Consider the following 72,089-nt stretch of genomic DNA (forward strand, 5'->3'; position numbering starts at 1 on the left):
TCTAAACAAATCACACAAGATTTAAAAAAACATTTTTGCTTGCAATGGCAATTTTATTTTCTTTTGTGAAAATAAACTGGGAGTTTGAATTGTTCCCAAAACCCCCATAAAAATGAAAGGAAATACAGAAGAAGTGTGTGAGGTGATGGGGGAGGGAGGAGGGTCTTTAGAGCTTTGGCAGATTGTGTTAGCACGGACCGACCCAGGTGACAGGAGCCAGACCTCAGAGCCAGGTCCTGTCTGACACTCCGGGGCTGTGAGGGGACATCTCGACTGGTAAGCGGGTGGAGCACAGGCTACTTCGCTGAGGAAGTTGCAGGCACCTTGAGTCCCTTTAAATGCGGGGAAGAACCATTGCAGAGGACCTCTTCCCTCCAACAAAAGCTGGAGGCTGGCGCATTAGGGCCACTGAGGGAAAGGGGACGCTGGTGGAGACAAACGAGGCCGAGGTGTCTTCTCACACGGTGACAGCCTTACACTGGGCGGAGGACGAAGGTGAAGGCAAGAACCCACGGAGCTGAGCAAAGGAGAAAAACGTGGGCCAAGTAAAAGGGAATGTCCAGGAATGCGATGTAGGTGAAGAGGCTGCGGGCTAGAAATGCAGCAACGGCCAACATGCAGGCTGGGTGGGGGAAGCCGGGACGCGGGGGGGGGGGGTGGGGGGGGTGGGGGGTGGGGGTGGGGGGGGTGGGGGGGGGTGATGGGAAGAGGGAGGAGGGCAGAGAGTCCAGGAGGTAGAGACAGAGGTGCCTTCTGCCCAGGTCCATCCACCGCTGCACATATAGGAAGAATAACACACTACTTTTCAGTTCTTGTTTTTTAAAGGTTTTTGTTTTGTTTTGTTTTGTTTTTTTAAAAAGCCTTAAGATCAGCTACTGGTTACATCTACAAAACGTAAAGTACTGCTGTTACCAGTCACTTTACAGAACAGTCCGAAGTGGTCAAATATTGACCAATAAAATTCCTTATTTTTTCTCTTCTTCTTCTGCTGCATCATTACTACTCGATGAGTCACGTGACAGCCTGCATCGGTCAGGGGGCAGCTTAGTGGGCAGGCTTGGTGACCAAGGAAAGAGGCTGGGCCTGGAGCACGAGGAGGGCCTGGTGGGCATGGAGCGTGGCTGGGAAGGAAGGGGGGGACGTCAGCAGAGCTGTGGGCACGGACCCCAGGGGGAGGGGCCGGGACAGGAAGGGGGGCTGGCTGCGCATCTGGCCAGAGGAGGTGGCGGCAGCCTTCGCTGACAGGAAGGCAGCTGAGTGGAGAGCCAGCTGGGCCCGGGTCTCTGGCTTGGTGGTGAGGGAGAGGGGCTGGGCTTGCTCTGAGTGGGTGGCAGCCGCGGCAGCCGGGGAGGCCAAGGCCGCTGAGGCGGTGGCCCGGGAGTCCAGCATGCTGCCGAGGGAGGAGGCAGGGCTGTCACAGGGCTTCTGGGGGCAGGTACCTGACACATGGCTTCTTCCTTTTGGAGGCCAGAGCACCTTCTGCCTCCTGGACTTGCTGCTGGGAGGGGGTCTGGGACAGCTGCTTTTCTCACTTCCTCTTCTTTTTCTTACCGTAGTTGTCCCGGGCTAGTTCAACTTCATATCTCATAGATAGCAAAGTGAATTCTAAACAACAAATAAAATATGATTTTTAAAAACATTTTTTGGCGGCGCCGTGCAGCTTGTGGGATCTTAGTTTCCCAGTGGCAGTGAAAGCGCAGAGTCCTAACCAGGGATCACCAGGGAACTCCCTCAAATGTGATTATTAAATGTGTATTTTTAATGAAATTTAATTTTGTGATAGTATAAATAAAACCGTTTATGTTTCTGTTACTACTTTTCAGATTCCAAAAGGGTCTTTACATATGTTGCCTCACTGAATTCTCATGAAAATTCTGTGATATACAATTCATAATATTTTTATAGAGTAAGATTGTTGTAAGGGTCAAGGGTGATAATCTACATATAAGCACTAAGCTCTCTGCCAGAAAATGTAAGTAAGCATCAAGTGTTAATGATTATCATTATTATCATTTTTTTCTTATTTGCAACAGCATATCAAATAACTGATCTATGGTATCAATTATTTTATTATTTTTCATAATAATTTTCTTAATAACATTGCAAATTATTTTTCACCATTGCTAGTGACACCAGGCAAAGGAACATAAAAAAACAAAAGTAATACCTTCTCCATTACCCTTCATTTCATACTTCTTCTTTAATCAATATTAATTGCCTAGTTCATTTTATTCAACATTTGCCACATTTAGAAATATATATAATACTCCAAAATCGCATGTATTCATGCAAGTCTTTGTATAGAATCAAACATTGTGATGATAACAGCATTTATGTTTCTCTGTCTCTTCAAAGCCAGTCCATAAAGTTTGGCCTTGGTAGCTTCTGAAAACATGGGATCATGTGTGTTTTTCTCACTGACTTCAACACCTGTCCATTAGCTGGGCTGTTACCTGAGCTTTCAGGTAATCAGTTTGGAGTAATTTTCCAAGGGAGGTTATAGAGTTTGACTAAGGCTACATCTTGATCCGGTGACCCACTGGAGACCTTGAAACAAAATAGCATTTTTACCAAGTAGAATTAATCTTACATAATCCATCTTTTTCATTAAATAACTAACCATGAACCTCCATCTGGGTGAAAGTAAGTAATGCCTTTTTTTTTGTGGGGGGGGGTGTTGAAAATTATTTTATTTTTCCAGTTTTACTGAGATGTAATTAACAAAGAGCACTGTATAATTTCAAGGCGTACAACATAATGACGTGACACACATATACTGCAAAATGATTACCACAAGAGGTTTGGTTAACACTCATCACCTCATATGGTCATAAAAAAATGATTTTTCCTTGTGAGAACTGTTATTATTTGCTCTCTTAGCAGTTGTCAAATATACTACACAGCAATGTTAACTATAGTCATCATGTTTTATATTAGATCCCCAATACTTATTTTATAACTGTAAGTGTATGACTTTTTACCACCTTCATCCAATTCTCCCAATCCCATCCTCTGCCTCAGGTAACCACAAATCTGATCTCTTTTTCCATGAATTTGGTTTTATTTATTTATTTTTAGCTTCCACATATAAGTGAGATTATTTCTGTCTGACTTATTTCACTTAGCACAATGCCCTCAAGATCCATCCATGTTGTCACAGATGGCAAGGTTTCCTTCTTTTTTATGGCTGCATAATATTTCATTGTAGATACGTACCACATTTTCTTTATCCATTCATCTATCTGTGAACACTTAGGTTGCTTTCATGTCTTAGCAATTGTAAATAATGATGACTTTTTTTAATTTTAATTTTTTTAGAATCTAAATTTTAACACACATGGACTGAGTTTGGCTATGTTATAAATTGACAATATATCTGTGGATGTTTACTTCTGTTAAATACCTACTTTATGCAAGAGCAATTCAACTCTCAGTTAAGTATATTGATCTTTGTCATTAATTGAGCCAATAGTACAAGGTTTTCATTATTGTAGCATTACAATATCATTGAGGATCTGGTGTTTCAATGCCTGCTATACCCTCTTTATTTAAGGATTTCATGAAATATTTTAAATTTAGATATTAATCTAAATATTGGCTTTCCATATTTATGAAAGTGTCACTTTGTGCTTTTGTTGAAAAGTTAGCTAAGCTACTCCATGATATTGCTGCCTTGGCATCCATTTTGTTCAACCAAATGGCCTGAGGGGGCCTTACACAGACACTAGTCCTTCATGCAAGCACATGCCCTACATAGCAGCTGGCAAAGTTATAAGTAAATATAAGTTCCTGATACAACTTCCCCAAGCGTCCTTGTGATCAACAGCCTCCCCTCTTACGTGCCCTTTAGATAAGACACCCATGGGGCTTACCAAAACTCCACTCTTTTGACTTGAATTGATCAATCCCACCGTAACCTGGAAACCCCAAAGCACTCCACCCATGGACCCTAATAAAGGCATGTGCCCTAGGTCCTGTCTCTCCCTCTGGCTGCACTCTGCCTTGACCTCCCTATGTGACCCCTCAAGGGGTGCCCGGTAATTCTTCCAGGACCTGTGAGTAATCAACTTCTCTATTTCAAATTCTGCTGTGATCCAACACTCTGTGCTCCACTTAACAAGTGTTAATTTGACAAATTCATGACAGCCTTTTATTCTAGGATGACTAAATTAAAGGAAATGCAAGATCTTTCCAAGACAGAGTTTTCTCCTTTCTGATATGTGAAATTGGCCATTTTGATTTGTAAATGTGTCTATATAAGTGTGTGTGCATGGCTGTGTACTTTTATAGGGGATGTATACAAAAATTTGAGATGTGTTGTGATAATATAATGGCTTATAATTCTATGCTGCTTTTAATTTTCCAAAAGACTTCCTCATTGACACCTCATGGCAATCCTGTGATGTAGGATTAATAATATTTTCTAAATCATAGGATTGCTGTGAGGATCATATGAGATTATCCATCAATTAATACTAACACAAATTATCATTATTGTTCTAATTATTTTCATTATTATTTACTTTTATTTAACTTTATATGTTGAAGTAATTTTACATTCATAATGGATTGTGAAAATAGTACAAAGAATTCCTGTGTATCCTTCATTCAGCTTCCCTTTATAGTAGCATACTACCATATGGTAGCGTAACCATAGTACATTATCAAAATCAGGAAATTGACTTTAGTAGAATACTATCAATTAGATTATAGACTTTATTCAGATTTCATTAGTTATTGCATGCACTCATTTCTCTCTCTCTCTCTCTCTCTCTCTCTCTCTCTCTGTGTGTATGTGTGCGTCTGTAAGTTCTATGAAATGCTATCACATATATGGATTTGTATAACCACTACCACAGTAAGGATACATAATTGTTCCATTACCACAAAGGAACTCTATCATATACCCCTTTACAGTCACACACTCCTCATCCACCTCCATGTCTAGACCCTGGGAATCTGTTTTCCACCTCTACGTTATTTTCATTTAGATAATGTTATGTAAATGAAATCATAAATATGTAATATTTTGAGGTTCTATTTTTTTTACCCAGTGTAATAACCTTAAGCTCCATCTAACTTGTGTGAGTATTAATAGTTCATTCATTTGTAATGTTGAGTAACACTCCATGGTATATATGTACCACAGTTTGTTTAACCATTCACTCATTGAAGGACATTTGTGTTATTTCCACTTTTTGATTATTATAAATGGAACTGCTATGAACATTCATGTACAACAGTTTTTGTAGACAAATTTTTATTTCTGTGGGATAAATGTTGAGGAGGAAGATTGAAGAGTCATGTGGTAAGTGTATATTAAGTTTTAAAATTATCTACCAAACTTTTCCAGAGCAGGTGTACAATTTTACATTCTCCTCAGCAATATATGAGAGATCCAGTTTCTCTGCATCCTTGCTAACATTTGGTATCATCACTGTTTTTTAATTTAGCTGTTCCAATGGTATGTAATGATATCTTATTGCACTCTTAATTTGCACTTCCCTCATGGCTAACGGTGTTGAACGTCTTTTCGTGTTTTTGTTTTTGGTTTTTTTTTTTTGGCTGCGCCACGCGGCATACAGTATCTCAGTTTCCTGACCAGGACCAGGGATGGAACCCATGCCCCCTGCAGTAGAAGCACAGAGTCTTAACCACTAGACCACCAGGGAATTACCAATACACAAAGTTCCAGTTGTGCAGGATGAATACATTCTGAAGATATAATGTACAGCATGGTGACTATACTTAATACTATATTGTAAACTTGAAATTTGCTAAGAGAGTAGATTTTAATTGTTCTCACAGAAAAAAAAGGTAATTATGTGAGGTGATATGTTAATTAGGTTGTTTGTGGTAGTCATTTCATAATATATACATATATCAAAGCATCACTTTGAACATCTTAAAGATATAAATTTTTACTTGTAATTAAATCTCAGTGATGCTGGAAAAAAGTAATTCTCCTAAGATGTTTATTAAACATGTCTTTTTCTCTTACACTTATTTATTTTCAAGATATCTGGTTATTATTGCTAGAGACACAGTAGAAAACTAGGTTCAGAGAAATTATTATTATTATTTTTTTTTTTGGTGGTACGTGGGCCTCTCACTGCTGTGGCCCCTCCCGCTGCGGAGCACAGGCTCCGGACGCGCAGGCTCAGCGGCCATGGCTCACGAGCCCAGCCGCTCCGCGGCACGCGGGATCCTCCCGGACCGGGGCACGAACCCGCGTCCCCTGCATCGGCAGGCGGACCCTCAACCACTGCACCACCAGAGAAGCCCTCAGAGAAATTATTGATGTCCCTCATTACCCTTCTGATTGCAGTTTGCACCCCAATGTTCTTATGGCAAGCATTCTCATACATACCCTTCCACAACCTACTCCATGCTCAAAAAAACCCAGTCACGTTTATTTGTACATAGACATTATACCTATTTACACAGCCAAAAGAATTTTTTATTTGTTGGTTTGCTGTACAATGAAAGTGTCAAAATATTTGGTTCATTTTATGCTGTATACAGTCATTATAAAATATTTACTAGGGAATTAGTACGTTTCGAGAATATAGCTTTGTTGTGAAAATGAAGTGAGCATAATCCATCTGAAACTCTATGTATGGACATCCCTTTGGAATAATTGCAGACTAGGAAATCTGTGCCACTCTTCTCAAAGAGCACCACTAATATTACCAAATGAAACCAAAATTGAACAAAACAAACCAACAAAAAAATCATCTAACAAAGCAGGGAGATATTTAGAAACAAGATCTGGAAGAAGGAAACTTGGGGGAACTCCTGGAGAAGGATGTGACTGCTGCTTGACCCGTGAGCTGGTTCAGAGCAATGAGAGGTTCCTCTCCCCTCCCCGCCCTTGGAAGATACGTTCTGCCCAGTGTTCCCACAGTGGGAGCTGTTCCAAGGACACAGCCTCGAGAGAGCGAGGTGTTGCTGAGACCATCTGGACTGAATATATGACTGAACCCCGTTAAGTCCTCTATATGAACTTTTAAGATTCAAGCAAGTGGGGATGCAGCCCTGGGAGACAAGCCTTGTATGTAAATTCCCTTACTCAGTAAATTGCCGCCTACCAATCTGGGGCGGCCTACCTCTTCCTTCCCTCTCTCCTTGCCCTCCATGTAAGGGGACCAGTTCTCGAACCAACAGAAACCCAAAGAGGTAAGCCTGGCATTTGGAGCTGAATTTTTACCAGAAACGTGATCATTCTCTGTGTCTCCGTAGTTCCTCCTCTCCTTCTCAGACGTGCATACTTGTGCCTTTGGGATGCCATTAATTTTTTTCTGCTCTCTGACTTTCTTACTGAAGTATTCATCCGGTAGACCTCATCTTTTAGTCGTTTGCTTGGATTTTCTAAGTGATATATATTATATAACACCTAAATGTAGTTACTAAGCCCCTGCTTGATATGTAACCATTAAGTAAAACTTAATAATTTTTTTCTTATTTAATTTCAAGAGCAATTACTGGATTTTTACAGAAGGCACAAGTGTGGCTTGTGGGGGTTAAATGACTGCTTTAAAGTCTTACATTCAGTGTCTGCTCTAAGGTTAACACACACGCATACACAAATACATCATATATGCTTACATACATGTGTGTTTATGTTGATATTATAAATAACAAGTGTAATCTTTTCTCACAAAAATATGCAAACTTATAAAAAAAAAATCCTCAATCCCCACAGGTACATATCTTTCATACTATACTTCTTCCATAATCAGTGCTAACCTGCCTGGTGAATTTCATTCAGTAATCTTTTATGCATTCATGTTCTCTCAGTGATCTCTCTCTCTCTCTCTTTCTCTGAATTTCGAGCCAGATGTGCCTCTTTTTATTCACTGCAGTTTTGCCATACGATTTCCTGCCTGATATACCAGAGATTTTCATTCTTTTTGTTTTCGGTGGTTTATCTTGATTAACCTTATCCATATTCATGCAGGTAATATCTTATCAAACAACTTTTTTCAAATAACCAATAAAGCCTCATTGGAATTTTAACTTATATATTAATATAAATTAATTAAATATCAAACTAATTATGTAGAAATTACCCCAGTCTCACCTAGATTCATCCTTTCCAGGAAAATGATTGTTTTTCCACTTAAATTTACATAGGTTTTAACCATTCATGATAAACTATTTCTGAGCATTTTGCTTTTTCTTTCTATTGTAAATGGCTTCTTAATTCTGTTGCCTTTTACGAAAGATTATTACTAGTATATAGAGATTCTGTTAAATGTTTGTATACCTGTTTTCTGTCTATACACTTTTCTGAACTACTTTGTAACTTATCAGTTTTCCTAATGATCCTTTAGATTTTTCTAGGTAGATAATTATAATATCATCAATGTGTTTGAAGCTTTGTAGTAGTGGAAACAATTCACATTTCAATGAATCGTATTCAGTTTATGCTATATTTGGTCATACAGAACAAATGTGACAGCAGATATACTTCTGGCACTGATTCCCTCTTCTCCACCCAGACAATTCCTTTCTTATATAACTGTGTTTTATGTCTCAACCATGCTATAGGTTCTCAGATAACGTACTTAGTGTGCACTATAATGCCTACTCATAAAACCTAAACTCACTAGTGATCCTTCATTATGGCAGAATAAAAGGAATTTTGTAGCAAAAGGTAAAGGCCACAAGTTAGTAAGATGGTTTCTAACATTATCTTCTTATGCAGCAAATATGTAGGCCTTACATAAGCATACAACCTATTATCATGTATTGTTATGCTGTAAAGTACTTTCATGATACTTATAACCCCTTAACTTATATACTGATTATCAGCTTACATGATTAAAACACATATATGTGGGGGGTGATGGTGTGATGAATTGGGAGATTGGGATTGACATGTATACACTAATATGTATAAAATGGATAACTAATAAGAACTTGTTGTATACAAAAATAAATAAAATTAAATTAAAAAAACACATATATGTGAGCATTTATCTTTTCAACAACCCTTTAATATAGTAATAGTAGTTTCTATTATTATTATCGTGCGGTAAATAAAATTAGACAATCCATATAACTGCATGAAACATAGTAGCTGAGTCCTCATAAGTAATAAACAAATGGAGGCTGCTATTGCTCTTTTTATTAGTAATAAATTTTTTCTTTTGCTTACATAAAAGGACACCTGAAGAGGAAAAGTTAAATACCTTTTGTAAGATCACAAAAAGTGAAAAAGTGATAGTCCAATATTTTTCGTCTTTTAAGACATATTTTCTTATTTAACATTGTTATTTCAATAGGAATATATGGTCATTGTTGCTAGAGAAACTGCAAAAATAAATACAGATAAGTAATGACGTTCCTCCATTATTCTGCTTCTGGTCAAAACTTTCCTATTACTACAACCCACTATATTCACCCAAGGGTACTACTCAATGTTAATAGCCTGGTACATATCCTGGGATATCCTTCTCCATGCTCAAACAAATCAGTACACAGCTGTGCAAATATATACACACATGAATGTAATTTATTCTCACTTCAGTACATAGAAATTTTGTTGTTCATTCTATGTATAATAACAAGATCATTGTGTGTGTTTGTGTATTATTTTGCAAATTAATTTAATCTCAAAATCTTATGTTTATTTCTCTAGAAGAAATTTTTGTCTCTGCAGCATACATTGCATTTATATATATATTAATTTTTCCTCAAATGTAAAATTTTCTTCAAAGAATCTGAGCCACATATTTTGTCTTCTTATATATCTGTTAGGTGTTTTTATCTTGTGCTAAATAAAAGTTTGATCTTTCAGTGGTGTTAAAAATGGCTTTATTATTCATTTCTTTGGAATTTATCTCAGTTTTACCTCTTTTTTGCATGAGCTCTAACAATGCATGCTGATTATATTCTACTGACTTCAAAAAAGAATAATTATTACAATGGATTATAATATATGGATTAAAAGAAAACATGAGTCTATCATGATATCTTAAAAAAAGGGAGAGAAGGACAAGAGGGAAATCTCCTTTGTACCGATGCCAACTAATAATTACATAAGAAATGATGATAGAATTTTTTAATTGCCACTGTGCAATTCCCAATGTAATATTTGATTCAATCAAGTATATTCAAAAGATTCCAATTGCATGAAAGGTTATTGAGCAATGAGGTATTCACATAGCCTTGAATATTACCCCAAAGATTATTTATTAATTACAAAGAAACAAAGATACTATTAAAATGGAGAGAATTGGCAGTCACTCTTCTAATCCAGTATTCAAAATTATTACCACCAATATGGGACATTTGACATTATATGTCTCCTGATGTGATATAAGAAATATAGGAAATCATATAAAGTCCTTGTCAAAATGTTTAACCTGAATCTACTAATGTAGAAACAGACAATTGAGAACGTGAGACATCCTAAAGGGCAATAGACCTGGGTTCTTCAAAATTATCACTATCATAGGAGAAATAAAGTCAGGAACACTAGTCTAGATTAAGAAGCTAAAGAGACATAATAATCAAAGACAAAATATGAGCCTAGATTTGACCTTGGATTGAAAATTAAATACCTATAAATGAAATTTCCGAAGATAATTGAGGAAATACAAATCTAAACCGGATATTAGATGATGTTGAATTTACAGTAACTTTCTTACTGTATGTAAGAAAGTATTCTCATTATTAGGAATTACAGGCTGAAGTATTTAGGGGTCAAATGTCAAGATCTATGTAATTTATTTTCAAATGGGTCAGCAAAAAGAGAAAGTATGGTATGATGTAACGATTGGCGAGTCTAGATTAAGTTATACAGGTATTCATTGGAGTATTTAAAAAATTTTTCAAAATAAAAAGCTGGGGGAAAATATAATGCTGGGATTTTTAGTCTCTCCCTGTTTACTTGCCTTAAAACTGTAATGCATTTGGGGGGAAAATGAACATTTTTACAACAGTAAATCTTCTCATAAAGAGAGTTAAATATGCATACACTCCTGGATTCAATCCTTAGGCATTCCATTTCACTCTCTTGGCTTTACTTCTACCTATTGGTCATTCTTTCTGAGTCTCTTTTGTTAGTTCTTCCGCGTCTCTCTGTCTTCTACGTTTTGAATGTATTGAGGCCTTGGTCCTCATCTCTCCTCTCTCCTCCTTGGTTAGCTCATGCGGAAGCATAGCTCTGCGATACCAACTCCCAAATGTACCTCCCTCAGTCCACTTTCTCCAGCTCTAAGCTATAATAGTGTATCAACTGTTTACGTCTCCACTTGGATATCTAATGAGCTTCTTTAATTCAGCACATTGCAAATTGAACTCCTAGTACTTCCCTTATGAACCTGCTTCACCCAGAGCTTACTCCGTCTCAGCTGTTAGCAACTCCATCCTTCTAGTTGCTCAGGCCAAAATCTTGGAAATTGCCTCCTAACAGGATTCTCTGCATCTTACCCTTGCCTCTGTATAGTCTGTGATCAACACAGTAGCCAGAATAATCCCTTTAAAACTATATTATAGGGCGCAGTGGTTGGGAGTCCGCCTGCGGATGCAGGGGACGCGGGTTCGTGCCCCGGTCTGAGAAGATCCCACATGCCGCGGAGCGGCTGGGCCCGTGAGCCATGGCCGCTGAGCCTGCGCGTCCGGAGCCTGTGCTCCTCAGCGGGAGAGGCCACAACAGTGAGAGGACCGCGTACCGAAAAAACAAAAACAAAAACAAAAACAAAAACTATATTGTACTAATCTTCTTCCCCAAAATTCTTTAATGGCTTTTCTTTTCAATCAAAGTAAAGTAAAAAATTCCATAAGGTTTTACAAAGACCTATTTGATCTGATCCCCTGTTGCCTATATGACCTAACCTTTTATTTCTCTCACTCTTCTTCAGTCACATTGAACTTGATTTTCCTAGAATACCTGTGCCATGTTTCCTCTGCCATGAAACATTATCCCCCAGATATCTGTATTACTTTATGCCTCAAGACCTCCTTCTATTTTTTTGCTAAACACTCAACCTCACAACGAGGCTGACTCTGACCACCCTGTGTTGTATTAAACTTGTACCCATATCCCTACTCTTTTATCTTTCTCCATATTTCAATTTTCCATAGCAGTCATCAAATTCTAATATACAATTTTCTTATTATATATGTTTACAGCTTATTACCTCTCTTCTTCAGTGTAATGTAAAGTCCATGGGGGCAGAGATATTTGAGTGTTTTATTCTCTGCTATAACCCAAGAAATTCTAATGGTGTCAGACATATAGTAAGTACTCAGTAGATGTTTGTTAAATGAGTTAATTATTTTCAGTGTAAATTTTTGCATTTTACTTAATACTTTTCCTGAACTTTTCTTAATAAATATTCTTTGGTACTTTATTATTATCTCTATTTTCAACGGGTTTTTGTACTCATTATTCCAGTTGATTAGTACTACTATAAAACAGAACTGTTACCTTCATCTTTCTTTGTTTCTCTCCAACCTTTCATGTGTCCAAAGCATTGTATAATTAAAACCAAGACAGATTCCCCATCATCATAATTGAAAGTTCTATGTATGTTCATTGGGATCAGTAGCTATGGCCCCTTTTTTCTTTTTTTAACTTTCTCTCTTTGCATCAATTTTATTTATTTATCTATTGTTTTGGGGTTATTTAATTTTTTTTTAACTTTTTTAATTGAAGTAGAGTTGATTTACAACGTTGTGCCAATCTCTGCTGTACCCCTTTTAATTTCTGATATCGGTGTTTGGCATCTTCTTTCTTTCTTCTTGGTGAGCATGGAAGATGTTTATCAATTTTACTGAACTTTTCAGAGAACCAGCTTTGATTTATTTGATTTTCTCTGTTATTTTGCTATCTCCAGTTTCATTTACTTCTATTCTAATTTTTATTATTTCCTTTCTTATACTTGCTTTAAGTTTAAATTGCTCTTCTCTCTTTAGCTTTCTATGATGCAAGCATAAGTTATAGATTGTAGATCTTTGTTTTTCTCTAATATATGCATTGAAGACTATGAACATCCTTGTAAGCACTGCTTTCCCTGTATCTCACAAATTTTGATAGGTTGTATTTTCATATTAATTTAGTTCAAAATATTTTAAAATTTCTCGAGACTTTTTCTGTGGCCCATATGTCATTTAGTAGTGTGTTGGTTAACTTCCAAATATTTGGGACTTTTCCAAGTATTTTTCTGTTATTGATTTCTAGTTTAATTCTACTGCTCTCTGAGAACATAATTTGCTTAATTCCTATTAAATTTGGTAAAGTAAGGTTTTTAAAAATTTTTATTGGAATATAGTTGATTTTAAATGTTGTGTTAGTTTCAGGGGTACAGCAAAGTGAATCTGTCATACATATACATATATACACTCTTTTTAGATTCTTTTCCCATATAGGCCATTACAGAGTATTGAGAAGAGTTCCCTGTGCTATACAGCAGGCTAAATTTGGTAAGGTATGTTTTATGGCCCAGGATGTGGTCTGTCTCGGCAGATGTTCTGTGTGAGCTTGGGAAGAACACGTATTCTGTAGTTGCTGGATAGAGTATTCTATAAAAGTCAATTAGATCAGTTTGATTGCTAGTGCTGTTCAGGTTAACTATATTCTTACTGAAAGACAGTTGTTGAAGTATAATAGTTGATTTCTCTATTTCTCCTTGCAGTTCTAACAGTTTTTGTCTCCTAAATTTTAATGCTCTGTCGTTAAGTTACACACACGTCTTTTTATTTCCCTGGAGAGTTGACATTTTTATGATTATGATCCTATTTATCTCTGATAATTTTTATTGTTCCAAAGTCAGCATCATTTAAAATTAATATAGCTACTTCGTCTTCCTTTTGCTTAATGTTTGCATGGTATATTTTTTCCATATATTTACTTTTAACCTCTGCCTTTAGGGTGAGTTTCTTGTAAACAACATAGAGTCGGGTCTTGGTTACTTCCCCCACCCTTGTTATAGAAATGAAAGAATTTTTCTTGGCTTTTTAACATGAGAACTTGGTGGGATCCCTGGAGGTAAAACTCACAAGTGTGGACGCCTCCCTAAGACTGCAGTCCCTAAGGATTCCTCGCTCTCAAACTAGTCTACACACTGCTTCCAGTAATTTCTCAAAGTTATGGTTTAAGTGTTCTTATCACTTTATGACTCTACTGGCATCTAATCCAAGTAAATTGATCTCAACTCTTCTTCTTTCTCTCCAGATTTTGGGATAGTGGTTTGCCCTACAACTTTTATTCTCTAATGGTTCCAAGGAAAGTCACTGGTTTTCAGTTTGTTCAGTTTTTTTCTTGTATGTATGGCAATGATGATTTCTAAGCTCTCTACATGTTGAAGCTGAAATAGGAAGTTGTCCTTGTTTTTGAGTATGATACGCTTATATTTGTTCGAGGTTTGTGTGTGTGTTTTTATTCTCTGAGGTTCTTGCGTCTCTGGTTTGCTGTCACTAATTTTGGAAAATTCTTCACCAGTGTTTCTCCAAATATTTATTCCTGTCCTTTTCTGGCTTTCTTTTTACAGTCCAGTTGTACACACTTAAGACTTATTTAATAAAGTACCACATCTATTGATACATTCCAAATATCTTAGCTCCTAGATAACTAATGATTAAGACCAAATATCACTTTTGGAATAAGGCATAATTTTGCAGAGTAATTCCACAGATTTAGGCTTTGAAAAAGAAATGAGATCAGAACTGGTGAAAAAGTGGAGGGAAAGCATTTAATAGGGGATATTGACTTGAGCAAAGTTATCAGCGTGTAACTGTAAGAAATTTTTAGGGATCAGAGAGTAGAGCAATCTGCATATAGTGTTCATTTTAGAAACGAATAAGGTGTATGCCTTCTTTTTGCTGAGTTAATACCTACTCACCCTTCAGAACTTGCTTTAAATATCAGATCTAGCATTTTCTGACCTCTCCAGAATAGATTTAGTCCTCCTACTTTATGCTTTCATAGCACTATTCATTTGTTTGTTTTTATATCATCAATAGTAGTAGTACACATTTATTGAATGAGTACTATATGCTAGGAATTGTGTTAAGCACTTAAGAACGATATCATTTGAGTGTACGTTTAAAATTTGTCTTTTACCCTCCACTGTATGTAGCATAAAAAGACATGGCAGATATGTCTTTTCTTTCACCATTGTATCCCTAGTGCCTAGCGTAGAGCTTGCCACGTATTAGGTGCTTAATATATCTTTGTTGACTGATTAAGTAGTTAAAGATGTTATTGCTGACTTTATTATTTACTCCTAACTAATGAAGGTATTCTTTCTAGTCCATTGGATTCATTTGTTGAGATTGCTAAATTACCACTTCAGTCAATACTTAAGGCTAGTAATTCTGAAAACGCCTAGAATGGCCCTGCGGTACCTTGAAGGATTTTGGAGTTGGATGAGAGAGAAATAACCACTGACGAATTCACTGTATTCTGTTTGGACCACATAATCATGTGTGAAGTAGCTGCCACTTTGTAATGATTGGAATTTGGAAGTCATTTTATTTGGGATTTTAAAGTTAATTTAACCACAAGTTCCTTATTCAAAACCGATCTAAATGCATAGTATTGTCAAAATTATTTTCTTGCATTCTGTTCATATATGTATGTAGTTCCTACTTGGTTGAAATAATCTTGGTATAATAATAAAAATTTCTGAATCCATTTAATAACCATGTATAAGAAATAACTATATTTCTCTTATCTGTCAGTAAAGTGCTACAGTCTTTTTTTTTTTCTTCCAGTGACCTAGATATACCCAGAGCCTGTGAGATTTGCTCTGAATTTATCTTAAAAATCAGTATCAGTTTTCCTTTGCCTATTTCTATAGGGAATATTTTCTCTTTGCCTTCCATCCAACCGCAGTAGAATCTTTAGTCAGAGACAAATAATATGACAAGCTTTCCAGATTCATCTCCCAGAAAAGAAAGGAATTTTTTACATTGGTTCATTAAGTAGAGATATCCTATCCTGAGCAAAGTCCCAAGCTAGCAGTTGCTAGCTGATGTTCAAAATAGATAAAAATAGATAGATTTAAATCATCTAGTATAATATTTGCATAGAAGATCTTTTTCTCAGTAATTAATCATTGAATCATAATGTGTGTTCACTAACGTACCAAATAATACTTCGTTCCAAAAGATGAGCATAATAATTCCTTACACGTGTTTAGTACTTTGTAAATTCTAAAGGTTTTCAAATCTGACAGCACAATTGATCCTCATAACAACCCTTTGGGGTAGGTAAGGTGAGTGTACCTGGCATTGTATTGGCTCATACAGTGTTCATTCCGTAAGCATTTCTCTTTTACATTCTTCTACTCCAGAGGCTGGAAAGATGAATTCTTGTTTTCCAGTCTCCCCTGCAACCAAGACTGAATTTGTGGCATAGTTCTTGCCAAAAAGATGAAAGAAAGAAAAATCTAAGTAGTGTTCTGAGAAATCATTTTGATTACTGATGAAAAGAAGGACAGATAACATGTGTTTAGCCTCATTCCTTTACCCTCTTTGCCTATAACACACAGATGTGATGCCTGGAAGTACAGGAGCCATCGTACAGCCACATGGTAATGTTGGGGAGGAAGAAATTTTCCTCTACCCTTCTAGGTTCTTCTGGCTAGTCTAAATTAACATGAGACAGATTAGCAGGAGGAAATCAAACAAAGTTTAATAACATGTATGCATGGAAGAGACCCAGGAACACTGAGTAACTCACCAAAATGGCTGAAACCCTCACCTTATATACCATCTTCAGCTAAAAACAAAAGAGGATGTTGATGTAGTTAGTGGTTTGGGATTTCACGGGGGGAGAAAGGCAATTGACATGGAGATGGAAAAGCAAATGTTTGGTAAATAAATGTTTGCTGGGCCAGGCAGAGACATTGGGCCACAGAAAGGAATTTTAACCAACAGACTTAGCTAAATCCGTCCCTGTCCACACACCTAGTTCGTAATTGTAGTTATCTTTAGGGATAGCTCCCTTCCTGGAACAGGTCCTCTATCTACATTCTTTTAGCCACTTAGGGGGAAAGTCAAAGGTTCTTCCTGAGTCTTTTGGGCCTTGATTGTTTTCAGCTCCAAATAATCCGCATGCCAAAGAGACATTTTGGGGTGGCAAGTTTTACTCCCCTACAGTAATGATGGTGAAACACAAAAAGTCTTAGTCCTTTAATTCAAAGGACTAAGTCTTTTAATTCAAAGACAATTTAATTCAAACAATGCCTGCTCATTTTTGGATTTCTGTTATTGTGAGAGAAGATAACTCTTATTTGAACCACTGTTCTTCAGGTATTCTGTTATTTGCTAATACATATCTAGCTAATGGAATTGGCTCATCGCTATTTAATAGGTAAGGACAATAAAACTTAAAATGAGAAATGACATGTCCATTAACATAACAACAGCAGGGGAATGCGTCTTTAGCTTTCTGTACATTTTAATATGCTAATACACTTAAAATATTTTAAATGGAATCTTAAGCTAAGAAAATGAAAATTGTTATGCTTTTAAAAATAGAGCAAATCTGGTAAAAAGATCTCAGTTACTTCTAGACTAGAGCACATTACCATTCTCTGGAGGCTGCTCTGAGCTCTAACATTTTCCATACTTATTAAGAAAACTGATGCATATATACAAGCACTTTTCTATGGTATTTACTCAAGAGTGGAATTGCTGGGCTACGGAGTACGTGTGTCTTCAATTTTATTAAATAATTCCTAACTGTTTTCCAAAGTGGTTATATTAATTGCACACGTCCACTGATAGAGTATTAAAATTATATGTTTTTCACCACTGGATATTATCAGACTGTAAAAATTTGCCAGTCTGGAATGTGGGTAATGATCTTGTACTGTCGGGTTTTTTGTTGTTGTTTTTTAGTTTTTATTTCATAATCATAAACAACTTTGAAATCCAGCTAAACTTGGAGGGGGATAAGGAAAATATGGAACCGAAAGAACTGCAGTAAGAACACAAAAATTGTAGGATATTTCGAGCAGATGGGGATGAAGGGGTGTTCCCCTGAGCTACAGAAGGAATGTCTGGTGGTTAAGATAAAACACAATTCAGATTTATAAGATTTGTCCACAGTCAGCAATGGTGATCTTCTTGCTGGTCTTGCCATTCCTGAACCCAAAGCACATGGCTTCCACAATATTCTTGCCCTCTTTCACCTTGCCAAAGACCACATGCTTGCCATCCAACCACTCAGTCTTGGCAGTGCAGGTGGAAAACTGGGAACCGTTTGTGTTGGGGCCAGCATTTGCCGTGGACAAGATGCCAGGACCCATATGCTTCAGGATGAAATTCTCGTCATGAAATTTCTCCCCATAGATGGACTTGCCACCAGTGCCATTATGGCATGTGAAGTCACCACCCTGGCACATAAATCCCAGAATTATTCTGTGAAAGCAGGCACCTTTGTAACCAAATCCTTTCTTCCCAGTGCTCAGAGCGTGAAAGCTTTCTGCTGTCTTTAGAACTTTGTCTGCAAACAGCTCGAAGGAGATGCAGCCCAAGGACTCTCCCTGGATGGCGATGTCGAAGAACACGATGGAGTTGACCAAGGTGTGCAGCGCGGGAGGCTCAGGGCGGCGTCGTCTGCAAGGCCTCTGGTACTGTGGTTTTAATTTATATTTTCCTGAGTTGAGTACCATTTCAAATGATCTTTGGACATGTGGAATTACTCTGTTTTGAAGGAACTGTTCAAACCTTTTGTTCATTTTTCTGTAGAGGTCTTTGTTGTCTTTTCCTTATTGATTTGTAAGATTATATATAAATATATATACCTGATTCTCATTATTCACAATAGTTATGTTCTACAAAGTCACCATAAACACTGAATTAGCAAATGATGAACTATGCTCTTAGGAAAAATACAGGATTAGGTTCCTACGGGTCTCTGGTGACATTTTCACCGACTGAAGTGTCATTTGTGTTGTATAGGTTCTTTGCCAATGTCCTTTTAAAACAAGCCAGTCTTATCAGCATTGTAAATCTTCTCTTCCCATTACTCTTTTCCTGTACAACACTTAGTGGATACTTTTAAAATTCTTCCACAGCCTCCTGACCTGCAGAACCTGCCTCACCTACAAGTTTCACGTTTTTCACACCATATTGCCTTTTGAAACAAGCAAGCCAGTCAGCCAGGATTAGTCAAGAGGGTTTAATATTTTCCTAACCCTGAGTAATCTGACTGTAAATTTCTTTGGCTTTCAGCCTCACAACATTGAGGCCCACTATGCTTTTATTAATTGGTTATCATCTTATAAATCCACGGACTTAACCACTCTTCCATCTTTTCCATAGCATCATCACACACTATAGCTGTTACTTTAGCACTTTCCAGAGCTGCCTGATGTAAAGATGGACAAATTTCCTCTTCCTTTTTCTGGATATACCAAATCGTTGGCTCATCAACTGCGAACTTGTGAAATAAAATGGAGTCACTTATGTTAAGGGGTCTTAAAATAGAGCTGGGAGGCCATTACCAAGGTGGACTTTATGCATGTCCCAACTGGGTGGAACCCCAATCTGGGTTCTGGCTGGGTTCGAGTCCCAGCGTGTGGGTTCAAGTCCCAATTTGTGTTGCACGGTTTCAGAGCCATGAACTTTTGAACTGGGTCAAACTACAAACCAAGGACTGGGAGTCGGCAAGAACACCTGCAACTTGTCACAGTAACGAACTTTACCTCCCTTCTGCCTCTAATTCCAATTAAAATTCCTTGTAATGCAAAACCCTCTTCTTTGCCTTTAAAAGCTCCTGACTTTTACGCCCTGGTGAGACACTTTGGGTTGCAACCCGAATCTGTATGCCCCAGTTGTACTTCTTTGATCTCAAATGTCAACTACGAATTGGCACTCACCATTGGCACTTGCCATCTATCGCTACAAGGATTAAATCAGGTGCTGCTGCAGCTGCTGACTTTCAACACCCCTGAAAGCAGTTCAGGGTGGAGAGCAGAAATGAGGCACTCTGTGCTCTGGGAAAAACTGGCAGAACAGGTCTTCAGATAGTTAGATATTTCCAGGAGCTGATTTTATGAGCCCAATTTTTGCATCTCCTCATATCTAGAAAAGCACTAAAAGCCTTCATGGTGACGACTGCTCCTTGTGACTAGCAGTAACCTGCACGAGACAAGCAGAAACCTTCTGTAGAAAAATATGTGCTCTATTGCATGTACTCCCCCTTCACCAAAATCACATATATACTGGCCTTCCGCCCTGCCTCTTTGGAGCAGTTTCTCAGAGCTATCTGGGATGCTGTCTCCCGGGCTCCAGTCCTCATTTTGCCCCAAATAAAACTTAACTTGCAACTCTCACGTTGTGTATTTTTTAAGTCGACACAAATAAATGCTTTCTACTTGATTATTGCCTCCTAGGTTTATTTAGGTTGACAAACTCATGGCCAACAGCACTGTAACTCATGCCTGAACAAAGTTTATTAATACTCATAAAGCAAATCATAGCCTGCTTAGGAACACTTGGACAGTACTCCAATGCTGTGCTTGGAGGCCATTTTAGACAGCAAAATCACTGAAAACAAGCGAAAAAAAAATGCAAGAAATATGGCGCTAAATAGACCTTGAAAATAACACTTGTTTACAGTATGAGAGCTGAAATAAGGCAGAGAGCATTGCCTTATTCGACCTCAGCTGGCAATGTCTGTGTTGAAAGACTTAAATTCACCACTCAGTGCATGATCATAAATGACCACAAAAACACGGTAAGTATTGATTTTGGGATTACAATGAAATTTTGTGAGCAAATGAATCCACAAGTACCAAATCTGTAAATGATGAGGAGGGATTGTGTATATTGATGTATGTGTGTGTGGCGAAATCAGGGTTAAATTTCATTTTTTTCCCTGTGTATACCCAATTGTCTCAGCACCATTTAAGAAGAAAAAAAACCTGACCTTTTCCCACTCCTCTGCAGTGTTACTTTTGTCAAAAATCAAATATCCATTTATGCAAGGTTCTATGTGATATTATGATTTATAATGAGAAGTATGTATTTGGTCTTTGTCCTGTTTCTGGCTCAGAGCTCCTAAAACACTTGGAATTTCCTAAGGATGAGAGCCATAATGGTGTTTTGTTATGTTAATGAGGTGACTTTTGGAGAGCACTTAAGAAACCTATGGGTGGGGGCTGATTGCCAGGAGAGCCAACCACGTGATTAGAGGGTTGGAACTTTCACTAACCTCCCCCACCTCTGGGGAGGGCCGAGGGGCTGAAGGTTGAATTCAGTCTGCCAATGATCAATGATTTAATCAATCATGCCTATGTAATGAAACCTCCATAAAACCCCAAAAGGACGGAGTTTGGAAAGATTCTGGTTTGGCAAACGTGGAGATTTGGGGATACTGGTGTGCCTTGTGAGGGCTTGGAAGCTCTGCACCCCCTCCCACATGACTTGCCTATACATCTCTTCCATCCTGCTGTTCCTGAGTCATGTCCTTTTATAACCAACCGGTGATCCATCCAGTAAGTAAAACGTTTCTCTGAGTTCTGTGAGCTGATGTAGCAAGTTAATCAAGCCCAAAGAGGGGATTGTGGGAACCTTTGATTTGTAGCTGGTTGGTCAGAAGAACAGGTGATAACTTGGACTTGAGACTGGCCTCTGAAGTTGGGGTCAGGAGCAGTCTTGTAGAACTGAGCCCTTAACCTGTGGAACGTGATGCTGTCTCCAGGTAGATAGTGTCAGAATTGAGATAACTTGTAGGACACCCAGCTGGTGCCCCAAAAATTGTTGGTATGGAAAAACCCCTCTCACCACATTGGAAATTGGTGACCCAAACAATTATAGCAACTCTATTTCTGCCTTCTCCTGTTCTGCCCATTTTACTGTCCCTATACCAATATCACACTGCTTAATTACTCTAATTTTATAATTATTTTTTAATTTAATTTAATTTTTGTCTGTATTGGGACTTCGTTGCTGCACGTGGGCTTTCTCTAGTTGTGGCTACTCTTCTTTGCGGTACACGGGCTTCTCATTGTGGGGTGGCTTCTCTTGTTGCAGAGCATGGGCTCTACGCACATGGGCTTCAATAGTTGTGGCACGTGGGCTCAGTAGTTGTGGCTTGCAAGTTCTAGAGCACAGGCTCAGTAGCTGTGGCTCACAGGCTTAATTGCTCCACAGCATGTGGGGTCTCCCCAGACCAGGGCTCGAACCCATGTCCCCTGCATTGGCAGGTGGATTCTTTACAACTGCACCACCAGGGACGTCCCAGATGTTATCTTTTTAAATGTCACTTTCTATCTGTTGTTGATGGTACATAGAAATACCATTCTCTTTTATGTGTTTTTTTATGGAGAACTTGCTAAACTTACTTATCAATTCTAATAATTTATCTCTATATTATTTTGTATTTTTATGTGCATAATTATATATATAATGTGCACATATATATATATATAAAATGTCATCTTCCCCTGCACCCTTTCTGATGAATATAACCTGACCATGCTGGCTAGGACTTCAGTACAAATGTTAAGTTGAAGTGGCGGTAGTGGGCCTCCTTGTGTTGTTGCACATTTCAATGGAAATTGCTCAGTGTGTCACCATTAAGTATCTTTTGTAACCGTCAGTTTTCAAGTAAAGAAAGTTTAAAAAAATTTTTTTTTTTTTTGGTCACACTGTGTGGCTTGTGGGATCTTAGTTCCCCAACCAAGGATTGAACCCAGGCCCTCAGCAGTGAAAGGACACAGTCCTAACCACTGGACTGCCAGGGAATTCCCTTAAAGGAAGTTAGTTTTCTTATAGAAATTGAGCCAAGTCTTTCTATTATGACTATGTTATTAATTATATCAAGTGATTTAACTCCACCTATTTTGATGATCCTATGATTCTCCCATTTTAATATGGTAATATGGTACATTACATTAATTAAAATTTTAAAGCAAAACAGAACAAGCATTTCTGAAATAACTCCACAATCTAATGATATATTATCCTTTTTTTCTGTTGCTGATACTTTGTGAGGATTTTTGCACGTATACTTTGGAATGAGATTCACAAGTAATTTTCCTTTCTTATACAACTCTTGTTAGAGTTTTTAACAAGCTGTTAGACTCACAGAATGAGTTGCGAACTGTACCTTCTTATTCAATTATTGGGAATGATAGTTAGTGTAATGCTCGAATTATTGCTGTCTTGAATGTTTGGTAGAACCACTAGTGAAGCTCTTTGTACCTGCAGCTTTCAATGTAGGAAGATTTTCATTACTAATGCAAATGCTTTAATCATTAAAGAACTATTCAGTTTTAAATTGCTTCTGGGTAATTTTTGATAAATTATAGTTTTCTAGAAATTTATACATTGTATCTAAATATTAAGTGTATTACCATAAAGTTGTTCATGACATTCCCTTATTAATATCTGAAAGATCTGTGACAATCTTTTGTTGTTCATTCTTTCTTTCTTTTTTTTTTTTTTTGCGGTATGCGAGCCTCTCACTGTTGTGGCCTCTCCCGTTGCGGAGCACAGGCTCCGGACGCGCAGGCCCAGCGGCCGTGGCTCACGGGCCCAGCCGCTCCGTGGCATGTGGGATCTTCCCGGACCGGGGCACGAACCCGCGTCCCCTGCATCGTTAGGCGGACTCTCAACCACTGCGCCACCAGGGAATCCCTGTTGTTCATTCTTAATGTGTTTTGGCAGACATTTATTGAATTTTTAGAATAAATGTTATTTTTAATTTTAATTAATTGCAGAAAATTGCAAAATTTAATTACAGAAAAATTTTAATTACAGAAAAATTGCAAAGACAGTACAGACTTCCTGTATACTTTGCACCCAGTTTCCCCTATTATTAACATATTATATTAGTATCATAAATTTGGTAACAAGCCACCAATATTGGTATCCTATTATTCACTAAAGTCCATACCTTATTCCAATTTTTTTTAACTTTTCACATAACGTCCTTTTCCTCTTTCAGGATCCCATCAATGATCTCACATCACATTTAGCTGTCATGTATCCTGAGGCTCCTCTAAGACAGTGACAATTTTTCAGACTTTCCTTGTAGTTTCGGTGTCCACATTTTTAGGTATTGGTGAGGTATTTTATAGAACATCCTTAAAGTGGGATTTGTCTGATGCTTTTCTTATAATTAGACTGGGGTTAGGTTATACACTATCAACAAGACTTATGACTTTTAATGACCTTGATCACATGGCTGAGGTAGGGTTTCTCCAGGGTAAAGTTACTTCTATTCATCTTTTCTTTTTTTTTTAACATCTTTATTAGAGTATAATTGCTTTACAATGGTGTAACAGTATCTGCTTTATAACAAAGTGAATCAGTTATACATATACATATGTCCCCATATCTCTTCCCTCTTGCATCTCCCTCCCTCCCACCCTCCCTATCCCACCCCTCTAGTTGGTCACAAAGCACTGAGCTGATCTCCCTGTGCTATGCGGCTGCTTCCCACTAGCTATCTATTTTACATTTGGTAGTGTATATATGTCCATGCCACTCTCTCACTTTGTCCCAGCTTACCCTTCCCCCTCCCGTATCCTCAAGTCCATTCTCTAGTAGGTCTGCATCTTTATTCCCATCTTGCCCCTAGGTTCCTCTGACCATTTTCTGTTTTCTTTCTTTTTTTCTTTTTTTAGATTCCGTATATATGTGTTAGCATACGGTATTTTCCTCTTTCTGACTTACTTCACTATGTATGACAGTCTCTAGGTCCATCCACCTCACTACAAATAACTCAGTTTCGTTTCTTTTTATGGCTAAGTAATATTCCATTGTATATATGTGCCACATCTTCTTTATCCATTCATCTCTCGATGGACACTTAGGTTGCTTCCATGTCCTGGCTATTGTAAATAGTGCTGCAGTGAACATTGTGGTACTTGACTCTTTTTGAATTATGGTTTTCTCAGGGTATATGCCCAGTAGTGGGATTGCTGGGTCATATGGTATTTCTATTTTTAGTTTTTTAAGGAACCTCCATACTGTTCTCCATAGTGGCTGTATCAGTTTACATTCCCACCAAGAGTGCAAGAGAGTTTCCTTTTCCCCACACCATCTCCAGCATTTATTGTTTGTAGATTTTTTTTTTTTTTTTTTGCGGTACACGGGCCTCTCACTGTTGTGGCCTCTCCCGTTGCGGAGCACAGGCTCCAGACGCGCAGGCTCAGCGGCCATGGCTCATGGGCCCAGCCACTCCGCGGCATGTGGGATCTTCCTGGACCGGAGCACGAACCTGCATCCCCTGCATCGGCAGGCGGACTCCCAACCACTGCGCCACCAGGGAAGCCCCTGCTGAGAGTTTTTATCATGAATGGATGTAAGTTATTGTCTGATGCTTTTCTGCATCAATTGATCTTATCACATGTTATTTTTTTCTTTAGACTATTGATATGGTTTGCATTGATTGATTTTTGCATGTTGAATGAGCCTTGCATATACACTTTATCATGGTGTATATTTTTTAATACAGTATGGGATTCAATTTGTTAATATTTTGTTGAAGATTTTTGTATCTATGCTCACGGGAGAATGGTCTATAGTTTTTCTTTCTTGTGATATCTTTATCTGGATTTCATAAAAGGGTAATGTTGGCCTCATAAAATGAGTTAGGAAGTGTTCCTTCTGTTCCTATTTCCCAAAAGAGATTATAGAGAATCGATATTATTTCTTCATTAAGTGTTTGGTAGAATTCACCAGTGAAATCATCTGGGTCTAGTGCTTCCCTTTTTGGAAGGTTATTAATTTTTATTTTCTGTAATAGTTTTAGGCCTACCCAGATTATCTGTTTCTCTTTGTGTGACTTTTTGTAGTTTGTGTCGTTCAAACAAATGGTCCATTTCATTCGGGTTATCAGAACTGTGGGCATGGAATTGTTAATAGTATTCTGTTGTTATCTTTTAAATATTCATAGGATCAGTTATATGATCCTTCTTTCATTTATGATATTTGTATCTTGTACTCTCTCTTTTTCTTTAGGTTAGCCTGTCTGCAGGTTTATCACTTATTATTATCTTTTCAAAGAAACTGCTTTAAGTTTCTTTGATTTTCTCTATTTCGGTCCTGTTTTAAATTCTATTGATTTCTGCTCTAATATTTATTATTTCTATTTTAATTCTAGTTTTAGACTTAAATGTATTTTTTCTTTAGTCTCCTAAGATATAAACTTAAATTATGGATAACAGATCACTGTTCATTTCTAAAATATGTATTTTATACCACGAATTTCCTTCTAAGCACTACTTTCCACTCATCTCACAAAATTTCTAAGTTGTATTTTATATTCATTAGGTTCAAAGTATTTTTTAAAATTTCTCTTGAGACTTTTTCTTTGTTTGTTGTATTATTTAAAAATGTATTGTTTAATTTCCAAATATTTGGGAACTTTAGAGCTACCTTCCTGCTGTTTATTTCTCATTCAATTGCTTTGTGGTATGAGAATATACATTGTGTGATTTCTTTTATTAGGATTGGTTTCTGGAGAATTGCCTTGTTCTTTAGACTTGACTGGTTTAGGATATCTTTTTCCTCATTTTCCTTGACTCTCTGTGTTGGTGTCTGTGCATTAGACAAAGCAGGCACTTCTCCCAGTCTTCATGGGCTGGCCACGTATAGGACAAGACTCCAACAAATCAGTCCTGCCAGAGGTTCTGGGGCCTCTAATAATTCTTTCCCTCCTCAGGGGGAAACTGAGAGCTTGGGCTTTTTATCTGTTCACTGTGTGCTGAGCAAGAGAAGGCATCTACTAGCCCAAGCTGTGTGACTTCTGTCTCTCCTGGGGCTGGTAGATGGTGCTGGACCTGTTTGAACTCTAGGACTAGTGAGATAGATGCTAGGTCTTTGGGCATCTCAGGAGAAGTTGGGAAGCTGGCTGCAGGGATCAACTCTTTCCTGCCCCAGGAGGAAGCTGAAAGCTGGGATTTTCCATCTGTTCATTCTGTGCTGAGCAGAGGAAAGAATCTATGGCATCTACCAGCCCAAGCCATCAGTTCAGCTCTGCCCCTGGCTGCTAGACTATGCTGGACCTGTCAGAAGTCCAACTAGCAAGACAAAAGCCAGTCCTCTAGGGAGCCCCTTTGAAAAAGTTGGGGTGTTGGATATGTGAACCAAGCCCTTCATTTCCCTGGGTGAAGTTGGGAGCTAGGGGATCTCTTCCGGATCCTATGGAGCTGGGCTGGGATCAGGGACCCCAGTGAGAGGTGTCCCAAATCTCCCTACCCGCTTCAGTGAGTCTGGTTTAGCTTTCCTCGGGTGCAGGAGACTTTCTCTTAGTTTCTAGATTTCTCACAATGGGAATTTGTCCATGAATTGTTGCTGAACCAGTTTGTTTGTGGGAGGAAGGAGAATCCATGGTTTCCAACATCTTGCTGATATCACTCCATACGCTTTCCTTTAAAGGGATTAAGGTGTGTTTTATGGCCTAGAAAGTGGTTTATCTTGGTGACTGTTCTTGAGAAAATTCATGTGACTTGAGAAGAAGGTGAATTCTACTCTTGTTGGATGGAGTATTTCCTAAGTCTCAATTAGACCAGTTTGCCTGATAGTGCTGTTTAGGTCATTTACATCCTATTGATTTTCCACCTGGTTGATTTATCAATTACTAACAGGGGAGTTTTGACTGACCAAGTGTCCACAGTTGTCTATTTCTTACTCTGTATTCTGTCTTGACCAAAATTTAGTCAGGTTTCTCTCTTCCCTAGGGCCCCTGAACTTTGCTTGTCCCCAAGTGTGAGCAAGTCCTAAAGTGCAGAACATCTTCCCTTATCAGTTTATATTGAGAATTGGCTGACCACAGTGTGACACGTGTCCTGTCAGACCCTGCTGGGCATTTCTTCTAATTGGCAGTACCAAAGGTACTGCTTACGTTTTTGTTTGATTTTGAGATGCTTGCAGATTTCTGAGATGGGGTAGATCTCCCTGTTACAATAGTTTTTCTTCTGAAGAAAATCTCTCCTTATCTAAGTCCAGATTTATTTTTATTTGACAAAAGTTTCCAATAGATGATTTGTCTATTTCTCCTTAAATTTCAATTAGGTTTTGTTTCATGTATTTTGGCACTCTGTTGTTAGCAACATATGCGTTTAGAATCATTATGTCTTTTTATAAAATTTAACTCTTTATCATTATGTAATATCCCTCATTAATCTGTTTTTTTTTTTTCTTTTTTGCCGTGCCACACGGCATGTGGGATCTTGGTTCCCTGACCAGGGATCAAACCCAAACCCCCTGGAGTGAAAGCAGGGAGTCGTAACCACTGGACCACCAGGGAAGTCCTCTCTGGTTAATTTTTTTTTTTTTTTTTTTTTGCGGTACGCAGGCCTCTCACTGCTGTGGCCTCTCCCACTGCGGAGCACAGGCTCTGGACGTGCAGGCTCAGCGGCCATGGCTCATGGGCCCAGCGCGGCATGTGGGATCTTCCCTGACCTGGACACGAACCCGTGTCCCCTACATTGGCAGGCAGACTCTCAACCACTGCACCACCAGGGAAGCCCCTCTCTGGTTAATTTTAAGTGTCAACTTGGCTAGGGCCCAGTACTCAGATATTTGGTCAAACACAAGTCTAAATGTCACTGTGAAGGTATTTTTTTAAAGGTGAGATTAGCATTTAAATCAACAGACTTTGAGTAAAACAGATTTTCCTCCATAAGTTGAGTGAGACTCTTCCAACTAGTTGAAGGCTTTAGAAAATAAGAGAGGCCCCCTAACCTTGTTATGTGTTAACTTGACTACACTAAGGGATGCCCACATAGCTGGTAAAACATTATTTTTAGGTGTGTCTGTGAGAATGTTTCTTAGAGAGATTAGCATTTGAATTGGTAAACTGAGTAAAGAAGATCTTCCATCGCTAATGTGGAAGGGTATCATCCAATTCCTTGAGCCCCTGAATAGAACAAACAGGTGGAGAAAGGTGAATTTGTTGTCTTTGCTTGAGCTGAGACATCCACCTTCTCTTGCCCTTGGACATCGAAAGTCCTAGTTCAAATATTCTTCTACTTTGTTCTCTTTCTTCGCCTTCTGATATTCAAATTATTCATGTGTTAAACATTTTTGGAATTCTTAGATATTTTGTTCTTTTATTTTTCATTCTTTTTTCCCCTTTGTATTATAATTTAGGAAGTTTCTATTGACACATCTTCGAGTTTACTGATTCTTTCTCCAGCCATGCCCATTCTTCTGATGAGCCCATCAAAGGCATTCTTCATTTATGTTACCATGTTTTAGTTTTCCAGAATTTTCTTTTGATTGTTTCTCATAGTGTCTGTTTCTCTGCTTATATTACTCATTTATTTTTTCATATTGTCTACTTTTCCATTAGACTCCTTAACATATTATCATTGTTATTTTAAATTTCCTGCTTGATAATTCCAAAATATATGTCACATCTGAGTCTTATTTTGATGCTTGTTTTGTCTTTCCAGACTGTTTTTTCTTTTTGTTTAACATACCTTGTAATTTGTTGTTACAACTAGGCATGATGTATTGAGTAATACAAACTAAGTTAAATAAACTTGTAGTGTGAGGTTTTATGCATTTTGGTTAAGTTTGCCTATATTTAATGTTTGCTATAGCTGTAGATGACAGAGGTTTCAAATTCTTGTCATGTCTTTTTTTTTTTTTCCTTTTTCTTTTTGTCTCCCCTGTTGTCTATTGGCTTCCATGAAAATACTTCCTCTCGGTCTCTGCTTCCATCTGTGAATTATATTGGTATGGTGGTGGTGTGTGTCAGAGGGTAAATGTTCTATAATCTTACAGTTAAAATTTTAGTGGTCCTATGTCCCTGAACTGTGAGCTTTGGAAGCGCTTCTCAGATATCCCCCTTTTAGGAGACACACAGAGGGTGCCGGCAGTCAGGCACATGCTCTATCCCCCAGGTGGGATAAGGCTCAGTTAAAGTCTTTTCTGCTGGAGGGTAGGTCTTTGTTGTGGAGAACTCTCTGGGAATATTTCAAAGAGGTTATTTTTCCCCTCCTGCTAGAAACAGAGGGAAAATTTTTCCTGGATCCTTACTTGGAGAACATGGTGTGGTTCCTGGAGTGAAAGCCCATGAAAGCATGGGATTCTCCCTGAGGTTGGGTCCCCAGGAGTTTCTCATTTTCTGGCTAGGCCACACTCAAACTCCAACATTTTGTCTGTTACCATTTAAGTGTTATCTCCAGTGCCTTTTGCTACAAGTTAGCTGTTCTCTGTTATGAGTCTCTGTATTTGCCTGTCATTATAGACTTTGGGGTGGCAGTTTGCTCTGATACTTTGATTCTCTGAAGGATCCAAGAAAAGTTGTTGATTTTCAATTGTTCAGCTTTTTTCTTTATCTAAGAAAGGAAATGGCAACTTTCAAGCTCTTTTCCTATAAGTGCTGAAACCAGAAGTCTATCAATTTTATTATTTATGTCAAAGGACAAATTTTTGGTTTTCTTGACCCTCTTTTATTGTATATTCATGTACTGGTTCGTTAATTTGGCTCTCATCTTTAATATTTTCTTTTTTATCTTCTGGGGGTTAATTCTTCCATTTTGTTTCTAAACTTACTAAAATAGACTATTACTGCATTAATCTTCATCCTTTATTTTTTTCTCTGATATATGTAGTTAAGGAATAAATTTCCTGCTAAGCATGGCTTTAACTTCATCCCACACATTTAGATACAGCATTTGTATTAACTTTTATTTCAAAATAGTTCTAATTTCCATTAAGACTTATTTCTTCACCTAAAGATTTTTAAAGCATATTTAAAAATTTTGAAAAGCAAGAATTTTCATTTTATCTTTGTGATGTTGATTTCTGACATTGTGATCACAGAGAATATGCCATAACTGAAATTGTTTGATTTTTATTGAGACGAGCTTTGTAGCCAAGGATATAGTCAATGTTTACAAGTGTTCAGTGTATGGTTTTTAGAATATGTATTCTTCAGGAATTACACAGCAGTTATAAAGTTTAAATTGTTAATGGTTTAATTCCAGTTTTCAATATCTTTACTAATATGTTTGTCTGCTCGACCTATCCATTAAGGAGACCAGTATGCAATGTTTGAAAAGTTTTCAATTTTATTATAATTCTACTAATTATTCTTTTATATATTGTTGGCCATATTTTTAGCACAAACAAAATGACGGACACTTTGTTATATATTCACGATTAATTAAGCCTTTTATCATTCTGAAGTTAAAGTCTTTCTCCTTACTAATTGATATTGCTGTAATTCTATTTTATTTCATGTTAATGTAGCTATACCAGTTGCAATTGCATATTGTGTTTTTATCTCCTACCTCTGCTTTAATGAAGCAAGCGCCCCAGAGCTCACGTGACCAGACTTTGTTGACCTGAAGAAAAGAGCTTCTTGTTGCCTATCCTCAGTGAAATCAAGAATTGTTTCAGCACATGGGCTTCCCTGGTGGTGCAGTGGTTGAGAGTCCGCCTGCCGATGCAGGGGACACGGGTTCGTGCCCCGGTCAGGGAGGATCCCACATGCCGCGGAGCGGCTGGGCCTGTGAGCCATGGCCGCTGAGCCTGCGCGTCCGGAGCCTGTGCTCCACAATGGGAGAGGCCACAACAGTGAGAGGCCCGCGTACCGCAAAAAAAAAAAAAAAAAAAAAAGAATTGTTTCAACACATAATGACAAGCTATGAATGCCCCCCACCCTATACACACATTCTCTTACCCTTGGTCTGACATCTGCATTAATCCAAAGGAATGATTGATGTCCAGTCAAAACCTTAGGCAGACTGGACTTGCCTTTTAAGTATCTTTTCTGTGGCACATATTCTAAGGTGGGCTGTTGGATTTTTCAGTGTCTCAAAACCATGAGGCAAAAAACTCACCTGTGAGAAGAGTGGGATGAGGCACGGACGTGGCAGAAATTTACCTGTCACTTTCCTAGGTTCCTTGTTGTCATGGAAACGATTGCCTCGGTCTATACTGCCTGTGTGTGTTTGGGAGAACCCGTCTTGTATTATGGATCTCAAAGCAAGCCTTCTATGAAACGAGGAATCATCAGAGTGAAGCTGTCTTAACACATTAAACTCCAGCAATGGGAGTGGGCTAGCGTTTGGGCCTCCAGAGGATGCTAAGTGAAGTAAGAGGCCACCTGGTTATCGCTTCTAAAGCCAGTGAACCAGGAAGAATGAGTACTTAGCTCACACCTGGCTACGCTTTACATCTTTTAAGCTAACGTTTATGGACCACTTCCTATTTGTCAGGCACTGTGATGTACATTTTAGCTTCCTATCTTGCTTAATCTTTAGAATGAGCCAGTGGGCTGTACTATTATCCTCATCTGCACTTTACTGATGGGAAATTGGGGCTGAGAGAGGTGGGGAGACTTTCCCAGGTTCGGCCTGGCTCCTGTTGCTCTACCTGGCCGTGGGCTTCCTGGGACCTGTTCTGTTTGGCAGCAGTGGACGTCTTGCTTATTCTGAGATCCCTCTGACTCACGCTATTGGTGAATGAGTAACCCTAAGTCAGCCGAGCAGCCAAGGCAGGGAAGGGTCTGTTCCAGGGAAGCATTTGTAGACGAGGCTGAAGTTCCAGAACTCCTTTGGTTTTGTGTCTGTGCATGTGATCAAATGGGTCTATACCAACGTTTCTGTTTTTCTTTCACATAAAATGGAAAGGATTTGAGGACTGGACCCTCTACATAGGATATCATCATTCACTATTTTTCTGTTCTGTTTATGGGTAATAAGGAGAAGACCAGCCCTTAGAAAACGGGTTCAGCTTGGACATCGTTAAGAGTTGAATGGTATCCTGCAAAATACGCATGTTGAATCCTAATTCCCAGGACCACAGAATGTGACTGTATTTGGAAACAGGGTCTTTACAGAGGTAACCAAGTAAACACCATGAGATCCCATGTGACTGGTGTCTTATGAAAACGGGAAATGTGGACACAGAGGCATGGGTAGAGGGGAGATGATGTGAGAGACGGGGGAGAAGACAGCCATCCACAAGCCAAGGAGAGAGGCCTGGAGAAGATCCTTCCCTCACAGGCAACTGATACTGGTGTGGTGTGCGCGCCTGTAAAAACACATGCACAGGAAAGGAATGGGGTGGGGGTGAGCTGTGTGTGTGTGTGTGTGTGTGTGTGTGTGTGTGTGTGTGTGTGTGTGTTTGAGGGGGCAGAAGGGAGGAGGGTCAGGGAAGGTCCTCTGCAGATGGTGACACGTGAGGTGCGGTTTTAAGGGGGAAGAGAAGTTTCCCTGGTGATGGGCTGGGGTGTGGGGGAAGGGCATCCCAGGTAGAGGGGACAAGTCGTGAAAGGTCACGACCGGAGGAGCGAGAGGCTGGTGAGCTCACGGGACTCCTGACGCTGCCTGTTCCTGCTTCTCCCCCGACCTTCCTGAGCATCCTTCTCCTCTCACTGCCGACAGCACGAAGCACTCGAGGCCCAGTCCTTAGCCCAGGGCCTTCCTCTTCCTACCACTTTCTGAGAACGGTTATTTTCATACCATTACAGGAAACATCAGCCATGCGGGGGCTCCCATGTGTGAATCTGCAGCTGGGACAGTCCTCTTCTCTGGAGTGTCACCTCGTCTGCAGTGTTTACATGTGCACAGCCCAGCATCAGCTCGGGCCCAAGAGAGCCAAGTTACATTCTCTTTCCTGAAAAAGTGTGGCCCAGGCTTCTATGTTAGTTTTTGATGTCCCCACCATCAATCAGTGACCTGGTCCTAAGCCCTGGAGTCACCTCTGACCCCTCCTGCTTCCAAACACCTTGTTAGGATGCAGGGCCAGACTGACAGTGTTATTCTCTAAGTCCCCATTTGTTTCCCTTGTCTTGAAATTCTCAGCAACCTTTGCCCATCCCCAATCTCCTGTCATCTGTCTCCTGTTCTACAAGTGATGACAAAATTTACTGACAGTGACTGAGATGATACCTGTGTGGTCCTTCAGTAGCAGGAACATCAGTCGTTAGGCTGACCGGAGGGCCTGTATGTGTTGTAAATGGTTAAGTAATCTCCTGCCATCTCCCGATTAACCTGTGGCTGCCATTCCCTCCTTGAACTGTCTGCTCTGTCATTTCGAATGAGAAGAACATTATCTTCCCTGGATAAAGTGGGTGCACAATAGAAAAGTAGTGGTCTGGACTTTTTCAAATAATCCATGAACGAGATACTTTCTTCTTCCCCGTTTTTTCTTCCTATAGGAATGTTTGCAGTCGTTGGCACTGTGACCACCCTCTTCCTGATATGCTTTCTTCGTGTGAAACCATTCTCTCCTGATTGCAGTCCTGAGTGCAATCCTTCTTCAGACTCTGCCGGATAATCCTCTTTCGCTACTCACACTTTAAAAGTTTATGTTTCCTGAACCTCTGCCCTGAGTGCACTGGGCATTCCTGCTCTTCAGACGTGGTCAGGGGCCCTCATTCATCCTCACCCTCACTGCCGACACCCTCACACCCGGATCCGCCGTGCACACCTATCTTCTAGAGACGCAGCTTCCTCCTTGGCGTCTCCACTTGGATTTCCCCATAGATCCCGGAACCTCATCCTGTCAAACACTGACCGAGTCACCTATTCCTTCTTCCGCGAGGCACTCACATTGCTGCTAGGGGTCCTCATGAGTTTGAGCTGCTGTAACAAAGATGCCGCAGACTGGGTGCCTCAGAAACAGCAGACATTTGTTTCTTACAGTTCTGGAGGTGGGAAGTCCAAAATCAAGGTGCCAGCAGGTCTAGTGTCTGGTGAGAGCCCTCTTCCTGGTTTTCAGAAGGCCGTCTTCCCATCTTGGCAGAGAGAGGGAGCCATGTCCCTCTTGTTTCTCTTCTTATAAGGACACTAATCCCATCCTGAGGGCTCCACCCTCATGATCTAATTGCCTCCCAAGGGCCTCACCTCCTAATACCATCACATTGGGATTAGGGTTTCAACATATGAATTTTGAGAGGACAAAAACATTCAGTCCATAGCACTAGGGTTGGGGAATTTACATCAGATTTTGCTGTCTGAGACGTTAAAGCGATTCATATCTGGGTTTTTTTTTAACATCTTTATTGGAGTATAATTGCTTTACAATGGTGTGTTAGTTTCTGCTTTATAACAAAGTGAATCAGTTATACATATACATATGTTCCCATATCTCCTCCCTCCTGTGTCTCCCTCCCTCCCACCCTCCCTATCCCACCCCTCTAGGTGGTCACAAAGCACCGAGCTGATCCCCCTGTTCTATGTGGCTGCTTCCCACTAGCTATCTATTTTACATTTGGTAGTGTATATATGTCCATGCCACTGGTTTCTAGCCTCCATGTTTGAGGTGGTTTAGCAATATTACCAAACAAGTCTCATAATAGGAAGAGAAGGAATAAAAGCATACATAGTAGACTTGGATCTCAAGGACAGTTGAGACTGCCAGCTTTGGGACTGGAATTTACACCATTGGTTCTCCTAGTTCTCAGGCTTTTGGACTCACACTGGATCTCCACATCAGAGCTCCTGGGTCTCCAGCTTTCTGACTGTTGGTCTTGGGACTTCTCATCCTCCATAACCACATGAGCCAATTCTTTATAATAAATATATCTATTTGTGTATCTGTATATCTATGTATCTGTCATCTATCTATCTCTCTACCTGTCCATCCATCCATCCATCCTTCCATTCTATTGGTTTCTTTCTCTGGAGAATCCTGACTAATACCACTATTTTTTTTCACATACTTAACTCTCCCCAACTCCAGTCTTGTCTTTGTGATTGTTTTTAATTAACATACTATAAAATTAACTTTTTTTGGTGTGTACAGTTCTATGAATTTTAACACATGCATAAATTCACATAAGTACCAACACAGTCAGGATGCAAAACAGTTCTATCACCTCCTAAAATTTTCTCATGTCACCCCCTTATTGTCAAACTCTCCCCCAGCCAGGAAACCTGACAGTCACTGATCTGTACTTCTTTCTATAGTTTTGCCTTTTTAAGAAAGTCATCCTAGAGTGTATAATCTTTTGAGATTATCTTTTTTTCCTCTCAGCATAATTCTCTGGAAGATCATCCAGGTTGCTTATATTAGTAGTTTGCTCCTTTTTATCACCGAGTAGTATTCCATTATATAGATGTACCACTTCTGGTTATCCATTCTCCCACAGAAAGACATTCCTGTTATTTACAGTTTTTGATGATTATAAATAAAGGTGCTATTAAGCATTCAGTTACAGGTTTTTATGTGAACATAATTCACTTGGGTAAATGACTAGGGCAAATACATTAGGAGTACGATTGCTGGGTCATATGGTGAATATATGTTTAACTTTATAAGAAACTGCAAAATAATTCTCAAAAAATGTCATACCTTTTTGCATCCTAATCAGTAGTTTGAGAGATTTAGTTGTTCTGCATCCTTGTCAGGACTTGGTATTACCAGATTGTTATTTTCCCATCCTAACAGGTATAGTGGTAGCTCAGTGTGGCATTAATTTGCATTTTCCTAATGACACCTTTTTAATGTGTTTATTTGCCTTCTATATCTCTTTGGTGAAGGGTCTGTTCACAGCTTTGCCAATTTTTAAAAATTGTTTTTTAGTTGAGTTTTAAATGTTCTTTACTCTGTATACAAGTTCTTTGTCAGATATAAGATTAGCAAATATATTGCAGGGCAGGAATAGAGATGCAGATGTAGAGAACGGATGTGTGGACACGGTGGGGGGGGGAAGAGGGATGGAATGAATTGGGAGATTGGGATTGACATATATACACTACCATGTGTAAAACAGATAGCTAGTGGGAACATGCTATATAGTGCAGGGAGCTCAGCTTGGTGCTCTGTGGTGACCTAGATGGGTGGGATGGGGTGGGGGAGGTCCAAGAGGGACGGGATATATGTATACATATAGCTGATTCACTTCGTTGTACAGCAGAAACTAACACAACATTGTAAAGAAACTATACCCCAATTAAAAAGTAAAAGATATATGCACACCAAAAAAAATTAGCAAATATTTTCTCCAAGTTTGTAGCTTGTCATTTAATTCTCTTAATAGTGACTTTCTCAGAGTAAAGATTTTTTTTTTACATATTTTGATTAAGTTCTGTTCATTCATTTCTTTCTTTTATGGGCCATGCTTTTGGTGTCATATCTAAGAACTCTTCACCAAGCCCTGAGTTCCAAATATTTCCTCCTATGGTTTCTTATAAAAGCCTTATAGTTTTAAAGTTTACTTTTAAGTCCATGTACAAATTTCAGTTAATTTTTAATAAGGTATGAAGTTTAGGTTGAGGTTTAATTTTGCTTTCCGTATGGATGTCCAGTTGCTCCAACATGTGTTGAAAAGTCTATTCTTTCTCCATTGATTTGCCTTGTTGAACATCTGTTGTCTATGTATGATTATCTACTTCTGGACCATCTGTTCTCCTGAGTGATTTTTAACGTTGCTAGTAACGCCAGTCTGAAGGTGGGTTCCACTGACTGGTGAGACGTGAGGTGCCCTTATTCTGCCAGAGGGTGGCCTAACAGATGGAGCTGGTTTTCATGGGATGTACAGTTCTCTAATCTGATGTGGGGCTGGGATTTGAACTAAAAGAGGATTCAAGAACAGACGTTCGGTTGGCATTGAGCCGTGAGAGGTCAAATTCTTCACTCCATCCCCAACTCCAAGTGTATGGCTTGAGTTGTTTGGACCTGTTTTTGCAAGCGTATAGATCTGCCAGGGAAAATTGACTTCCTATATTGTTGCATGCTATGAGGAATTTTAAGGCAAAGATGATTGACTCTCTTTGTCCCAAGCAACTTTTCCCCCTTTATGTGCCCCCACTGACTTTCCACTGGGCAAAGGTGTAGTTCCCTCCATCTTATCAGCCTCTCCCTGCTGTCTCCTGGCTCCTCAGGAGGTTGAGGAGCTCCTTCCTCCGTCCTCCCACAGACTTTTACAGAGTTTCTTTGAGCAGGAAGGGGTCCTGTCTGCTCCATCTCTACTCCACCAGCACTCAGGGCAGTGTCTGGCCCTCTGGAGATACTATGTGTTTGCTGCTCTTGAATTGTTCCTGATTATTTTTGAACAAAATAAACAGTATGAGACATTTATAAAACCTTTTCTAGAGTGAGGGGGAAACTGGACGATGCTGTATGGGATTTGGACTGAGAGTCAGGGACCTGAGTTTTAACCCCACCCACCACAAAGCAGTTGTGTGACTTAAGTAAGTCCTTTCATTTCCTTCTGGGTTGCTATGTTCTTATCTGGAAAAGGAGGAGATTGGATGAGAACAGGCGTTGCAAAGTCAAGGCCTGCGGGGGTCAGACAGGCAACATAAATTAATGAGATATAATGGGCATAAGAAAAAGTAGCTGCAGAAGCTCATTGATAAGTGACAGTTGGCAGCCCCTGGGAACCACCAGCCTACTCTCTGTTTCTACGAGTTTGGCTCTTTTCGATTCCACATATAAGTGAGATCATACATATCTGTCTTTCTCTGACTTGTTTCACTTGGCTTAATGCTCTCAAGACTCATCCATCTTGTTGCAAATGGCAGGATTTTCTTTTTTCTCATGTCTGAATAGTATTCCATTGTGTGTGTGTGTGTGTGTGTGTGTGTGTATCTTCTTTATTCATTCATTCATTGATGGACGCAGGTTGTTTCCACATCTTGGCCATTGTGAATATATGATCTGCCCTTCTTTGAGCCCCGACAATGTCCCCTACCCCTCTTTAACTGTCTCTCTTGCTCATGCCATATCACATGCTATTTCCCATGGAAGCTACATGTCCAATTCATCGGGGTGTCCCTCACAGCTCAGTGCCTGGCCCAGGGAAGGAGCTCAGGAGATGATCAGGGATTTCAATGGGGAACATGCTGAGGAGTGGACCCTGGCGTCCCCATGAGCTTCTCTGGTGCGGGCATCCAATGCTGGGCTCCTAGGGGCAGAATGCATTCTGGCTGCAAGTGCGTCTGGATGTCCAGTAATATGACACGGATGTCTTCGTGACTTTGGCTGTTTCTGGGGGTGACCTCATGGGTTTCTGTCACCATTTGTAATCCTTGTTATCTGTCAGCAGTGCACCCACAATTTTTCTCATGATCAGATTGATCCTGGTGAAATGTAAGCATCTTCCCACGTAAGGACAAAATAAATTTAACTGCAGACTTCTGTTGAAACAAACCATTATTAGTGAAAATCATATTTTTCCCTATCATTGCCAGTGGGTAATTGTCATTGATCCTAGAGCCAAGCTCACCCCGAGTGAGAACTTTGCTAATTCTAGGTCCAGTTTTTGGAAAACCGGACATCTGTCTGCCCTTACTTTCCTCCGTGTCCTGGAATCCCCCCAGCAGAGCATGTGGAATCCATGTTCTCCTCTGTGACATCCTGACAGCTTCGCAAACGACAGCTCTTGATTCTGATTGAACCAGAAGGGCTTCAGAGGGAGTGTGTGAACCTTAGGTGAAAGGTGGATTGTGTCCTCTGTGTAAGGAACAGAAGGGGTCTGTTAGAAATGGAGGTCTGTGTATGTTCATCCAGTGGCCCATTGGAGCCCGCTGTTCTGTTGAATGTAAATGAGAAAGAACCGCCACCCATCCTACCTGTACTTATATGTTCCTGTGTTAGAAATATATGCTTTATAAAGTGCAAATGTTCTATTAAATGTGAAGTGCTATACAACAGAAAATATCATACTTATGTGTAAGTAAATAGTAGGAAAAAGTTGCTTATAATGATTGGAAAGCAATTCTAAAACAAAGTTTTCAATGCATCTTAAATGTTTATGTTCCTGGGGTAGTGAACTCAATAGTCTCTAACCGAGGTAAGTATGCCTGGCCAATATGTTGATATCTGCCAAGTGCACCCATTCAGAATAGCCATCAGCTGGAGAGGAAAGTAAACCAGGGTAAGTGAGAAGAGCTGACTTCAAGCTGAACGTGGGCGGCACAGTAGTGATGTGGGTTATGCGTGGAGCCATGGGGATCATCTTTTATGCCAGCGAGGCTATTATTGGCTTTATGACATTTCTGCTTGGTACTGTAATTTCCTGAAAGAGAATTTAATTAAGGCTATAGAAATTGATAAAATGATTTTTTAAAATGTCAAACAGTTTAATCTTTATAGTAATAAAACCCCTTCTTGGTGGATTCACATGGGTTAAGGGACATGACACCTTGGGGTTCACCTTGGAGACATGTGTGGACCGCAGACCTAAGTACCTCTGTCTCTGAACTGCCCTTCAGGTGGTACTTTTCTGCTTGGAGTTCAGAAGGCCTTGGAAAGATGATTGAGTCTAAAATATGAGTAAAACAGGAAGTTCTTCTCATCAGGATACACGTGGGGGTAAAGAAAAATGTGGGGCAAATTTCAATTCTGTACTATTCTAGGTTTTTATTTACATTGTCACTGGTAACATGACAAAATTAACATAGGGGCTTCCCTGGTGGTGCAGTGGTTAAGAATCTGCCTGCCAGTGCAGGGAACACGGGTTCGAGCCCTGGTCCAGGAAGATCCCACATGCCGCGGAGCAACTAAGCCCGTGCGCCACAACTACTGAGCCTGGGCTCTAGAGCCCATGCTCCGCAACAAAGAGAAGCCACTGCAATGAGAAGCCCGCGCACGGCAAAGAAGAGTAGCCCCTGCTCGCCGCAACTAAAAGAAAGCCCGCGCACAGCAACGAGGACCCAACACAGCCAAAAATAAAATTAATTAATTAATTAATTTAAAAAATTAAAATAGGAAATATTCTAAATATTGATAGGCAAAAACGTTTTTTTTGTTTCATCCTCTAATCAGATTTAATAAATGTTGACATTTAGCCACATTTTTTAAAGTTTGTTTTTTTTTTTTGCAGAAAATGTTGCAGTTAAAGCCTCTTTTCTACCTCACCCTGATCGCATTCCCCTGCAGCTTTCCTAGAGGGAGCCAGTCTTCCAAGGTTGTGTTGTTACATACATGTTGTTGCATTTGGCTCCCGGCCATGTGTCATGAACAATAACTACTATTATTTTGTGAGTTTAAAACATTTATGGTAATGTTCTTACTCAGTAATCCATCTTTCTTCAGCTTGCTTTATCACTCAAAGTTACGTTTTTAGGATTTATCCTAATTAATTGATGTAGAGCTGGTTTCTTTACCTGCTGTATTATTCCTTTCAATGAATATATCATAATGTATCCATTCTCTAATTGATGGGAGTTTAGATTGTTTCCACCTTTTCATTTTACAGACAGAGCTGTTGTGTACTTTTTCTTTCTTTAATAAATTTATTTATTTATTTAGGGCTGCATTGGGTCTTCGTTGCTGTGCGCGGACTTCCTCTCATTGTGGCGAGCGGGGGCCACTCTTCGTTGCGGTGCACGGGCTTCTCATTGCAGTGGCTTCTCTTATTGCGGTGGCTTCTCTTGTTGCGGAGCACAGGCTCTAGGCTCGTGGGCTTCAGTAGCTGTGGCTCGAAGGCTCTAGAGCGCAGGCTCAGTAGTTGTGGCACACGGGCTTAGTTGCTCCGAGGCATGTGGGAACTTCCCAGACCAGGGCTCGAACCCGTGTCTCCTGCATTGGCAGGCAGATTCTTAACCACTGCACCACCAGGGAAGCCCCTGTTGTGTACTTCTTTGGGCTTGTTTCCATGTGGACATGTGAGCTTCTCAAAGGTACAGTTGTAGACGTGGATTTCTGGGTCTTAGGGGACAAACATCATCCACTTTGGTAGATGTTGCTGAATTGCTCTCAATTTACACTTCCAGAACCGTGTATGAGAGTTCTCGTTGCTCTGCATCTTCTCCAACTCTTGGCATTATCAGGCTTTTACATTTTGCTAATCTGATAGATTGAAAGGTATCTCATTGTGGTATTGATTTATACTTCTCTGGATTTCTGGTGATTTATGCTTTTCTTTCTCATGATTGTTGGTCATTTGGGTTTCTTTTTCTATGCATTGCCAGTTTATAGATTTTGCTCATTTTTTGTAGTGGGTTATTTGTGTTTTTCCTTACAGTTACCAAATGTTCACTATATATCCTGGACACTTAAAAAACAAAAACAAAACTACTCTTTCCATTTCTGCTTTGTTTTGGTTTGGTTTAAAATAGAACAAATTAATTTTCTTACAGTTCTGGAGTTCAGAAGTCCAAAATGAGTCTTAAAGAGCTGAAATCAAGGTGTCAGCAAGCCTGGCCTCTTACAGCTTCCAGCTCTCTCCATTTCTTGCCTTTAACCTTTGTTTTTTGCTGTCTTGTCACATAAGTTTTAAAATCATATTGGTCAATATTTTCTTCTTTTTTTGCTTCATGGTTTGTGCTATTGTGTCATTGCCTAGTCTGGGATTATAAAAATAGTGTCTTTATTTTTTCCTAAATATTTTAAAGTTAAGTGTAATTCTCTTGGAATTCATTTTTGGATACAGCATGAATTAGGGGTCTACTTTTTTCCCCTGTAAATAACCAGTTGTCCCAGGACCATTTAATAAAGAGTTCAGTCATTTCCCGCAGTTCTGTAATGCTACCTCTGTCACATCCCAAGTTCCTATACACAGAGGGGCTCTCTCTATTATGCTGGTCTAACTCTGTACCAATCCTATTGTGTCTTAATTATAAGGCTTTAATAAATGTCTTCATATCTGGTAGGACAAGTGTCCATCTTATACTGTTTCAATATTGGCTTAGCTGTTTTTTGGCCTTAATTCTTCCATATGAATTTTAAAACCAGCTAAAAATGTTCATGAAAAACCTTTCTAAGGGGCTTCCCTGGTGGCGCAGTGGCTGAGAGTCCGCCTGCCGATGCAGGGGACACGGGTTTGTGCCCCAGTCTGGGAAGATCCCACATGCCGCGGAGCAGCTAGGCCCATGAGCCAAGGCTGCTGAGCCTGCGCGTCCGGAGCCTGTGCTCTGCAACGGGAGAGGCCACAACAGTGAGAGGCCCGCATACCGCCAAAAAAACCAAAACCAAAAACAAACCTTTCTGGGACTTTAATATGAATTACATTCAATTTATGTATTAACTTAGGAGGAACTGATGTTGATGTGGAATCCTCTCATCTCTGAGCATGAGATATATCTCTGTTTATTTAGGTCTAGGATTTTCAGTGAAGTTTCATAATTTGCTTTCATTTAACTCTTGCACCTCTTTCTTTAGATTCATTCCTAGGTTTGTCATAGTTTATTGCTATTGTTAATGGGATCTTTTAAAAATTACATTTTCTAATTCGTTGTTGCTGGTAAGGATGCCATGGATGTTTGTATATTAATCTTGTCTCCAGCATTCTTGCCAAACTCTCTTATGACTTTTAATTGTTTGTAGTTTCTCATGGATTCTCTATGTAGACAACCTTATGTGCACATGATTCTTCTTTTTTTTCTCCATTTCAAATCCTTATTTCTCTTACTCCTTTTCCTTTGTTTATTGTGTCAGCCAGATATGTCACACAATGATGAGTGGAGTGGTGTTAGAAAAAACATATTTGTCTAGTTCCTGACTTTAAAGGAAATATGTTCCTAAAGTTTATTGTAGGTTTTTAGTAGAAACTGCTTAGTAAAAACTTCCTTCTATTCTTGGTTGGCTAGGTATTTTACTGTACTCTTAAATTATGAATGGGTACTAAATTTTATAAATGTTTTTTTCTGCATCTGTTGTGATGATTAGTCTCTCCTTCTTAATCTGTCAGTGTGGTGAATTACAGTAAGACTTTCTAATGTTGAATCTTCCTTGAGCTTCTGGGATTAACCTTACTGGTCATCACAAACACACACGCATACCGTATATTTACCATGTGATAAATATGATATATGTGATCATGATATATATGATACATGATGTATATCATATCAAAAAACATATATTTTAAAATAAATATACATTTATACACACACCACACTGCTGGGTATGTTTGCTAATATCTTATTTAGGATTTTTGCATTGATGTTTTTAACTGAGATTGACCTATTGCTTTCCTTTTTTGTACCGTCTACTTCTAAAATATAGCTTTAGACTGAACTTATAAAGATACGTTCAGCAGCTTTTGTTCTTTTTCTATTTTTTGGTGTCAACTTTGGTAACATATTTTTCTAGGAGATTTTCCATTTCATCTGTTTTTAGTTTTACTGCTTTAAAGTAGAGAATCGAATTCTCATACTTAAAAAAAACATCCTCACTGTATTTATAGTTATGGCTCCTTTCCATGCCCAACAGTGTTTCTTTGTGCCTTCTCTTGTTTCTCTTGCTCATTCTTGTTGAATATCTACCTATTTTATTAGTCTTCTTAAAGAATCCACATTTGTTTCGTTCCTATATGTATTGTCTCTTCGTTTTTATTTTATTGATTTGTTATTATGATAGGCAAAATCTTTTAACAGCACAATCTTCTGTTCACTCTCAAAATACCTAAATACCTAGCAATGATTCCCAGAAAAGTGCCCCCAAATAGCCTCTTTGGAATAAAAGAATATTCTTTCAAGTTGTCAGGCCACGGGGTAAAAAGAAATCAGAATGCTTTTTTCTCTCTCTTTGATATGTACAATTGAAGGTATTTCTTACTGCAAACTGATGTTCCATCCATCATGTGGCATTAAAGCATTTTTCATATTAGGCTTAGTAATAAAGGGTCACACTCCACAGCCTTAGGCATTTCAGAGGAAAAAAAAGCCTAAAGTGTTGAGCATTGTAGGAAATGTCTGAATATTCAGAATGTTTGATTTTAAGAGTTCAGGTTGGGCTTCCCTGGTGGCGCAGTGGTTGAGAGTCCGCCTACTGATGCAGGGGACACGGGTTCGTGCCCCGGTCTGGGAAGATCCCACATGCCGCGGAGCGGCTGGGCCCGTGAGCCATGGCCGCTGAGCCTGCGCGTCCGGATCCTGTGCTCCACGGCGGGAGAGGCCACAGCAGTGAGAGGCCCGCGTACCGCAAAAAAAAAAAAAAAAAAAGGGTTCAGGTTTATTTTCTATTAGCATGGAAATGACTCTGAGACGTCTCTTCACGATGCCATACGGGGAAGTACCCATTCGGGAAGGCATGGAGCAGATACATTTTCTTCAGAAAGCGTGTGACGAGGACCATGTCTTATTGGTCTCTGTATCTCTGTGCTCGACAAAGAACACATGCTTCTTCAAGGGTTGTTGAGTGGCTTAACAGTCTTTGTTCTATGGCTTCCCTCTGTCTAAAGCGCCCTCTTTCCAGGATAATCCCCCAGATTCAACCAGAGACCTTGTTCTTAGGGGCCGACTGGGTCTGGTGTTCGTCCAGGGATGAGTGAATCAGAAAGAGCAAGAGAGCAGCTCCAGCCGGGATGGGCCCTCGCTTGTCATTTTATACTTCCGGGTTGTAAGACCGGTTGGCTAGAATCATAGTGATGAAAATTTAGAGGAATCATAATATTATTAAAAGTGAGAATTATAGAACCACAGCACATTTTCTCAGGTTAGCATCAGTTATCCCAATTCCCTCGTCCCATGAGTGGGGAACTGGAGCCTAGAGAGGGCATGTGGTTTATCCAGATGACCAGAGAGAACACGAGACGCAGGGCCTGGAGAACCCGAGTCTTGGTCCTCCCTCACAGTGTAGCACAAGTTATTTGGCTTCTCTGAGCCTCAATTCCCTGAACTGTCAGTGGGAACGGTAATTGGTACCCACCTCCTGCGACTGCTGTGCATCTTGTATCTCTGCTAGGCATCTTCCCTCTGCACATCCAGATCCACTCTCTGCCCTTCTCGACCCCTTCTCTATCTTGGCAGGCGGTGTCCTGTGGATTATATCAAGGGGCCCCCGGGACCTCCATTGGGTTTGGCGGCTGGGGAGCCCCAAGGACAGTTGGGGGGAGGAGAGTGGGGGCGGGGTGCTTCATCTCCCGGCTCCCTCCCTGCTAGTCATCGAGGACTGGCTCAGTCTCTTGGAGAGGTCAATGCTCCTCCCAAGATGGCCTTGTCCTCATGATAAGTGATCTTTCCAGGTTTGGGTGACCACTCCCTCTTCCTGTGTCTTTAGGTCTGAGGTGACAGCGGCTGGGCTGCTGCGAGCTCTGTGTTATTGCCCTCTCCCTGACGGTCTCCCTGTGCCCAGCTCCTTGTCTCTCTATGCGTCCTGTTTCCTGCACTCTGACTGGTACTAGATGATTGGACAGAGCCTGTACGTGGTCGGGTCTTGGTGTAGGAATCTGCTCCTAGCAGTAGGCGTGTTAAGTGGCGGGGAGCTTGCGGTGGAGGTGAAGGCTCTGGTGTTGTCCAAAGCCACGTGGCGAATCCTGGCAAAGTGTGTGGGAAGTACCCCTCCCATCGTCCTCACACAGCTCTTTCCTGTCTTTTGTGCTTGAACTCGAGAATGGATGGCTGACCTCCAACACCTGCCCTTTGTGGCCAGAGTGAAGCAAACGCTCAAGCAGATTCCATCCTGTATCTGGTGCCCTGTGGAGTGTTTAAACCTGCCTTCTATAGTTAAAACATACAAGACGGTGAAGGAAATCATTGCAAAAGTAGTTGAGGGTTATTATTATAATGACATGAGTGTCACTTTATATCACCACTTGTACAGCGGCCCAGAAAACAAGAACTGAAGAAGGAAGTAGGCGCCCCTGGTTCTGGGCTTGGATGTGTCTCTGATGTGCAGTGTGACGTGGGAGAGTCACCGTGAGTGTGTTCTTCAACCTGGAAGGTGGAAGAATATTCTTGAAAACTGAACATGTCGGAAATGGAAAATTTCAGTAAAAACGAACTCAGTGCACGCTGAGGACCTTTAACTTTTTGTCATTCATTTTGGTGGAAAATGTAAAAGAGAATCACTAAAGATATCAATGAGAGTTACTTTATAAAGTCAATTGCAAAATTTTAATACAAGATATGCACTGAATGTGTTCCTAATACTTCGATAAATTTGCGTTGAGTAGCAGCAGACCCTTCAAGACATTTTTGGTAAACAAATTTAGAAAAAAATTATATAAGAAAATGAAAGGCTGTTACCTCCAACAATTAACATCATTTTTTGACCTGCCCTATTTGATGCAATCTGCTGATTTTTTTCCTGAAATTATCACATGACAGGGTGGTATGCTCACTACTAATTGTAGACAAGAGTCAAACCAGAACCCCTTAAAAGTACAGAGCAACCAACCACAGGTGGGGAACAACCAGCCACAAGGACTCAAGAAATGGAGAGGATGACCCCCTGTCCAAGCGCAGAGACAGTGCCAAGGTCAGGTGCCCCTACCCATGCTCCTCCTCTTCCTCATGGATCCCCCACCCCAGACGCCTATGCTGTCTGTGCCAGGCACAAACCCCATCCTCAGCCTGCACTCCGTGTGAAGCCCCCTCCCCATCCAGTCTCCATCTTCTTCCCCCAAACTAGTGCTGTGCTCCGTGCTCACCTGTTGCACCCCACCCCCCACCCAGTGCAGAAGGTAGCCAGGTGGGTAGAAATGTCCCTGCAAGAGTGTGCACTCCCAAGATCCCCTGAACCATCTATCACCTGTTCGAGAAAGCGCACGAGAGAAACAAGGGCAACGACCTCCGACTGTTACCTCCAGCTGATGAGGAGAAGGAATCAAAATCAGAGACCACGGCTGCAGCCGGAGCAGAACCAAGACGCCGCGGACAACCCGGCCCGTCCCAGACCGCCCTGTGTCTAGAGAGGCCTGGACACCAGCAGCTGTCTGCTGTGTCCCCAGAGGAGCCCGTGGAGAAATGGCCACCCTTGCAGACACCAAAGTGGGCGCCAACAGCGTACACAGGTGGTGATGGTTGAAATAACATCAACAGGATCTGAGAAAGAGAGATGTGTGTGTGGGGGGGGGGTACGTGTGCCAGTTCTCTGTTTTGGTGGGGAGGGAGGGAGGGAAGGGAGGGGCAGGTTTGTCTGAGGGCTGGGAGAAGAGTCCTGCCGAGTCAGGGGCCAGACCTGCAGGCCCACAGTTAGCCAGACATGGGGGATAAAGATGAGGTGAGGACTGAGACCTGAAGACAGATTCCTCCTGAACACTTTATCCCATGGGCAGGAAGAAAAGGATTTGGAGTTTGCATGAATGAGTGTATGTGTGTGGGAGGAGGCGCAAATATGCAATGGGATGGAGGTTTGGGAAGGCATCAGAGTTCAGATTGCTAGAACCCAGATAAAGAAGACTGTGATGTGTGTGGGTGGCATTCCCACCCACAAATGTCAAACTGACTCCAGGCCATCTACCTCATAGTGATATTTGTTACTTTCCACCCTGTGCTGTAAGCAAGGACTAAGAAACTCATCCCACTAAAAGTTACCAGCGGCACACCATCCTCATTGACTAAAGGTATTTGGAGACCACAAACCCAACACTAATTGGGCCACTTTCTTGCTAAGATACCTGGGGTGATCAGTAGCCTCCCAGAACAGGGCAGAGTGGTTTGTCCCTGGAGCCGGGGAACAGTCTGCAAAGAATTTTAATATAAGAAGTAAACCAAGTAAAAGCTGGTCCTGTTTCTATCATCACCTCCACACCATGACATTTATAAATAATGTCAGTTATTAAATACTCTTCTTCCCCCAAGTCTTTACTTTCGGGGGATGGTGGTGAAGGGGTTTTAATATCAAGTGTACCTGCTTGGCTGCCTTCTGCACGGACAGCATAGGCGTCTAGGGTGGGGGATCCAGGAGGAAGAGGAGGATCATGGGTAGGGGCATCCGACCTTGGCACTGTCTCTGCATTTGGATTGACAGGGGGTCATCCTCTCCATTTCTTGAGTCCTTGTGGCTGGTTGTTCTGTGCTTTGTGCTGGTTGTTCCACACTTTGAAGGGGTTTTGTTTTGACTCATGTCTGGATTGAGGATTGAGTTAATCATGTTCCTCGAGTTAATGGTTCAGGACCCTCTCCTGTTTCTTCACTGTCTGCTGCCTTTTATTTCCACTCCCCAGCCCCATTCTCCTAGGCAGTTATTCGAATGTATTTGATGCATATTCTTTCCTTTGTGTAGGAAACTAAACCAGATGCCACAAACCTGGCATTGGTAAGACTGCTTTCTTGCTAAGAAACTTTGGAGGGGAGTGGTGGCCTCCCAAGGGTGAGGAGTGGGGTGGTCCACCCCCCTCCATGCAGGCAATAAAGGACAGCATTGTAGAGAATTTTAAAGCAAGACTAAAACCAAGTAAAAGCCAGTCTTTTTTTATCATTACCATACTCCAGCATTTCTAAGTAATGCCAGTGATGAAATAATCTCCTCCTCCAAAAGATCTTTCCCAAAGTGGCTTTTTATTTCTCATAGAAAGTATTTTTAAAGCCAGCTTTATTAAAATACAGCTGGCATACAGTAAACTGCACAAAGTATACAATTTGATTAGTTTTGACCTATGTATTCACCTGTGAAACCGTCACCAAAATCCAGATAGTGGGGCTTCCCTGGTGGCGCAGTGGTTGAGAGTCCGCCTGCCGATGCATGGGACGTGGGTTCGTGCCCCGGTCCGGGAAGATCCCACATGCTGCGGAGCGGCTGGGCCCGTGAGCCATGGCCTCTGAGCCTGCGTGTCCGGAGCCTGTGCATCTCACAGGCGTGTCCGGAGCCTGTGAGATGCCCGTGTACCGCACAACAACAACAAAAAAAAATCCAGATAGTGAACATATCTGGGTGTTTCACAAGTGCAGGTGCCACTGGGAATGGACCAGAGTTTCAGGGAAAGTCCAGTGTATTCCAAGTCGTATCTAAGCTCCAGGCACACCTGGAGAAGAGTTGTTACTCTCACGTCCCAAATTTCTGTCCACACCTTGCATGTGTGGTGCTACACACTCCTGATACTGTGGTTCACTATCAGTTCTCCAGTTTTCAAGAGCATTTAACATTGCCTGAATGCGTAAGATTGTTCTATTTCTTTTTAGTAACACATAAGTATTTGAGCATTGTTTTTCTCATATCCCATCTTGTGAGCGCCCCAATTTTTTCTATGTTCATCAGATTTTGTTTGAAATTTTGCTTTCATATGAACACTCAGCAGAAAACTACTTTTTTCCAATTATCTAGTAATAAAAATCTTTGATTTATAGTTTTAAAGATTAACGCTCAAAGTTCTCCTCATAACTGCCTTGACGTTTAGGGTTGTTCTGTTAATTTTCATTTGCTTTTTTGTGTTTTTTGTTTCTACTTTTGCACCGAAGACCATTAAATTTGGTTTTGTTTTGCTCAGGAAAAAAAAAACTCAGAAGTTTCCTCATGCCTCCTGGTAACCCTCTTCTGCCTCTCTCTCCAACTCCATCTTTAAGCATCCATTGATCTGCTTTCTGTCACCATGTAATAGTTTTTATTTTATGAAACTTTATGTCAATAAATCAGATGGTATTTACTATTTTTGTCTGGCTTCTTTCACTTGACATAATTACTTATGTAATTCATCCATATTGTTGTGTGTATCAACAGTTTACTCTTTTGTCTGCTGAGAATTCCACTGCTTCTATTTGGGGACCCCAAAATGAAAAGATGAAAATATGAATATTTGACTATCACAAATAATGACTGCTAGTGGGAGTGGGGTTTCTTTTTTGTAGAGAGGAAAGTGTTCCAGAATTAAATAGTGGGATGGTATCACAACCGTGTGACCATACTAAAACCCACTGAATTATACATTATAAAAGGATGAATTTCATGGTGTATGAATTATATGTCAAAAAATGAATACTCTTTGAAATAAATATTTCACTTACAGATGTTTTTAAAGAAGATAACTATTCATGTGCCCAAAAATTATGTGCAGGGATGATCACTGCAGTTTCTTCAATACTGAAGTATTTGAAGCAAATAATTGGGACTGGTTTAATATAATCCCTATGTATCTATAATATGAATGTATACAGCATAAAAAAATAGACACTAAATTTAGTTGCCATTGATCGATCCTTTGTTAGTGGCAAGCCAACAGAAATTCATCAAAATTACCATTTTAGTGTTCTTACCAGTTTATGATCACAGTGGCTTCTATTCTAGGTAAGCAGATATTGGCTGTCACTCTGGGTTCGCCTGTCTTTCCAGACTTCTGGATGACTCTCAACTCAGTTTTCTGATGGATCTAAGAGAAAAATCATTGATTTTCAGATTGTCCAACTTTTTTCTTGTTGTAAATACAGGTCCGTTTGGGCTGCTATAAGAAAAACGCCATGGACTAGGTGGCTTCTAAGCAACGGAAAATTGATTTCTTATAGTTCTGGAGGCCGGAAGTCTGAGATCAGACTGCCAGCATGGCTAGGTTTGAGAGAAGGCCCTGTTCCAGGTTGCAGACTGCTGACTTACTGAATCTTCACATGGTGGAGAGCAGAGAGGGGAAGCAAACTCCAGTAACTCTTTGAAAGGGCGCTAATCCCATTCATGAGGGCTCTGCCCTCATCTAATACTAATTACCTCCCAAAGGCCTCACCTCCTAATGCTATTACATTGGAGTGTAGTGTTTCAACATATGAATTGGAGGACACTCAGACATTCAGTTTGTAACATTCTGCCCCTGTCCTCCCCAAATTCATGTGCTTCTAGCATGCAAAATACATTGATTCCACCCCCCAACCCCCAAAAGTCTTAACTTGTTCCAGTATCAACTCTAAAGTCTGAAGTTCAAAGGCCCATCTAAATGTCATTTAAATCAGATATGGGTGAGACTCAAGGTAAGAGTCAGACTGAGACAAAATTCCTCTCCAGCTGTGAATATAAGAAACAAAACAAATTATGTTTCCCAAATACAATGCCCGGGCAGGCATAAGATAGACAGTCCCATTTCAAAAGGGAGAAATAGGAAAGAAGGAAGGAGTGATGGGTCCTGAGCAAGTCCAAAATCTAGCAAGACAAACTCCATGAGATCTTAAGGCTCTAGAATAATTTCCTTTGACTCCACGCTTTGCCCTTCAGGCCCACTGGGGCGGCAATCCTGTCTTCTGGGCACACTGGAACAGTTGTTTTGCCTTTTTTGTATAAGCAAAGCAATGCCCCTTCCCCCCTTTTGAAACTGAGGAGGCAGCCCTAATGATCTCTGAATCATTTTCAGGGTCATTCTCTTTTTTTGAAGAATAGCACACATGCTCAACCATATACCTCTATGGTCCTATCCTGTAAAAGCCAAGAAGTTCAACAGTCTTCTTCATTCCTTCTCATCTCCTTCCCTTTCAGTTCAAAAATGGCAGATTTCCTCCTGGGCTTGCTGATAAAGTATGCAGATTATACTCAGACTGATTTTCCTATCAAATGGTCACTTGGCCACACCCTTAGTGTTCTCATTTTTTGCTATAGGGATAGGCTGAGAATTTTCCAAATATTTACATTCTGCTTCTTTTTTTAAAAAATTGACATATAGTTGATTTACAATATTGTGTTAGTTTCAGGTGTATAGCAAAGAGATTCAGTTTTTTTTTTTCTGATTATAATTACCATTATAGGTTATTACAAGATACTGAATATAATTCCCTGTGTTATACAGTAAATCCTTGTTGCTTATCTATTTTATGTATAGCAGTTTTTACCTGTTAATCCCATACCCCTAATTTCTCTGCTCTCACTCTCTCTCCCTTTTGGTAACCATAAGTGTGTTTTCTATGTCTGTAAGTCTATTTTGTTTTATATATAGATTCATTTGTATTATTTTTAGATTCCATATATAAGTGATATCATACAGTATTTGTCTTTCTCTGTCCGACATACATCACTAAGTATAATATTCTCTAGGTCTATCCGTGTTGCTGCAAATGGCAGTCTTTCATCTTTTTTTTTTTAAGATGTTAGGGGTAGGAGTTTATTAATTAATTAATTTATTTTTGCTGTGTTGGGTCTTCGTTTCTGTGTGAGGGCTTTCTCTAGTTGTGGCAAGCGGGGGCCACTCTTCATCACGTTGCGCGGGCCTCTCACTATCGCGGCCTCTCTTGTTGCAGAGCACAGGCTCCAGACGCACAGGCTCAGTAGTTGTGGCTCACGGGCCTAGTTGCTCCGCGGCATGTGAGATCTTCCCAGACCAGGGCTCGAACCCATGTCCCCTGCATTAGCAGGCAGATTCTCAACCACTGTGCAACCAGGGAAGCCCCTTTCATCTTTTTATGGCTGAGTAATATTCCAGTGTGTGTGTGTGTGTGTGTGTGTGTGTGTGTGTGTGTTGTGTGTGTGTACACTACATCTTCTTAAGCCAGTCGTCTGTTGATGGGCACTTGGTTTGCTTCCATATCTTGGCTATTGTAAATAGTGCTGCTATGAACACTGGGGTGCATGTATCTTTTTGAATTAGAGTTTTCATTTTTTCTAGATATATACCCAGGAGTGGGATGGCTGACTCACATTTTCAGTTTTTTAAAGGAACCTCCATACTCTTCTCCACAGTGGCCACACCAATTTCCATTCTCACCAACAGTGTAGGAGGGTTCCCTTTTCTCCACACCCTCTCCAATATTTATTACTTGTAGGTTTTTTTTCGTTGTTTTTTTTTTGCGGTACGCGGGCCTCTCACTGTTGTGGCCTCTCCCGTTGCGGAGCACAGGCTCCGGACGCGCAGGCTCAGCGGCCATGGCTCACCGGCCCAGCCGCTCCGCGGCATGTGGGATCCTCCCAAACCAGGGCACGAACCAGTGTCCCCTGCATCGGCAAGCGGACTCTCAACCACTGCGCCACCAGGGAAGCCCGACTTGTAGGTTTTTTGATGATGGCCATTCTGACTTGTGTGAGGTGAAATTCTGCTTCCTTTTTGTTTAACAATTTTATCTTTAAGTCATTTCTCTTTTCTCAATTTTTGCTATAAGCAGTCAGGAGGAGCCAAAGCAAATGAATATATTTCAATAATAATAATAATCTTCCTCTGGTGTTTTCAAGACAAAGCTTTGCAAGTTTGCTTTCGCTTAGTTTTATTTTTTTGGTAATTAATAAAAACTTTATTTTTATGCTAGCAAATGTTATATATTGTGATTTGCAAACTCTTAAAAATCACATGAAACAATCTTGCAAACGATTACATTTGAGATAGTTTGTCAAACATGTTAACCTAAGCATGCTTACTTGCTGTAGGCATAATCTGTAAATGGTTTAATTTGTATGCAATATTCAGCATAGTTTAGAGGAGAATCAACTAATTGTAGTTTGCAATGGATTAAAGTCACAAATATTAATGTTTTCTCTTTTATTGTTGAAATATACTCATTTGATTTCATTAGTATAATTTCTATTTTCTCCTTCACTGATAGTTGTGTAAATTAAAACATTAATTAAAAGAGATGTAACAGCAGTTTTGAATTTATTAGAGTTTTAAGGGCATTCGTTCTCTCCCTGAAAACAAAACATGCACCTGGAATTCTAGAACAATTTGTTCTGATTTCACGGTTGCACTTATGGAATTCAATACGTCAGAAAATTTGGCAATTTCCATAATATTTGGATTTGCTTTAATAATGTATTTTTAATAATTTTTTTTGCCATAAATGTCCTTTCATGCAAATCCATGAAAAAGTAATCCTGGGGAGAAATATTAAGAAATAGTCTTTTGTTAATTATACTTCAACCTTTCTTCTAAATCTCAGAAGCCAAACAGTGTTCCAACATTGTCCCTGAACATATATTTTATTTAAATAATTAATTTACTTTTTAACAATTTATAGTAGTGACTTGACAAGCCAATAATTGCACTCTGGCAAATAACTGTTTTATGAATGGAGAAGTTGAGTTCTGCAGAGGTCAGTTGCTAGTGATGGAGTTTGTCCATTCTTTTCTTCTGAATACTGAAGCAGGAGTTAGATTGCACCTGTGTGTGAGGATTTTGAGTGAAGCAGGATGATTAAATGAATTTGCATACCTTTTGTGAGCACCATTTAGCGAGATTGACTTTGGTTATAGTCACCTCTGCTCAGATGACAGGGGCTGGTTTTGGAGAACTTAGAGTCTAACAGAAATCACTGCAGGCATCTGGCATACATATAAGTACAAATTAATATGTGCCATACAAATTATTTTGCTATCTGCAGTTAATATTTTGAGTTGCAAATTTTGCAATTTTGTTGATTTATGCTCTTATTTTTATTATTTACTTCCTTCTGCTTATCTGGGTTTAATTTGTTCTCACTTTTGTAGTTTCTTAAGGTGGAACTTTTGATCAAGTTTTCAGATATTTTTATGTAGGACTTTAATGCTTTAAAAAAATTTTTTTTTAAACATCTTTATTGGGGTATAATTGCTTTACAATGGTGTGTTAGTTAATGCTTTAAAATTTTTAATTACTGCCTTGGGTGAATCGCTCACGAATGTTGATATGTTGTGTTTTCCTTTTCATTCATTCCCAAAATGCTTTCTAATTTTCCTTTTGATTTCTTCTTTGCCTCCGGTTATTTTTTTTTATTTTTATTTTTTTTGCAATATGCGGGCCTCTCACCGCTGTGGCCTCCCCCGTTGCGGAGCACAGACTCCGGACGCGCAGGCCCAGCTACCATGGCTCACGGGCCCAGCCGCTCCGTGGCATGTGGGATCTTCCTGGACCGGGGCACGAACCCGCGTCCCCTGCATCGGCAGGCAGACTCTCAACAACTGCACCACCAGGGAAGCCCTGCCTCCGGTTATTTTGAGGTGTGTCATTTATTTTTCCAAGTATCTGAGTATTTTCTTGATCTTTGTCCATTTCGGAATTCTATTTTCATTCTTTTGTTGTCAGTAATAATATTTTCCATGATTTGAATTCTTTTAAATTCATTGAGCTTTTCTTATGGCCCAGAATATTATCTATCCTGGCAAATGTTCTATGTACACTTGAGTAAATGTATATTCTGATGTTGTTGGCTGAAGTGTTCTATAAATGTCAATTAGAGAAAAGTGGTTGAGTGTCATTCAGGCCGTCTACATCCTTACTGATTTTCCTTCTAACTGTTGCATCTATAACTAGAAAAGGAATGTTGAAGTCTCCAAATAAAGTTGTGGATCTGCCTATTTCTTCTATCGGATCTATTATTTGAAGCACACACACTTAGAATGACGTCTTGGAGAGCTAATCCTTTAATAAATAGGTTAATATCTCTTTTTATCTCTGGTAATATTCCTCATTCTGAAGTCTACTTTGTCTGATATTAATATAGCTACTGCATCATTCTTTAGATTTTTAATGCTATACATTTTCCATCCTTTTACTTTTAATATATCTATCTTTATTTGAAAAGGATTTCTTGTATAGAACCTATATCTGTGTCTTGCCTTTTGAAATCCAGCCTATATTTTACTTTGTGTTTTAGGAACTTTATACTTAATGACATTATCATTATGGTTGGATTAAAATCTACCATCTTGCTAGCAGCTGTCTTTTTATTACACCTACTTTATGTATTATTTTTACTCTCTTTATGCTTTCTTTTGGACTGAGTATTTTTATTCCATTTAATCTCCACCATTAAGCAGAGGTCAACAAGCTGTGGCCCATGGACCAGCTGTCTGTTTCTACATAAATGAGGTTTTATTGGAACACAGTTAAGCCCGTTCCTTTATATATATAACACTACAAAAGCAGAGTATGTAGTTGAATAGAATTACATGGCCTGGAAGTCTAAAATATTTAGTATCTGGCCTTTTAAAGAAAGTTTGCCAAGCCATACGCTATTGAGTTGTTGCCCTAGGGTTTAAAATGTGTCCCCATGATTAATCTTCCCTTCAAATTAGACCTTAAAATTATATTCAAATGATATTTGACTTCGGTAAGGAAAGACCTTCGCCTGCGGGTGGAGGCTGTCTGGAGCGAGCCGTGACCCCAAGGCCAGTAGTGCAGGGTACCAAGTACGCCGGCGTGCGGTGGCTCCATGTCCGCTTGGTCCTGATGTCTCATCAGCTCGGGGCCCACGACATCACCTACTGCGTGATCCTTGGCAAGCTCTGTGGGGGGTTCTCGGCTGCTGCCGGGGAGTCTGGGGTCCACCGCAGTACCTGCAGGTCCCAAGCTAAGTGGTGGCCAGAGCTGGTGAGGAGCACACCCTCAGCTGCAGGGGTGGGGGTGAAGGCAGCTGCAGGCTCCTGTGTAGCGGGAGGGCAGGCTGCACACACACACACACACACGCACGCACAGTGTGTATACACACCGAGTGGTGAGGGCCGGGGCTAGTGGCAGGGCTGGGTCCCTCTGCAGTGATGCAGGCGGCCGGCAGAGCGCAGGTGCACAGCCGCAGCTGCTGGCTTCAGGTGAGCCCAACGGTGTGGGCCAGGGATGGGACCCAGGGCAGGATCCAGGTCCACAAGCAGCTCTGTGACCTTGGCTCTCAGCCCGGGGGCTAGGCTGACCCTTTGCACACTCATCGCTGCGGAGGCTGCACCTGGCTGCCGGCGTGGATCCCGGGCTCCAGTGGAAGGGGAGGGAAGGGAGCGGGAGGGATTCCGGCAGCTGGTTCTGCAAATGCCAATCCGGTTGGTGCGGTGAAAACCCCAGCGGCTAATTGGCAGGGGTTCCACGGCTGCTGTGCTGGCCATTGGTTTCTACAGTGGCGAAGGCTGCTGGGGTCTTCTGCAGAACGGTCAGCTGGGGTCTGTGGTGAGGTCCTCAGTGATTAAGGCTCAGTGGGTCTGCGACGTCCACAAGGGCTGTCGAGGTGCGTAGCAGCACAGGCTGCCGGGGTCGTCTGCAGAGCAGGACATTGGGAACCACCCTCCCGCTGCCTGGCTGATACTGGTTAGCCCCGCCCTTCTTCCTTGTTCCTAAATGTCTCAGCTTTGCTGATCGTTGGGTGAGGGGACACTGAAGTGAGTCCTTTGACCAGTGCCATGAAAGGCTGGGGAAGTGGGTCAGTCACCCGCTGTCCTTTTCCCAGCAGGGGAACTGTTGAGCCTGGGGGTTCATTCTTGGTGCTGGGCACTGCTGACCTGGGGAACAGGAAGACGCAGGCAAAGTGAAGCTGTTCTTACCCTTATTGTGCAGTTCTTCTCATGATTTTTTGTTCCACTTTGTTGCTGAAGCTCCTTAAATTCACTCCTGATCTCTCCCACGTGTATTTTCTTTCACGGGATTAGCTGTCTAATGTTGATCTTTGTGGGTGGATGGAGGCTGGGGTCTCCTACTCCACCATCTTGGTGACATGACTCCCTGGTTCCTAGAGATCTTGATCACCTTTCTTCTCTAGACAGTATCATACTGGACCATCACATTGATGACATCATGCCGATTGGAACTTGTGGGCAAGAAATCGCAACTACACTAGACTTACTGTTAAGATAGTTGCATGTCAGAGAGTGGAGGATAAATCTGACTGAAATTCAGGGGCCTTCTACTTCAGTGAAATTTCTAGGGAGCCAGTGGTGCGGACCATGTGAGAAATCCCTTCTAAGGTGAAAGATAAGTTGTTGCATCTGGCCCTTCATGCAACCAAAGAGGAGGCACAATGCCTAGTAAGCCTCCTTGGGCTTGGAGGCAAAATCTTCCTCTCGCGGGTGTGCCACTCCAGCCTATTACAGTATGCCCAGAAGAGCTGCTCGTTTTGAGTAGGGCCCAGAGCAAGAGAAGGTTCTGCACCAGGTCCAGGCTGCTCTGCCACTTGGGCCACATGATCCAGAAGATGCAATGGCCCTTGAAGTATCAGTGCAGAGAGGGATGTTGTTTGGAGCCTTTGACAGGCCCCTAAAGGTCAATCAGAGTGCAGGCCTTTAGAATCTTAGAACAAGGCCCTACCATCATCCACAGGTAACTCCTTTTGAGAAACAGCTCTTGGTTTGCTACTGGGCCTAAGTAGAGACTGAATTCTTGACGATGGGACACCAATTTACCAGGCAGCCTGAGCTGCACATAACTGTATGCTCTCGGACCCACCAAGCTATAAATCTGGGCGGACACAGCAGCACTCCATTATCAAATGGAAGTGGAATTCATGTGATTGTGTCTGAGCAGGTCCAGAAGGTACAAGTCAGTTACATAAAGAGAAGTGAACCAAAAGCCCATGGTCCTTGCTCTGAGTATAACGCTTTCTGTCTCCCAACCTGTGCCTGTGACCTCATCAAAGAAAACTAAACAAAATCAGTGATACCAGGTCAAAACAATTGGTATCACTACCTCAAAGCTCCTGCTCTGAGCCACCAATAGGGTAAGGTTATGTAGGGCAAGACCCTCTCCAATTTTTCCACAACTAAGTCTTGTTCTCCAAGACTTGGTCTATTCCTTTGATTTAGAAGAACACCTAGATGTTGCCTTACATCAGTATGGAATCGCAAAGATACCCATATCCAGAGGTGAGAAGAAACCCAGTTGTTGCACCTCCTAACAGCTCGTTGGTCTGCCTTTTTATTCAGTCACATATAATGTCAGCCATAACTATAAGTTACAGAATATTGGTGTCAGTTCTGAAAGGGACTCCTACAACTTACTTCCTGGAAATATCACTTTCTGTCAAAATAGGTTACTTCTCTGGGTTCCTTCCATGTATTCCATGGCTCTCTAATAGGACCTTCTGGTGTGGAACACCTACTCGGTTTTCATTGTTGATGAATTTTGTTTTTCCCATTTGTATATTTACATAGTTGATCAATGATCATTTTAGGAGTAGGGAGTTGTGGAATTATGCTCATGCTTATACTGCTATCTTAACTCAGAAATAATGTCGCCCTTAGTTATTTGAATCAGCATGCCATTTAGCTTCTCTGTTTGTGTGCTTTGGTGTGTACCTTCTAATCCACAGGATTAGATGAATGTTTTTTCCATGCTCCATGACAGTGTTCAGTCTATGTCCAACTATATAAGTACTAGTAGAATGGACAAGAACTTATCCGTTAGTCTCCAGATGAAAATCAATGAGGGAGCCCACTAGCAAATACTAACTCTTTTCGTCCTATTTGAAAATTGCAGCATCTCCGGGCAAAAATGTATCTCGCTTTTGTTTTTGAATGTTGAATGGTACTATTTGTCCTTAATGTAAGGAAGATTGATGATCTAATAATGTGGATAATTTTTACATATATAAATTTTCTCTTGTTCCATTTTCCTTTGTTTTTTAAAAGTGTATTTTTCCCAGTTTAAAATTAAGCACATATTTTAAATGTTAGAAAAATAGAGAGTAAAAATAAACAAATCCATAGCCCCACCACCCAATTGATTTGATATGTACATTTTTCTTCATGTTGAAATACATTTGTGATCAACCTTCCATAAAATTTGGTGTCTTGCCTACATTTTCAGGTACTTTAATTATTCAATCAAACTTCTTGCCAATTTTGGAATATAATTTTGAAGGGATAACTATACATGTGCACTTTGCCTTATACTTTAAAAAATATAGAAAATAATTTTTCCTAATTTTGGTCTTTATAGTTTGAGCAGTAGAAACCATGGAAATTCCCCTCCAGGCAGGGAGAATGATTATGCCATGTGTGAGCCCTAGTTCTGAACTATTTTCAGACCTAGAGGTCCTTAGCCCAAGAGTGCTTGTCAATTCTTCTATGAGAGGGAATATTTAGGTCTTTTCCCTTAGTTCCTACACAGGGGATCAATAAACACATAAAGAAGTTGATGCCTTTGGCGAAGACCATTTGCTCCTATCTCAGGAAGCTGCTAAATATGCTTATGGTCAACACTAGTAATGTTTCAATTGAATTTTCTCAAAGATTAGATTATGATTTAATGAAAACAGTTTTATCTCAACCAGCCTAATAAATCTGGTCACTGACACAAATAATTAGGAATTATTAATTATTCCTTAAATTGGTCCAAAGTTACTTCTTTGACTTTAGAGCTTCTTAGAGGAGAACCAATTGATTCTCATCTCATTTCCTCAGTGAGCTATGGACAAAACCTTCAGTGACATGCTTTGAGGTAAGGGAATTTCTAACTCATGCTTCATATGACAAAGGAGAAAATTAAATGTCTTTTCAGAGCCTAGTTAAACAGGTCTGGAAATAAAACATCTAGAGGCAAAGCAATGCATGTATATAAGACAACTATCAAGTTTTCAATCGATTTAGTGGCTCTTGTTTACTACATTAATATCACAGCTCTACCTAGTGGTCAAAAGGAAAACTTCTAGTTTCTGTATAATAAATCAATTATAATAAGCAACTAACAACAAAAAAAAAAGAATTCAGTTTTAAATGTATGAATATTAATAAGAATGCTGCATTTCAATTACGGAGTTTTTTTTCTTTGCATATAATACAATGATACAGTTTATGAAATTTCCTTTATTGGGTTTGAATTTATCATTACAGATGTAATAACAAAGTACAAGAGTAATTGCATTATAATAATACATTCATTTCCATTTCATGGATACACAAAAATACAGATTCATTTTGAGATAACCAACTTTATTTTGCAAGAAAAGCTACATCATGAGTTTTTTTAAAACTATTTGGTATTTGACAGTACAAATGTTAACATTGTCTAATGGGTTTTTTTAATGTATGTAGGTGTAATATATAAGAAAATTATAACATAAAGGGGCAATAGCAAAGGTAGCTACATGGTGGCAAAGATTCTACGTTCCACATGAAATGATAAAATGATGATTCTAAGTAAAAAGGTAATTATTTGAAAAGTTAATTATGTGTATGGTAATCCTGAGTCTGTCTATTAAAAAATATATATACACACAGAGATATAGCCAAAAACAATAGATCATTTAAAATGGAATATTAAAATATGTCCAAATAACCCAAAAGAAGGCATGAAATGGTATGGATAGGAAGAACAAAGAGAACGATCTGACTAACTGAGTTTTCGCCAGAGTGCCAAGTCCATTTGATGGGGGAAAAAACAATCTTTTCAATAAATGGTGTTGCAACAACTGGATTTCCACATGCAAAAGAATGAAGTTAAACAACTATTTCATACCATATACCAAAATTAACTCAAAATGGATCAAAATATAAATATGAATGCTAAAGCCATGAAACTCTTAGAAGAAAACATAAGGGTAACATCCATGAGTTTGGATTTGGCAATCGATTCTTAGATATAATACAAAGAGCATCGGCAACAAAAGAAAAAATAAACTTCCCTTCATCAACATCAAAAAATGTTTTACATTCAAGGGCACTATCAAGAAAGTGAAAAGACAATCTAAAGAATGGGAGAAAATATTTGCAAATCATATATCTAATAAGAGTTTAATATCCAGATTATATAAAGAACTAAAACTCAACAACAAAAAAAACACCACAATTTAAAAAACCAGGCAAAGAATTGAAATAGGTATTTCTACAAAGAAGATATGCACATGGAAAACAAGCACATGAAAAGATGCTCAAAATTTTTAGTAATTATGGAAATGCAAATCAAAATCATAGTACATACCACTTCATACGTATTAGGATGACTATAACAAAAAAATTGAAAATAATAAGTGTTAACAAGAATGTGGAGAAATTGGAACCCTTGTACATTGCTGGAGGGAGTGTAAAATGATGCAAACCCTGCAGAAACAGTTTGACAGTTCCTCAAAAAACTTAACATAGATTCCTGTATCACCCAGCAATTTCACACCTACATATATACCGAAAATAAATGAAAACAGAGTCTCAAAGAGATACTTGTATGCCAATGCTCATTGCAGCATTTTTCACAAGACCTAAAAGGTAGAAACAAGGCAAATATCCATCAACAGAAGAATGGATAAACAAAATGTGGTATAAACAAACAAGGGAATATCACTCAGGCATAAAAAGGAATGAAGTTCTGATACACGCTACTACATGGTTGAACCTTGAAAACTTTATACTAGGTGAAATAAGCCAGTCAAAAAAGGACAAATGTTATACGATTCCACTTACTTACATGAAATATGTAAAATAGGCAAATTCATAGAGACAGAAAGTAGATTAGATGTTATCAGGGGATGGAAGGAGGAAGGAGTGGGAGTTATTCCTTAATGGTCATTACAGAGTTTATCATTTTTGTTGATAAAAATGTTTTAGAAACAAATAGGACAGCTGTACAACAGTGTAAATGTAGCAAGTGCTGCTGAATTGTACATTTAAAATAGTTAAAATCCCAAATTTATGCTATATATATTTTACCACAACAAAAAAAGCAAACTGGAAGCAAATAATATAGTGGTAGAACTAAATTCAAATATATCATTAATGACATGAAATGTAAATTATGTAAATATACCAATGAAAAGACAGAGATTATCAGAACGAATTTAAAAATGACCCAGCTATATGCCGTCTACAAGGAGACCACTTCAAGTATAATAACATAGGTAGATTAAAAGGTATACTAATCAAAAGAAAGTTAGAGTGCCTATATTAATTTCAGACAGTAGCCTTCAGAGCAAAGAAAATTGCTAGGAATATAGAGGGTTGCTACAAAATAATAAAAGTTTCAATCAACAAAGAAAATGATCCTAAATTTATATGCAAATTATGAAAGTGATGGAAATTTATGAAATAAAATCTGAAAGAGGTAAATTAGACAAATCCACAGTTATAGTTGGAGACTCCAACACTCCTCCCTCAGTAACTGATGTAAATAGTAGAGAAAAAAACTAGAAATATATAGGAGAACTAAAAAATACTAGCAACTGACTGGATCTGATTAGGTCGAATGTTTATAGAACATTCCACCCAACAACAGCAGAATATACCTTCTTTTCAAGTTCACATTTGTCATTTGCCAAGATAGACCATACTCTGATCTATATTAAACCTAACAAAAAGCTAATGGGAAAATCTCCAAACACATGGAAATTGTAAAAATAAATGTATCAAAGAGGAAGTTTTGAGTAAAATCAGAAAATATTATGCATTGAATGACAATAAAATACAACATACCAAGCTTGTGGATTGCAGGTAAAACAGTGCTTTATTTTATTTAGCATTTAATTTATATAATTAAATGCTAATATTTGCAAAGTAGAAAGGTTACAAACATTACTTTAAGCTTCTATCTTAAGAAACTAGGAAAAGAAGAGCAAAATAAATCCAAAACAATACAAGGAAGGAAATAATAAAGATAAGAACAAATCCATTAAATCTGTAGCAAAAAATAGAGAAAACAATGAAGCCCGAAGCTTTCTCTTGTAAAATATCAAAGAAATCAATAAACATCTAGCAAGACCTAAAAATTTTAAAATGGGAGAAGACACAAATAATATCAGGAATAAAAGAAAGGGTAACATCATGGATCTCACATAAAATAAAATGATAATAAGGCAATATTATTAACAGCTCCACACATATAAATTTGACACAGATGAAATGGACCAATTCCTTAAAAAATCACAAACTACTAGAACCATTCTATTATGAGAGAAATAATCTTAATAGTCATCAGTAAACCATAAATTGAATTGAACTCTCTCAAGCTAATAAAGAACATCTACTGAAACCTACTGCTAGCATTATATATATGTGCATTCTTTCCCCCTTAATAACAGGAACAAGGCAATGGTGTCCACATTCAACATTCCAATTCTTCCCAGTTCTTCCCAGTGTAATACGCAAGAAGAGAAATAAAATGGACATACATTTATCGGAAAGAAATAAAACTGTCTCTATTTGTAAATGGCAAGAATTCTACATAGAAAATCTCAAGGAATCTACAAAAAACAAAAACCCTAGGACTAAAAAGTGTGTTTAGTAGTATCATGAGATACAAAGGCAGCACAAATCAGAAGTATTCCTATATTCCAGCAAGGATTAATTGGAAATCAGAAAAATACCATTTATAAATCCAAGAGAACATACAAAGGATCTATATGCTGAAAATTACAAAACACTGAAGAAAGAAATTAAAGATAACAAATAAATACCATGCTCAGCATAACAGACATCTGTTCTCCAGGTTTAACATAATTATACTATAGGTTTAACATCAGTCTACAGGTTTAACATAATTACACTAAAAATTTCACCAAGGTTTTTTGTAGATATTGCCAAGCTGATCCTAAAATTTATGTGGAAAGGCAAAAGCACTACAATAGCTAAGACTTTTTAAAATGAAGAATAAATTTGGAGAAATCATACTATACAATTTTGTCTTAATATAAAGCTGCAATATTGAAGTTAGTGTGGTTGTGGTGAAGGTAGAAAAACATGGACCAATGAAACAGCATGGTGTCACAAGATTGACTCATAGATATATGACCAGTTGTGTGTGAGCAAATTCAAAGGCAATTCATTGGAGAAATGACAGTCTTTTAAACATGGGTTTGGAACATTTGGAATCCATATGCAGAAATAAGAACTTTGATTCATATCTCATATGTACAAATATGAACTCAAAATTGATCATAAATCTCAATGTAAAATGAAAACCATAAACCTTTTACAAGCAGACAGAGAAGAAAAATTTAACATGGACTTCAACAAAACTAAAAATTTTGTTTTGCATCAGACACACTGAAAGAATAAAAAGGCAAGCTAGAGAAAAAAACTGCAAATCATGCATGTATTTGACAATTTTTTTTCCTTTGGGGATTTATCCTGATTATTGTTCTCTGAGTTTCTTGGGCTGTGGTTTGCTGTCTTGTCATTAATTTTTAAAAATTCTCAGCCAGTCTTCTGCCTCTTTTGTCTCTCCCTCTCTCTCTGTGCGTGTGTGTGCATGTGTGTGTGTGTGTCTGTCTTTCTCTTTCATTTCATTCTAGAATCCCAATAATGCCTATGTTACACTGTTAGATATGTCCCATAGCTCTTGGATGTTTTTGTCAGTTCCAAGGTCTGTGTTGTGTCATATTTGAGTTTGGCTCTGATGATTGTTTTGTCTCCTAGGAGGTTTTTTTCCTCTTATCTTTTCTTATGCCTTAGAAAACGGTTTTTGAAAGCTGGAAATGATGTGTGACAGTAGAGACTAAGATAGTTTTTATGTTTGGAAATAGGCATTGTTTTTCTTTTTAAGGGTGATTTGAGTTAATCTAATTAGGAATTGGGCTGAACTTGTGGTTTGTTGATATTGTCACCATCACTGCACTACAGGCTTCAATTTCCTAAAGAAATACCTTGTGTTTAGGGTAGGGGCCGGTTTGCCAAGAGATCTTTGTTTTAATGTCTGCTTGGCATCAGAGAACTTTCCTTTCTCTCAGTTCCCAAGCAGAATGCCACTGTTACTTCGAACTGATGCCTGTTAGCCTGGTGGTGGGGCAGGTGAGAGACCATTCTTTCTTTAATGTGCAGATTAAGGCTCAGTTTCAGGCTAGTTTAGGTCCCTGGGTCTCTGGGGTGTGACTTTCAGGCTGTCACAGGTGCCCTTCCTCCAGCGGATTTTGGTCCAGCAATTATGCCCGTCCCTCTCCTATGATGAGTGTTTTCTTGTTTGTTCCCTTCCCCAAACTGCATTAGGTTTTTGTTTTTTTTTTTTTTTTTACATCTTTATTGGATTATAATTGCTTTACAATGGTGTGTTAGTTTCTGCTTTATAACAAAGTGAATCAGCTATACATATACATATATCCCCATATCCCGTCCCTCTTGCGTCTCCCTCCCACCCTCCCTATCCCACCCCTCTAGGTGGTCACAAAGCACCGAGCTGATCTCCCTGTGCTATGTGGCTGCTTCCCACTAGCTATCTATTTTACATTTGGTATTGTATAAATGTACATGTCGCTCTCTTACTTTGTCACAGTTTAGCCTTCCTGCTCCCCATATCCTCAAGTCCGTTCTCTAGTAGGTTTGTGTCTTTATTCCTGTCTTACCACTAGGTTCTTCATGACATTTTTTTTTCTTAAATTGCATATATATGTGTTAGCATACGGTATTTGTCTTTCTCTTTCTGACTTACTTCACTCTGTATGACAGACTCTAGGTCTATCCACCTCATTACAAATAGCTCAATTTTGTTTCTTTTTATGGCTGAGTAATATTCCATTGTATATACGTGCCACATCTTCTTTATCCATTCATCTGATGATGGACACTTAGGTTGTTTCCAACTCTGGGCTATTGTAAATAGAGCTGCAATGAACATTTTGGTACATGACTCTTTTTGAATTATGGTTTTCTCAGGGTATATGCCCAGTAGTGGGATTGCTGGGTGATATGGTAGTGCTATTTGTAGTTTTTTAAGGAACCTCCATACTGTTCTCCATAGTGGCTGTACCAATTCACATTCCCACCAGCAGTGCAAGAGTGTTCCCTTTTCTCCACACCCTCTCCAGCATTTATTGTTTCTAGATTTTTTGATGATGGCCATTCTGACTGGTGTGAGATGATATCTCATTGTAGTTTTGATTTGCATTTCTCTAATGATTAATGATGTTGAGCATTCTTTCATGTGTTTGTTGGCAGTCTGTATATCTTCTTTGGAGAAATGTCTATTTAGGTCTTCTGCCCATTTTTGGATTGGGTTGTTTGTTTTTTGTTATTGAGCTGCATGAGCTGCTTATAAATTTTGGAGATTAATCCTTTGTCGGTTGCTTCATTTGCAAATATTTTCTCCCATTCTGAGGGTTGTCTTTTGGTCTTGTTTATGCTTTCCTTTGCTGTGCAAAAGCTTTGAAGTTTCATTAGGTCCCATTTGTTTATGTTTGTTTTTATTTCCATTTCTCTAGGAGGTGGGTCAGAAAGGATCTTGCTGTGATTTATGTCATAGAGTGTTCTGCCTATGTTTTTCTCTAAGAGTTTGATAGTTTCTGGCCTTACATTTAGGTCTTTAATCCATTTTGAGCTTATTTTTGTGTATGGTGTTAGGGAGTGATCTAATCTCATACTTTTACATGTACCTGTCCACTTTTCCCAGCACCACTTATTGAAGAGGCTGTCCTTTCTCCACTGTACATTCCTGCCTCCTTTATCAAAGATAAGGGGACCATATATGCGTGGGTTTATCTCTGGGCTTTCTATCCTGTTCCATTGATCTATATTTCTGTTTTTGTTCCAGTACCATACTGTCTTGATTATTGTAGCTTTGTAGTATATTCTGAAGTCAGGGAGCCTGATTCCTCCAGCTCCGTTTTTTGTTCTCAAGATTGCTTTGGCTATTCGGGTTCTTCTCTGTTTCCATACAAATTGTGAAATTTTTTGTTCTACTTCTGTGAAAAATGCCAGTGGTGTTTTGATAGGGATTGCATTGAATCCTTTGATTGCTTAGGGAAGTAGAGTCATTTTCACAATGTTGATTCTTCAAATCCAAGAACATGGTATCTCTCTCCATCTATTTGTATCATCTTTAATTTCTTTCATCAGTGTCTTATAAGTTTCTGCATACAGGTCTTTTGTCTCCTTAGGTAGGTTTATTCCCGGATATTTTATTCTTTTTGTTGCAATGGTAAATGGGAATGTTTTCTTGATTTCACTTTCAGATTTTTCATCATTAGTGTATAGGAATGCCAGAGATTTCTGTGCATTAATTATGTATCCTGCTACTTTACCAAATTCATTGATTAGCTCTAGGAGTTTTCTGGTAGCATCTTTAGGATTCTCTGTGTATAGTATCATGTCATCTGCAAACAGGGACAGCTTTACTTCTCTTTTCCAATTTGGATTCCTTTTATTTCCTTTTCTTCTCTGATTGCTGTGGCTAAAACTTCCAAAACTATGTTGAATAAGAGTGGTGAGAGTGGGCAACCTTGTCTTTTTCCTGATCTTAGTGGAAATGCTTTCAGTTTTTCACCATTGAGGACGATGTTGGCTGTGAGTTTGTCATATATGGCCTTTATTATGTTGAGGAAAGTTCCCTCTATGCCTACTTTCTGGAGGGTTTTTATCATAAATGGGTGTTGAATTTTGTCAAAAGCTTTCTCTGCATCTATTGAGATGATCATATGGTCTTTCTCCTTCAATTTGTTAATATGGTGTATCACGTTGATTGATTTGTGTATATTGAGGAATCCTTGCATTCCTGGAATAATCCCCACTTGATCATGGTGTATGATCTGTTCAATGTGCTGTTGGATTCTGTTTACTAGTATGTTGTTGAGGATTTTTGCATCTATGTTCATCAGTGATATTGGCCTGTAGTTTTCTTTCTTTGTGACATCCTTGTCTGGTTTTGGTATCAGGGTGATGGTGGCGTCGTAGATGAGTTTGGGAGTGTTCCTCCCTCTGCTATATTTTGGAAGAGTTTGAGAAGGATAGGTGTTAGCTCTTCTCTAAATGTTTGATAGAATTCGCCTGTGAAGCCATCTGGTCCTGGGCTTTTGTTTGTTGGAAGATTTTTAATCACAGTTTCAGTTTCAGTGCGTGTGATTGGTCTATTCATATTTTCTATTTCTTCCTGGTTCAGTCTTGGCAGGTTGTGCATTTCTAAGAATTTGTTCATTTCTTCCAGGTTGTCCATTTTATTGGCATAGAGCCACTTGTAGTAATCTCTCATGATCTTTTGTATTTCTGCAGTGTCATATGTTACTTCTCCTTTTTCATTTCTAATTCTATTGATTTGAGTCTTCTCCCTTTTTTTCTTGATGAGTCTGGCTAATCGTTTATCAATTTTGTTTATCTTCTCAAAAAACCAGCCTTAAGTTTTATTGATCTTTGCTATCGTTTCCTTCATTTCTTTTTCATTTATTTCTGATCTGATGTTTATGATTTCTTTCCTTCTGCTAACTTTGGGGTTTTTTTGTTCTTCTTTCTCTAATTGCTTTAGGTGCAAGGTTAGGTTGTTTATTCGAGATGTTTCCTGTTTCGTAAGGTAGGATTGTATTGCTATAAACTTCCCTCTTAGAACTGCTTTTGCTGCATCCCATAGATTTTGGGTCGTCGTGTCTCCATTGTCATTTGTTTCTAGGTATTTTTTTATTTCCTGTTTGATTTCTTCAGTGATCACTTCGTTATTAAGTAGTGTATTGTTTAGCCTCCATGTGTTTGTATTTTTTACAGATCTTTTCCTGTATTTGATATCTAGTCTCATAGCGTTGTGGTCGGAAAAGATACTTGATACAATTTCAATTTTCTTAAATTTACCAAGGCTTGATTTGTGACCCAAGATATGATCTATCCTGGAGAATGTTCCATGAGCACTTGAGAAAAATGTGTATTCTGTTGTTTTTGGATGGAATGTCCTATAAATATCAATTAAGTCCATCTTGTTTAATGTATCATTTAAAACTTGTGTTTCCTTATTTATTTTCATTTTGGATGATCTGTCCATGGGTGAAAGTGGGGTGTTAAAGTCCCCTACTATGAATGTGTTACTGTCGATTTCCCCTTTTATGGCTGTTAGTATTTGCCTTATGTATTGAGGTGCTCTTATGTTGGGTGCATAAATATTTACAATTGTTATATCTTCTTCTTGGATCGATCTCTTGATCATTATGTAGTGTCCTTCTTTGTCTCTTCTAATATCTTTATTTTAAAGTCTATTTTGTCTGATAAGAGAATTGATACCCCAGCTTTCTTTTGGTTTCCATTTGCATGAAATATCTTTTTCCATCCCCTTACTTTCAGTCTGTATGTGTCTCTAGGTCTGAAGTGGGTCTCTTGTAGACAGCAAATATATGGGTCTTGTTTTTGTATCCATTCAGCCAATGTGTCTTTTGGTGGGAGCATTTAGTCCATTTACATTTAAGGTAATTATCGATATGCATGTTCCTATTCCCATTTTTTAAATTGTTTTAGGTTCGTTAGTGTAGGTCTTTTCCTTCTCTTGTGTTTCTGGCCTAGAGAAGTTCCTTCAGCAGTTGTTGTAGAGCTGGTTTGGTGGTGCTGAACTCTCTCAGCTTTTGCTTGTCTCTAAAGGTTTTAATTTCTCCATCAAATCTGAATGAGATCCTTGCTGGGTAGAGTAATCTTGGTTGCAGGTTTTTCTCCTTCATCACTTTAAACATGTCCTGCCAGTCCCTTCTGGCTTGCAGAGTTTCTGCTGAGAGATCAGCTGTTAACCTTATGGGGATTCCCTTGTGTGTTATTTGTTGTTTTTCCCTTGCTGCTTTTAATATGTTTTCTTTGTATTTAATTTTTGACAGTTTGATTAATATGTGTCTTAGTGTATTTCTCCTTGGATTTATCCTGTATGGGACTCTCTGTGCTTCCTGGACTTGATTAACTATTTTGTTTCCCATATTAGAGAAGTTTTCAACTCTAATCTCTTCAAACATTTTCTCAGTCCCTTTCTTTTTCTCTTCTTCTTCTGGAACCCCTATAATTCGAATGATAGTGCGTTTACTGTTTTCCCAGAGGTCTCTGAGACTGTCCTCAGTTCTTTTCATTCTTTTTTCTTTATTCTGCTCTGCAGTAGTTATTTCCACTATTTTATCTTCCAGGTCACTTATCCGTTCTTCTGCCTCAGTTATTCTGCTATTGATCCCATCTAGAGTATTTTTCATTTCATTTATTGTGTTGTTCATCGTTGTTTGTTTCATCTTTAGTTCTTTTGGGTCCTTGTTAAATGTTTCTTGCATTTTGTCTATTCTATTTCCAAGATTTTGGATCATATTTACTATCCTTATTCTGAATTCTTTTTCAGGTAGACTGGCCATTTCCTCTTCATTTGTTAGGTCTGGTGGGTTTTTATCTTGCTCCTTCATCTGCTGTGTGTTTTTCTGTCTTCTCATTTTGCTTATCGTACTGTGTTTGGGGTCTCCTTTTTACAGGCTGCAGGTTCGTAGTTCCCGTTGTTTTAGGTGTCTGTCCCCAGTGGCTAAGTTTGGTTCAGTGGGTTGTGTAGGCTTCCTGGTGGAAGGGACTAGTGCCTGTGTTGTGGTGGATGAGGCTGGATCTTGTCTTTCTGGTGGGCAGGTCCACATCTGGTGGTGTGTTTTGGGGTGTCTGTGGACTTATTATGATTTTAGGCAGCCTCTCTGCTAATGGGTGGGGTTGTGTTCCTGTCTTGCTAGTTGTTTGGCATAGGATGTCCAGCACTGTAGCTTGCTGGTCATTGAGTGAAGCTGGGTGCTGGTGTTAAGATGGAGGTCTCTGGGAGATTTTTGCCATTTGATATTATGTGGAGCTGGGAGGTCTCTTGTGGACCAGTGTCCTGAAGTTGGCTCTCCCACCTCAGAGGCACAGCACTGACTCCTGGCTGCAGCACCAAGAGCCTTTCATCCACACGGCTCAGAATAAAAGGGAGAAAAAGTAGAAAGAAAGAATTAGTAGAAGAAGAAAGAAAGACAGAAAGAAAGAATGGAGGGAGGGAGGGAGGGAGGGAGGAAGGAAGGATGGAAGGAAGGAAAGAAAGAAAGAAAGAAGATAAAGTAAAATAAAATAAAGTAAGATAAAATATAATAAAATTATTAAAATAAAAAAATTATTAAGAGAAAAAAACAAAACGGACGGATAGAACCCTAGGACAAATGGTGGAAGCAAAGCTATACAGACAAAATCTCACACAGGAGCATACACATACACTCACAAAAAGAGGAAGAGGGGAAAACATCATAAATCTTGCTCTCAAAGTCCATCTCCTCAATTTGGGATGATTTGTTGTCTAAAGGAGGGAAAGAAGGAAAGAAAGAATGAAG

General features: G+C 39.4%; 1 protein-coding gene across 1 annotated transcript; it reads right to left on the reverse strand.

Moving 5' to 3' along the window:
- Nucleotides 1–18,053: 18,053 nt before the first annotated feature.
- On the reverse strand, nt 18,054–57,246 carry LOC309978649 (peptidyl-prolyl cis-trans isomerase A-like; the record flags this gene model as incomplete). Its single annotated transcript, XM_082865152.1, is given in 5 exon segments — nt 18,054–18,553; nt 18,556–18,570; nt 18,573–18,599; nt 56,560–56,709; nt 56,973–57,246. Coding segments are annotated over 5 exon segments (966 nt in total).
- Nucleotides 57,247–72,089: the final 14,843 nt, after the last annotated feature.

This window comes from Leucopleurus acutus (genome assembly GCF_964270905.1).
Source record: "Leucopleurus acutus genome assembly, chromosome: X".
Classification (NCBI taxonomy): domain Eukaryota; kingdom Metazoa; phylum Chordata; class Mammalia; order Artiodactyla; family Delphinidae; genus Leucopleurus; species Leucopleurus acutus.